The sequence below is a fragment of the Castanea sativa genome, chromosome 5 (genome assembly GCF_040712315.1).
Source record: "Castanea sativa cultivar Marrone di Chiusa Pesio chromosome 5, ASM4071231v1".
NCBI lineage: Eukaryota > Viridiplantae > Streptophyta > Magnoliopsida > Fagales > Fagaceae > Castanea > Castanea sativa.
The window spans coordinates 26,803,400-26,875,488 of record NC_134017.1 but is presented as its reverse complement, the minus strand read 5'-3'; the positions used below and the strand labels follow the sequence as shown (position 1 = coordinate 26,875,488).

Genomic DNA, 72,089 nt, shown 5'->3' with positions numbered 1-72,089 from the left:
TCGTGTCAACCTGCTTCGTTAACATGTTGTGTTAGGATTAAAGAATCATGACACAATTATTAACTGGGTCAGGTTCGGGTTAAGTCATTTAGCCAAATACTCCTACCTCAACACAACGCGGACATGACATGCTAAACACCCCTAGATGCGATGTCCTTCTTTCCATACTTTTAATGATGACTTAAAAAAAAAAAAATTAAGAGCCAACTTATTTTAAATTTCGTGATTGCTGTAATTGCCACACTCCATTATTAATTTATAAAATGCTACCATGTCCTTTAATATGTCCTTCTCAAAAAAATAAATAAAAATATTGTCCTTTAATATGTCATATTCCACTTCCTAAGCGATTAGGATATTGTGGATGAATTCAAGGAGGCAATTAACTATTGCAGATTCATGAATCTTGGGTATTGTGGTCCGTAATTTACTTGGTGTAATATGCAAGAGGGGAGGAACAGAATGTATCTCCGGCTGGATCGTGCATTGGTCACGCAGGAGTGGGTTGATTATTATAAGGATATGAGAGTGCATCATCTAGTGGATTCTACTGGTGACCATTGTGCACTCCTGATCACTGACTCCATTGCAATGCAAAACCCCCAGAAAAGGAGGTTCCAGTTTGAGGCTATGTGGACGAGAAGAGATGAATGTAGAGATATTATAAGGGCAGCTTGGAATGAAAGTAGAGATCTATACAACCCAAATGGCATGGCTGTTGGTCTCAAGAATTGTGCAGCTAGTTTATCGAATTGGAACAAGTCAGTTTTTGGTCATGTTCCAAGGCAGATTTAGAATAAAAAGAAAGTCCTTAATGAGTTGGTCTTAAGAGATCAAAATGGAAGCAATGGTTGTGAAATTAACAAGGTTAGGCAAGAGATTAATGAATTGCTGGATTGCGAAGAAATCATGTGGCAACAAAGGTCTAAAGTTCAATGGATGGGCCTTGGGGATCGTAACACAAAATATTTTCACACAAAAGCATCTAGGAGAAAAAAGAAAAATACCATTACCAGACTAATGGATGAAATGGGAGTCTGGTTGTGAAATTAACAAGGTTAGGCAAGAGATTAATGAATTGCTGGATTGTGAAGAAATCATGTGGCAACAAAGGTCTAAAGTTCAATGGATGGGCCTTGGGGATCGTAACACAAAATATTTTCACACAAAAGCATCTAGGAGAAAAAAGAAAAATACCATTACCAGACTAATGGATGAAATGGGAGTCTGGAGGGAGTCCATTACGGAGGTTGTTGAAATTGCAGTGTCATACTTTGAGAAGTTGTACACGACTTCTCACCCTGACAGGATCCTTGAAGTAATTGAATCTATTGATCCCAAGGTGTCAGTTGATATGAATCAAATGTTGATCAGTCAGTTCACAAGGGATGAAGTTGAAGCAGCCCTTAAACAGATGCACCCGACTAAATCTCCAAGCCCAGATGGTATGCCAGCTCTCTTTTTTCAAAAGTATTGGGATATTGTGGGTAATGATGTTGTTTGTATGGTCTTAAATGTTCTCAATTCCAGTATATCTATGAATGATATAAATAAGACTTTTATTACTCTTATCCCAAAACTTCCAATCCAACTAAAATGATAGAGTTTAGACCTATTAGTCTAAGTAATGTAATTTATAAAATTATTTCTAAGGTCTTAGCTAATTGTCTAAAATTGGTCCTCCCTCAAATAATATTAGAAAATCAAAGTGTCTTTCTTTCCGAGAGGCTAATAACAGATAATGTTCTTATAGCCTTTGAACTCATGCACTATCTTGATCACAAAAAAGATGGTAAAGATGGTTATATGGCAATTAAATTGGACATGAGTAAGGCTTATGATAGGGTGGAATGAGGCTTATGATAGGGTGGAATGGGGCTTCATTGAACAAGTTATGAGAAAATTGGGCTTTCATGAAAAATGGATTTGTTTGATAATGTGTTGCATAACTACTATTTCCTATTCTGTGCTTATCAATGGTGTTGCTTATGGTAATATTACTCCTTCAAGGGGGCTCTGTCAAGGAGATCCTCTATCTTCTTATCTGTTCTTACTTTGCGCAGATGGTTTTTCTTCACTCATTAGTAAGGCTGTAAGAGATCAAAAGATGAGCGGCCTATCCATTTGCAAAGGCTGTCCCAAGATAACGCATCTCTTTTTTGCAGACGATAGTCTGTTATTTTGTAAAGCTAATAGCCAAGAATGTCATCAGTTAATTGAAATTCTTCATTTGTATGAGGCTACCTCGGGTCAAAAAATCAATACAGATAAATCATCGGTTTTCTTCAGTGCCAATATAGAGGTGGAAACGAAGCAGGAGATTTTGGGGCCTATGCAAGACTCCCGACACAGTAAAGATCTTGGTCTTCCATCAATCATTGGTAAATCAAGAAATGAAGTCTTTGCTAAGATCAAAGAAATGGTGGGAAGGAAATTATCAGGGTGGAAAGAAAAAATTCTTTCTATTGGAGGTAGGGAGATTCTTATAAAAGCAATGGCCCAAGCTATTCCCACGTATACTATGAGTTGCTTTCAATTACCAAAGGGCTTGTGTGATGATATTGAGGGCATGATGAGAAGGTTTTGGTGGGGGCAACGTGGTTAGGAATCTAGAATTGCTTGGGTAAGCTGGAGGCGTTTATGCAAATCCAAGCTTAAAGGAGGAATGGGCTTCAGAAACCTTTAGGCGTTCAATCTTGCCATGTTAGCGAAGCAAGGTTGGAGGCTTCTCATGAATCCAAGCTCTTTATTAGCCCAAGTCTATAGGGCTAAGTACTACTCCCATGGAGATGTCCTCAATGCTAGTTTGGGATCGAGGCCTTCTTATGCTTGGCGAAGCATTATGCAATGGCTTGATGTAATTAGAAGAGGTACTCAATGGAGAGTCGATAATGGAAAGTGGATCCATATTTGGAATGATAGGTGGCTACCAACTCCAACTACGTATAAAGTAGTTTCCCCTCCTCTGAATTTTGGCAACTATCCTATGGTCTCAGCTTTAATTGACTATGATACCAGAAGTTGGAAAGTTGATCTTGTTAAGTCTATTTTTCTGCCATTTGAAGCAAGAACAATTCTCAACATCCCAATTAGCTATAGTCTCCCGGAGGACAAGATTATTTGGGTTGGCAACAGCAAAGGTGTATTTACTGTCAAGAGTGCCTACTATGTAGCTCTTAACATGGTAGATTCGTCAGACGAAGGAGAGAGCTCTTTCGGGGATCCAAGAGATCGGCTATGGAAGAAAATTTGGCACTTAAATATTCCATCAAAGATTAAGATCTTTGCATGGAGAGCATGTGTTGATGCCCTCCCAACAATGGTGAATCTTAAGAAAAGAGGTGTGGGGGAAAGTGATATTTGTCCTTGCCGTGGAAGAGATGTGGAGGTAATTTTTCATTCCATAATTAACTATGAAGTAGCAAAAAGGGTTTGGAGTAATTGGGATGGCCAGGTTGTTGAGAATTGGCAGGAACTTTATGATATATCTGATGTTGCTTTAAAAATCTTTGAAAAAGGTCAGTCCCGAGACCTTGAAGTGTTCTTTGGAGTAGCTTGGTCAATATGGTATAACAGGAATCAAATTGTTTTTGAATCAATATGCAGATTACCTCACCAAAATTGGAGTTTTGCTATTAATTTTCTTCATGAGCCTTCATGAGCACAGAGGGGCAACACTGAGTTTGTTCAATGGTCAAGGTGCAGAAAAATGTAGGTGGACCCCTCCACCTCCTGGTGTTTACAAAGTCAATGTTGATGGAGCAACCAATATCGATGGGAGAAACTCAAGTGTAGGAGTTATCATTAAAGATGCTTGTGGTGCAGTTATTGCAGCGTGTTGTAAATACCTCCGAGGTCAGTTTTCGGTAGCTAAAGTGGAAACTATTGCAGTGGAAACAGGAATTTTGCTTGCTTGTGACTTAAAGATCCCTCAAGTTATTATTGAGTCGGATGTTGTTTCTACTGTTAACAATATTAATGAGAAGTTTATGGATGGATGCGTTGGTCAATTGAACCAGAGTATTCTTGCTTTGCTAGAATCTTTTAGAAGCTAAAAAATCAAACATTTGAAAAGAGAATACAACAGGGCTGCCCATGAGTTAGCTCAGCTTGCAAGGAGAGGTGAATTTTCTCAGGTGTGGGTGGGAGTTACTCCTCCATCTGTGCAGGAGATAGCTCAAGCTAACTGTAATTAGTTGATATTTTCTTTGCTGCCTCTGCTGTTGTATTTCAATTTCCTTGTTTGATTGAATATAAGTCAAAGTTTTTCATAAAAAAAAAAGGATATATCTTATTCCTTTCTTTTTTTAAAAAAAAAATCACGATACATTAATATTAATGATTTTCTCAATCTCTATTTATTAAAAAAAAGCATATACTATTTTTCACTTATCTTATTTTATTTCAATTAGAAAGTAATTTTGGTCCTTCAAATAATATATTTTTTAAAAGTAATTTTGAAATTACCATATAAACCTAGACCGACCTGGCTAGTTGAATTGGAACTTTAAGTGACTCAATACTTAGACCTGTTCGAGTGTTTAATTGGACCATTTCTGTACAAAATCTAAAGGATTTGTGGCGATCCATGCAACCCAGATGACCTTTTATGAACTGATTGAGTTTGTGAATTTTGTAAAATGACATCTATAGGTCCAAATTATTAGCTTTTTTACTATTTGATGATATGATAATTTAAAGAGAAGAAAAACTAGAGAATTAAAAACAAAAACAAAAAAAATACACTGCTCTCCAAGGCTCTTATCCCATCAAACCTCTATGACTATGCATCTTTTTTTGGCTCCTAACTTGATCCCTTTTCACTTTTAGCGGGAGCCTGTAGGTATGAATAATTATAAAACTTTATATTTCACGACTCCATGTTTTTTAGATTTTAAGTTGAAGGGTAGCGTTTTCTTCTGTTTTGTTTAATGTTTTTGTTGGGTAGTGTCAATGAGTGACCTTTGTTTCTTCTTTTGAATGTTTTGTTTAGGGGTGTGCTTGGGTCGGGTTGAGGGTTTTTCTAACCCCACCTACCATGTTAGGTTAAAAAAATTCAACCTAACTCATCATAGGGCTCCAACCCAACTCACATGAATCAGGTTGGGTCAGGTTGGACAAATTTTTTTAATTATTATTAGTATTATTAAATTGAGCATTAGAACAACTCCGCCATAAATAAGAGTAAATTTATAACCAAATAATTTTGAGTATAACACCAAACTAACACAAATTATATAAGAAAAACTTATGGTTTTGATTTTATCTAAGAAGAAGGGCAAAAAAGTAAATAATAAAATTGTATAATATTTTTTTAAAGTTAAACATATATTAAATATAGGCAGGTTGGATCAGGTTAGACAGATTTGTGAATTTTATGACCCAAAACCAACCTAACCTACTATAAGTGCACAATTGTACCCGGACCCAAAAACAAGTGTTGGGCTCGGGCCCAATGAGCCTTATATGATAAAACTTGTAGAGAATGGATTTGAAATCTAGGTTCGGGACGTTGGAAGTTTAATTAACAAACTAGAGTGCCACACTCTAAACAAATGGTAGACGAATATGACAAAGAGACCTCCTCGGACGTAAGCCGAGGACGATATGTGTATCTATATTATCTTTCTATGCCAAAGTTTACAATTCTTAGTTCTCGTTTTCTTTCAGCAGAAAGTGCAGATCCCTCCTTCTTTCCTCTTTCGTTTCCTTATATATTTCTTCTTCACTGGTTCATCCACGTGTCATACAAATCTTCCCCTTGGATACTTGTCCCATCCAGCACCTTCTTGAAGTCTTCAAATAATAGCAGGGAGGGTGAATCCTACTGTTCAGAGGTCATTTCCCCATTAATGCGGCCAGGGAGGTAGATGCAGGGCTTTTAATGTGGTGGTAGCAACTTTTTCCTTAGATATTTCTCACATGTCTCTGCTTATAAAGGGTACTTGGATCACCCTCTTACCCACTAGTTCTTCCAGAGTTCTGCCTCTAACTCATTTAGCAAGTCTCGGGGTCATTGCTAGACCTATCCCAGGAGACACTCCTCCTCAGACAACTCCTCGGACTACTACAATGCAGATTAACTTGTGGGCCTAGATGCCCTGATCAAATCAAACTGGTACCAGCCAATCAGGCCCAAAGCCCAAATGTTTATTCAAGAGTTTTTACCCCACACAATAGCCCCTCAAAACTTTATTTTGCCCTTCCCATCCAAGGAGAGAAATAGAGTTTTGATCTGACCTGCATACCTCCCACACGCTTTGTAAATTGCCACGCGTGTATGGGTCCTTTCGTTCCCTGAAAATGCTTCTGACGCTTCGAAACCCGGAATGCGCACATATATGACCGCAAGTTACATCATGTTCCCCACGTTCAACGGTAAGATGGACATCCAACGGTCCAGGTTGGCCCTGAAAATTTGAGCGGGACAATTTTAATTTCAAGGCCGCCTCCCGCACGTCAAAATGCCTGGAAACCCCCGCCTTCATTCATTTCTTCAGAAATCAATCGTATCAAAGTGTCAATCATTACCTTTTCTCTCCAGAAGCTCGTGAAGAATTGCATAACCAAATCTCGTAAGTTCTCACTTTCTTTACTCATTCCTTCTCGGCTTCTTTCCTCGGCTCCCATCTAAACCTCTTTTCTTCTTTAAACTCTCATTTTCGCTTCTCCCAGATGGGTAGGTTTAAGTGTCTAGTTGATACCAACGCTGGTATGGAAGGTTTTAGGGCCAAGTACCAAATTCTCAATGACATAGGCTTAAGATACTGCCCAGTAGAAGCCGTAGGTAGCGCTAGGAGAGACGGAGAAGTCATCATTCCCATGATCGCCTTCATAGAAGGTGGGATGACTCTCCCCATGAGAAATGTGACTAGTGAATACCTTCGCAACCATAGGTTATGCCCAGACCAGTGCGCACCAAACATGTTTAGGGTCATAGGTAGTGTTGACGCTCTGAACGAGTAAATGGGCCTAAACCTCACATGGCACGACGTTGCCTTCATGTACGAGTGCCACAAACTCAAAAATGTAGGATATTACATTAAATCTCGATCTAGTATAGTTAGACTGATTTCTTGTCTTCCTAAATCCAACAAAGGCATGAAGGACGACTACCTCATCGCCTCAGGAAACTGGTATGACGGTCCACACTGCCCAGTCGAATGGGGAGAGCCAAGTGCGACTCCTTAGGAGTTAAATTTCTTAACCCGTGATTCAATCCCATCACTTTTACCGTTTTAATTCATATTGCACACTATTACTTCTTGTCTTAATGTTTATCACTAATCTGACCATGTTTGTCTTCTCGGATGCCTTTTTTCTCCTCACAGATAAAAAACACGTACTTCCACGCCTCAGCCTCTGCAACGTTGCCGACTTGAACTGTGTCCTTTGCTCCGAAGTATTCGTCAGTGAGGACCTACAATTGAGAGCTGCCCACTTGATACTAGGATACGACCCCATATCGGTGGACTTCCAAGAAATTGAAAACGCCATCATCGCGGGAGATAAGTGACACAGAAGGATAGACGTGGCAAGACCAGGCTTCCTTTCTGACCGCGAAATTCCCGATGATCCCACCACCATTCTGTACACGCGCCCCATCGCAGCAATTCCCCTCTCGGCACACTCCCGGACAGCCGCCGTCCGAGAAGAGCAAGCGTCCTCGCTACACTCGTTGGACGAGGAGATAGAAAATTTTCAACTCGAGGACATCGAAAGGCCTCGAGGAGATCCGCTTGTCATTCTCTCGAACGAGGAACACGAGCCCACTGAGACTTCGGGGATACAAGGTCTGGTGATTGCCCAACCTGACTCCAGCTCCGAAGAAGAAGAGATAGACGCTTTGAAGTAACTGATGCATAAGAGGGGCGCGAGAGTCTCTCAAAAGGGAGCAGGTGGGTCATAAGTCCCACCGTCCTTGCCCGCACCCCCTCCTCCCTTCGATCCTAAGCCTCCCGTTGCGGAGCCTAAGAAGAAAAGGAAGGGTGAGGCCGAGGAGGCAGATGGGAAAAGGCAGAAGAAGCTGAAACAACAACAACAACAATAATAACCCCAGCAACAAAAACCTAACAAGGGCAAGGGACGTGCCTCTTCAGTGGAAAGTGGGGAGAACAGGGACCTTGCCGAGGTGCGCCGTGCACCGGCTAACTGGTCTCCTGAGCTTAAACTGGACTGGGCACCAATCTCTTACCAATCTAAAATTAGGGCGTTCCAACAAGGCCATGCCCTCCACCTGGCTGATGCCTTGGAACGTCCCCTTCTTCTGCCCAAGGACATGGAAGCCCTGGACAAGATGAACCAGCCTCATCTGTTCCTTTCGCTAAAAAGGGACTTGGCCCTGGTAAGTATTTGAGTCTTATCCTCGTCTTATTTTTCATTACACCTTATTATAAGAAACATTCCTATGTACTGGAGAACTATGTTACTAATAGTGCGTTCATTTTGATATTTCACCACAGGCCATCCAGGAAGTCTTTGCTGCCGAGAAGTGGGTGGGGAATTCTCGGAAGAAGGTTGGGCTTGAACTGGAGCTTTGGCAGGAGACTGAGAAGTCCTTAGGCCAAGCCCTCGCGCAGAATGAGAAGCTAACCACGCAGCTGGCGGAGCTAAAAAGGGAAAAGGATGGTGCCGAGGCCAGCCTGAGGACAATGAAGACTCAAGTGGAGGGGCAGCGCAAGCTTCTTCGTCAAAAGGATGAAGAGTTATCCAAAGCTCAACAGGAATACTCCGACTTGAAGAAGGAGCTTGCTAGTATGAAGGACAAGGCTTGTACCTTCAAGGACTCCATGGAGGCCGCGAAGAAGGCTGCTTACAAGGAAGGGGTAGTGGAGCTTAGGCAGGAGACTGAGAAGTCCTTAGGCCAGGCCCTCGCACAGAATGAGAAGCTAACCACGCAGTTGGCGAAGCTAAAAAGGGAAAAGGATGGTGCCGAGGCCAGCCTGAGGACAATGAGGACCCAGGTGGAGGGGCAGCGCAAGCTTCTTCGTCAAAAGGATGAAGAGTTATCCAAAGCTCAACAGGAATACTCTAACTTGAAGAAGGAGCTTGCTAGTATGAAGGACGAGGCTCGTACCTTCAAGGACTCCATGGAGGCCGCGAAGAAGGCTGCTTACAAGGAAGGGGTAGTGGCGACAGAAAACTAACTAACTGAGGAGTTCGTCGGGCTGTGCAGAGAATATTGCCAGCAAGTTTGGGAGGAAGCCTTAAATGTGGCTGGAATTCCCTCAACTTCTGAGTTGAGGAAGCCTGAAAATGTTTGGCTTTCCCTAAACATCCAAGAGATAGAAGAACTTCCTCCTGTCGCTCCTGCCCTTGAAACAGCATCTTCCATACTTCCTTCCATGATCCCAGAGCCTATTCCTACTCCTACAAAGCCTACGAGTTCCAATAAAGAGAAGGAACATGGTGAAGGTTCCGAGAAAACTACGAGCCAAAACGCCGAGCCTAATGTCCCTTCACCAGTGGTAACTAACAAGGGAAAACAAGTCCAGTCCTCTTTTGAAATGGAGCTAAAAAGCACAAAAGCTGCCAGCACTTCCGAGCAGAACTCCCCTTCTAAGGCTTAGGGTTTAGGCTATTTAGGACTTCTCTTTTTGTCATGTAACAAATTTTTTGAATTTTTGCTTTAAATGTACATTGACAGAAATTAATGACAATCTGTTTGGTTTGATTTTCATTTGCCTTCCAATTTTTTTTTTTTTAGTATAGCAATTCTCATCATCACAAAAATGAATGAATGGAACAATTAAAACCACTTGCAATATTTCAATTTGTCATGACTTTAAATAGAAGCACACATACTTAGCTTATACTTTGCAAATCATGACCTGTGAACAAAACAAATGTGAAACAGTAATATACAATCAAAAACTTAACTTAGAATTTAACTTGGGACATAAAACAATCCAAGTGTTTCATCAACTCCTTAGCACTAATGTGAAATAGTTTTTTGCTAATGTTCTCAAAGTGAAGGGTTCAAAGACCTGACATAACCAAACTTCCTTTCTAGAACAAGTAAGATGCCAATTTTTACAAGGCATGTGGTCTGAGAACCATGCATGTCCAAGTTTTTATCTAATACTTAAAAATTGCAACTTGAAATGTTAATTTCCCAAAGTAGAAGGTCTATGGACCCGACATAACTAAGGTTCTGCTTAACACATGATAAAATATCAATTTCCACAAGGTATGTGGTCCGAAGACCACCCATGACCAAGTTTCTGTTTGATACTTAGAAATTGTAACTTAAAATATTAATTTCCCCAAAGTAGAAGGTCTGTGGACCCGACATAACTAAGGTTCTGTTTAACACATGATAAGATATCAATTTCCACAAGGTATGTGGTCCGAGGACCATCCATGACCAAGTTTCTGTTTGATACTTAGAGATTGTAACTTGAAATGTTAATTTCTCCAAAGTAGAAGGTCTGTGGACCCGACATAACTAAGGTTCTATTTAACATATGATGAGATATCAATTTCCACAAGGCATGTGGTCCGAGGACCATGCATGTCCAAGTTTTTATCTAATACTTAAAAATTGCAACTTGAAATGTTAATTTCCCAAAGTAGAAGGTCTATGGACTCGACATAACTAAGGTTCTGCTTAACACATGATAAAATATCAATTTTCACAAGGTATGTGGTCTGAGGATCACCTATGACCAAGTTTCTGTTTGATACTTAGAAATTGTAACTTAAAATATTAATTTCCTCAAAGTAGAAGGTTTGTGGACCCGACATAACTAAGGTTCTGTTTAACACATGATAAGATATCAATTTCCACAAGATATGTGGTCCGAGGACCATTCATGACCAAGTTTCTGTTTGATACTTAGAGATTGTAACTTGAAATGTTAATTTCCCTAAAGTAGAAGGTCTGTGGACCCGACATAACTAAGGTTCTGTTTAACACATGATAAGATATCAATTTCCACAAGATATATGGTCCGAGGACCATTCATGACTAAGTTTCTGTTTGATACTTAGAGATTGTAACTTGAAATGTTAATTTCCCTAAAGTAGAAGGTCTGTGGACCCGACATAACTAAGGTTCTGTTTAACACATGATAAGATATCAATTTTCACAAGGTATGTGGTCCGAGGACCATCCATGACCAAGTTTCTGTTTAATACTTAGAGATTGTAAGAGATAAACCTAAGTATATATTGATAATTTGAACGACGAACGATAAAAGTGCTTTTTATTAATAATAATAATTTCGCAGGTTGTTTACATTCTAGAGGCGTTGTACAATTTTTTCGTCTAGATCAGCTAGTTCATATGATCCTATGCCTGCTACAGAGATGATCCGATAGGGTCCTTTCCAATTTGGTCATAGCTTTCCCCATGCTGAATTTTTGGCAGTACTCACAACTTTTCTCAACACCAGATCCCCAAGCGCTAGTGGCCTTAGTTTCATATGGGCATCATACCCTCGTTTAAGCTTCTGCTGATAATAAGCCATTTGGACCATAGCGGCCTCTCGCCCTTCCTCAACCAAATCCAGGCTTTTCTCCAGGAGACCATCATTACTTTCTGGGCTAAAAGAACTCGTCCTTAGCGTGGGGAAACTAGATTCTAAAGGTATCACCGCCTCGGCCCCATAAGTCATACAAAATGGTGTTTCTCTAGTGGATCTGCGCGGCGTAGTCCGATACGTCCATAAAACATATGGTAGCTCCTCTACCCATCTACCCTTCACGTCATCCAGTCTCTTCTTGAGTCCATTGACTATGACTTTGTTAACGGCCTCGGCCTGTCCATTTCCCTAAGGATAAGCTGGGGTGGAGTATCTCTTTGTGATGCCCATGTCACTACAATTCTTCCTGAAAGCTCTGCTATCAAATTGAACGTCATTATCTGAAATAAGTGTGTGGGGTACCCCAAATCTAGTGATAATATTCTTCCAGATAAACTTCTTCGAGTCGATATCCCTAATATTTGCTAAGGGCTCAGCTTCGACCCACTTGGTGAAGTAGTCGGTTCCCACGAGTAGCCACCTTTTGTTTCCCACAACCCTCGAAAAAGGCCCTACTATATCCAATCCCCATTGAGTGAAAGGCCAAGGACTAGACAAAGGATTAAGGACTCCCTCAGGCTGATAAATGTTGGGAGCGAACCTTTGGCATTAGTCACACTTTCTCGCGTAGTCTTGAGCTTCCCTCTGCATATTGGGCCACCAATATCCCTGAGTCAGAGCCCTATGGGCTAAGGACCTTCCCCTAATATGGCTTCCGCAAATTCCCTCATGCAATTCTTCCAAAAGTGCCTCCGTTCCCTCAGGGTGTACACATAGCAAGTATGGTCCGGAGAAGGAGCGTTTATACAATTTCTGATCCTCGGACAGCTAGAAACGAGGCGCCTTTCGACGAATCTTATCTGCTTCAGAATTTTCCTTGGGAAGAATATCATTTTTTAGAAAAGATACCACAGGATCGATCCAACTAGGTCCGGGCCTTATCAGATGGATACGGACAGCACTTGCAGTGGTCAGAGTTGGTTCTAGCAAGTCTTCAACGAGGATAATCATAGGGAAACACTGAGCCGAGGATGTCACCAAAGTGGCCAACGAGTCTGCATGTGTGTTTCCACTTCTAGAAACGTGAGAAAGGATAAAAGAATCAAACTCGGATTGTAGACACTTGACCTAGGTCAAGTACTTTTGCATTCTTGGATTCCTAGCTTCCATGGTCCCCGTCACTTGGCCTATAACTAACTGAGAATCCAAAAACATATGAACTTCCTTTCCCCCCATTCTACGTACCATATTCATACCAACCAAGACCGCTTTGTACTCGGCCTCATTATTAGTGGCCAAGAACGCCAACCTCAATGATTTCTCAAAGACAATTCCCTCAAGGGACACCAAAACAAGTCCAACCCCAGACCCCCTTTGGTTGGCTGCCTCATTAACATACACGTTCCAAATCGGTGGTCATTTGCTTGTGATCATGCCAACTGATTTTTCATCCATGTGTGATTCCTTCACAGTTTCTTCTAATGATGGTTCAGCGAACTCTGCCACCAGATCCGCGAGAACTTGGCCCTTCAGCGAGGTGCGTGCCATGTATTTGATATCAAAAGCTCTCAGAATAGTTCCCCACTTGGCTACCCTCCCCGAATAGTCAGCATTTTCCAATACAGACTTGAGAGGCAATTGGGTCAAAACCACCACAGTGTGGGACTGGAAATAGTAAGGAAGCTTCCGCGTGGCATGGACTACAGCCAGAATTGCCTTTAATAAAGGCAAATAACGCACTTCAGCTTCATTCAAGGATTTGCTGACATAATAGACCGGTCTCTGTACCCCGTCGTCGTCCTTTATAAGGACCAAGTTGACTGCATAGACAGCCACAGCCAGGTATGCAAACAGGATTTCATCATCCTCCGACCGAGACATAATAGGTGGCCGGGAAAAATATTCCTTAAGTTGTTCGAAAGCTAAAGCACACTCCTCGGTCCACTAGAATCCTTTCCATTTATTCAATAGTTGGAAAAAAGGTCTGCACCTGTCAGCTGAGCGAGAGATAAACCTGCTGAGAGCGGCGGTCATCTCGGTCAACTTCTGAACTTCTTTTGGATTTCGAGATGGTTGTAAGCCTTGGATGACTCTAACCTGCGTCGGGTTCACCTCTATCCCTCTATGAGTCACCATGTAGCCCAGAAACTTTTCGGAACCCACCCCAAAAGAACACTTTGAGGCGTTAAGGCGCAGCTTGTACTTTCTAAGTATTTGAAAGGTGTCGTCGAGATCTTTTACATGCATAGGCACTGCCTTACTCTTTACTACCATATCATCCACTATACCTCCACGGTCTTTCCAAGTTGCGATTCAAACATTCTGGTCATCATCCTTTGGTAAGTAGCCCCGACATTTTTCAACCCGAACGACATTACTTTATAGTGATAGTTCCCTGTTAGAGTAATGAAAGCAGTCTTCTCCTGATCACCCGCCGCCAATGGAATTTGGTGATAACCCTGAAAGGCATCTAAAAAGCTCATTCGAGGATGCCCGACCGTAGCATCCACAAGCTGGTCAATGAATGGCATCGGGAACGAGTCTTTTAGGCAGGCTTTGTTTAGGTTTGTAAAGTCCACACATACTCTCCACTTCCCATTCTTCTTTTTCACCACGACTATGTGCGCCAACCATTCTGGGTAGAAAACTTCTTTAATAGCACCAGCCCTTTTGAGCTTAAGCACCTCTTCTTTGACAGCCTCGGAATGCTCTTTGGAGGATCGCCGAGGTGGTTGCCTCCTAGGAACAACAGCAGGGTTGACGTTCAAATGATGACAAATGAAGCTTGGGTCAACCCCTGGGGCCTCATAGGGATCCCAGGCGAAGACATCTACATTGTCTTTCAAAAACTTGACTAATTCCATTTTCTCCTGGTGTGGTAACCGTATCCCCACTTGAAAGAGCCTCTCGGGATCATCGGCTATTAGAAGCCTTTCCAAATCTTCACACATGGCTTCCTCTACTGTCACCGCATCGGGCGCATCCAAAGTTGTTAATTGCTATAAGTCCTTCATAACCGAGGCTGAGGACTCTGATTTGGCTTGGTGCAGTACTGCAGCCGATATGCATTGCCTTGCCACTGCTTGGCTGCCAAGAATTTCTTCGATGAGTCCCCCTAAAGGAAATTTTACTTTAACATGCAAAGTTGAGTAGATAGCACCCAAAGCGTGCAACCAAGGCCTGGCAAGGATGGTCGTGTATGGGGAATATGCGTCAACCACAATAAAATCCACATCGACCATTTCTGAGCCAGACTGTACAGGCAATCGAATTTGTCCCTTTGGTATGACAGTCTTCCCTTCGAAGCTTATCAGTGGGGAGTCATAAGGAGTGAGATCCTCCAGTTTTAACCTTAGCCTCTTGAATAAGTCAAGATACATAGAGTCCGTTTGGATAGAACTTATTGCTGAAAACTGAAAACTGAAAACACTGTACAAAAATAATTTTTTAATGTGTAAAAATTACTGTTCATCCCAAAAAGTACTGTTCATTGGCCTAAAATCACTGTTCATGGCCAATGAACAGTGACACATGCGCGTGGAAAAAAAAAAAAAAAAACGGCCAGACGTGGACGCAACTGTGCTATCCAAACGCCCTCATAATATCCGCACCACTGCCTTGATCGATCATCACCCTTTTGACGTCGTAATTCCCTATCCTCAAAGTGACCACCAGGGCGTCATCATGGGGTTGGACGGTCCCAACCTTATCTTCCTCCGAGAATCCCAAGATAGACACATTCCCTCTAATTCTCTTCGGCTTCGAGCCCGATTCCTCGGCCTGGGAGTGTGATACCGCCATAACCCTAGTAGGACAGGAATCGGTCCTGCCAGGTGCAGCGAAGATGACATTAATCGTTCCCAAAGGCGGCCGAGATGAGTTGTTCTTCTGATTATTTGAACCTGACTAACTGCCTTGCCCGTTAGGTTGGTACAGGTGCTGCTTCAACTTCCCCTCGCTAACAAGCTGTTCCAGATGGTTCCAAAACGTCCGACAATTCTCGGTGGTATGACCCACATCCTGATGGTACTGGCAAAAAAGATTCTGATTCTGCTTCGTATGGTCCCCCGCCATCTTACTGGGCCATTTGAAGTAGGATTCCTTACAGACTTTCTCCAGTAGTTGGTGCATTGGTTCTCGAAATACAGTATTAACTGCTTGAGGAGTGGCTGAGCTGGACTGCCTAGAGTAATCTCTTCTCGGCTTATTGTTGTGGTACCTGTCCGACCTGAAATCCCTTCTCTCCTACGGGATAACATTCACCTTACCCTCATCCTGCGGTTGATCTTCCTCAACCCTTTTGTACTCGTCAATACGGTCCATGAGGCGACGCACACTCTGTACGGGCTTTTTGGTCAAGGATTTCCTCAAATCATGATCAGTGGGAAGGCCCACTTTAAAAGTATTAATCGCCACCTCGTCAAAATCTCCATCTATCTTGTTGAACATCTCCCAATACCTGTCAGAGTACACTTTCAACGTCTCACCCTCCCTCATGGCCATAGATAATAGCAAGTCCAACGGTCGAGGAACTCTGCTGCATGTAATGAACCGAGACGCGAATGCCCTAGTAAGTTCCCTGAACGAACCGATAGACCCCAACTTTAGTCCATTGAACCATCTCATAGCAACAGGTCCCAAGCTAGAAGGAAAGATTTTGCACATCAAGGTTTCATTGTGAGAATGCACCGCCATCCTCTGATTAAAGTGGCTCACATGTTCCACCAGGTCTGTCCAGCCATTGTAAATGGTGAAGGTGGGCTGGGTGAACCGCCTAGGGAGCTTTCCATTCTCAATCTTGCGTGTAACGCTCGACTCATAGCGTCGTTCCCCAAGCCCCTAGAGGGAAGCTTCCTATGCTTACGACCCGGTAGGTCATCCTCTTCGCAAGAGAAGGTTTCGCTGGGGGGAGTCCTGGACCTTGAACCGTAACTGCTTCCCCGGGATTCCCTTGAAGAAGGATTGGATGGGGGTGAAGCCCGCCTTCGTCTGACACGGCGCAGCTTCTTCTTGAGGTGGTCAATCTCCCTCTGCATGGCCTTGGCATCATCCTCATGGGTGGCACTGCCTCCGCCGCGCGTATGACTCGCGCCAGGATATACGGTATGAACACTTCCCTCGCGATCCCTCCGACGCTCAAGACGCTCAAAAAGATCTTCGAACTGTGATCCCTGAGATTCTGCATGATGCGAACCCAAGCCTGCCATGATGTTCCAATTCCTTCAATGCTAGATTTCCCACAGACGGCACCAATTGTAAGTGCACAATTGTACCCGGACCCAAAAACAAGTGTTGGGCTTGGGCCCAATGAGCCTTATACAATAAAACTTGTAGAGAATGGATTTGAAATCTAGGTTCGAGATGTTGGAAGTTTGATTAACAGACTAGAATGCCACACTCTAAACAAATGGTAGACGAAGACCTCCTCGAACGTAAGCCGAGGACGATATGTGTATATATATTCTCTTTCTATGCCAAAGTTTACAATTCTTAGTTCATGTTTTCTCTCAAAAGAAAGTGCAAATCCCTCCTTCTTTCCTCTTTCGTTTCCTTATATATTTCTTTTTCACTGGTTCATCCACGTGTCAGACAAATCTTCCCCTTGGATACTTGTCCCATCCATCACTTTCTTGAAGTCTTCAAATAATAGCAGGGAGGGTGAATCCTACTGTTCAAAGGTCATTTCCCTATTAATGCGGTCAGGGAGGTAGATGTAGGGCCTTTAATGTGGTGGTAGCAGCTTTTTCCTTAGATATTTCTCACATGTCTCTGCTTCTAAAGGGTACTTGGATCACCCTCTTGCCCACCAGTTCTTCCAGAGTTCTGCCTCTAACTCATTTAGCAAGTCCTAGGGTCATTGCTGGACCTGTCCGAGGAGACACTCCCCCTCGGAAAACTCCTTGGACTACTACAATGTGGATTGACTTGTGGGTCTAGAGGCCCTGATCAAATCAAACCGGTACCAGCCAATCAGGCCCAAAACCCAAATGTTTATTCAAGAGTTTTTACCCCACACGCCTACTATAAAAATTAAAAAAAAAATCTCACAACCCAACCCAACCCAACCCACTAATCCCTAAAAACCGACCCAATTCGGCAAATTGGGTTAAATCAAGTTGTCTTGGCGGGTTTGCTACATACCCTTAATTTTGTTCATTCCTTAAGCTAATTTCATTTTAAGTTTTTAACTTTACTGCTTTCTATCTATAAAATAAAATTAAAAGCATTCTTCTGTTATTTTAGCTTTTCTATGTATAAAATTTATGTTAGGACTTCTCAAACTTATTTTTATATACATTTATTTTCTTTTAAAATATTTTTATATGACCTTACAATTGGACCGATAATGCAGTGACTGGTCTCATAGACCGGTCAATGTCAGACTAGGTTTAATAAAAATAATTTTTTATTTATTTTAAAAATGGAATATTCAGAGGAAAGAACGTAGAAGAAGAAGTCTAGAAGATATGAAAAGCCGACAAGAAAAAAAAAACGTAATTCATGCAACTGATAGAGCTCACTAGTCACTTGCAGGTCTCAACTCTCAAGTCTCTTGCGCTGATTCATTTAATTTATGACAACCTCTCTTCTCCACAAGGCTCACACTCACTTTCAGTCTCACTACTTTCATTTGACTTTCTCAGCTTCACATTCCTCCACCCTCAAGAGAATGGCCTCTCTCTTTGAAACCTGCAAATCCATGGACCAACTCAAGCAAATCCATTCCCACACAATCAAAACAGGGCTGACATCTAACCCTGTCCTACAAAATAGACTCATATCGTCTTGCTGTACCTGTGAATGGGGTGATATGAAATATGCGCGTCAAATGTTTGACACAATGTCTGAACCAAGTGTGTTCATTTGGAACACCATGATCAAAGGTTATTCTAGAATTGATTTTCCTGAAAATGGTGTTTCTATGTATTTAGAGATGTTGAGTAGGAATTTCAGGCCTGATCGTTACACATTCCCGTTCTTGCTGAAGGGATTTACGCGTGATATTGCATTGGAACGTGGTAAAGAGTTGCATTGTCATGTGGTTAAATATGGGTTTGATTCTAATGTGTTTGTTCAAAATTCTTTGGTGCATATGTACTCTTCATGCGGCTGGATTGATATGGCTCGTGGTGTTTTTGATTTGAGTCAGACAAGCGATGTTGTTACTTGGAATGTAATGATGTCTGGGTACAACAGAATTAAGAAATTTATTGAATCAATAAAGCTTTTTGATGAGATGGAGAGAGAGGGACTGTTGCCCACTTCAGTTACCCTTGTTCTAGTTCTATCAGCGTGCTCCAAATTGAAGGACTTAGATTATGGCAAGCGGGTTCATAAGTATGTAAAAGAACGCAGGGTTGAACCTTCTTTGATGTTAGAAAATGCTTTGATTGATATGTATGCAAGTTGTGAGAAAATGAATCTTGCGCTTGAGATTTTTCGGAACATGAAGACCAGAGATGTGATTTCTTGGACCCCCATTGTTGCAGGGTTTACCAATGTTGGAGAAGTTGAGATAGCTAGGAAGTATTTTGATCAGATGCCTGAAAGAGACTATGTCTCTTGGACTGCCATGATTGATGGATACCTTCGGGTGAACCGATTCAAAGAGGCTTTGGCACTATTCCGTGAGATGCAAACTTCAAATATAAAACCAGATGAGTTCACTATGGTTAGTGTTTTAACTGCTTGTGCACATCTAGGGGCACTTGAATTAGGAGAATGGATAAAGACATATATTGACAAAAACAAAATTAAGAATGATGTCTATGTGGGAAATGCTTTAATAGACATGTACTTTAAATGTGGGAGCGTTGAAAAAGCACAAAGGATTTTTAAGGAAATGCCTCGGATTGATAAATTTACATGGACAGCGATGATTTTGGGTCTTGCCATAAATGGTCAAGGTGAAGAAGCTCTTGATATGTTCTCTAAAATGCTTAAAGCTTCAATAGCACCAGATGACATAACTTACATTGGTGTTCTTTGTGCATGTACTCACACTGGCATGGTAGATATGGGAAGAAAGTTTTTCATTGACATGACCTCCAAACATGGGATTAAGCCCAATGTGGCACATTATGGGTGCATGGTTGATCTTCTTGGCCGAGCTGGACATCTAAAAAAAGCTCATGAGTTTATAAAGAATATGCCCATGAAACCAAATTCAATTGTCTGGAGTGCACTTCTTGGTGCTTGTAGAGTACATAAAGATGTAGAAATGGCTGAAATGGCGGCTAAACAGATTCTTGAGTTGGAGCCTGAAAATGGGGCTGTTTATGTTCTACTTTGTAATATATATGCAGCCTGCAAAAGATGGGAAAACTTGCGCAAATTAAGACAACTTATGGTAGATAGGGGAATCAAGAAAACCCCAGGTTGCAGTTTGATAGAGATGAGTGGTATTGTTCATGAATTTGTAGCTGGGGATCAGTCACATCCTCAATCTAAAGAAATCTACTCAAAGTTAGATGAGATGACAAGAGACTTGAAATTTTCAGGGTATTCACCTGATACATCAGAGATTTCCCTTGATGTGGGGGAAGAAGATAAAGAGACTGCACTTAACCGGCATAGTGAAAAGTTAGCTATTGCCTTTGCGCTGTTTAGTTCAGAACCTGGGGTCACAATTAGAATCGTGAAGAACCTTAGAATGTGTGTGGACTGTCACCGAGTGGCAAAATTGGTGTCCAAGGTTTACAATAGGGAAGTAATTGTTAGAGATAAAACTCGATTCCATCATTTCAGGCATGGTTCATGTTCATGTAAAGATTATTGGTGAGAATTTAATAAAGGAGACTATAAATTGTTGATCTAATCTTATTTCTCTGTATAGCATCTGATTTTGAAGAGCATTAGAGCATTAACACTTCCAGTGCATTCTGTAACCATAAGGACATTGAGGAGACAATCACATCTCATAGCTAGGACTTGTGAGGGACTATAATTAAATAACAACCAGAGAAAATTATTTCAACCACTAAAGAATGGAATTGTAAGAGTAGACCTGCCTCTTTGGTAAGACAGCTTTGGCTCTTCCTTGCACTGACTTTCAATTGCTTTCAAGAATTGCTTTGAAGCACATATTCTTTCTTTAACAGATCTGACCTCTGAAGAGTACTGGAGAAACTCTTAGCTAGTATGCACTCTCAACATTTTTGGATTGAGTCAATTGAATGAGTAATTATAGGGACTCCTAGAGTACAATGACGTAGTACTACCTCCTCTCACATGGTGGATCCCTCCTCTCACATTGTACTCTGAGAGAACCTTATAATTTTCATAGTTCAAGAGCCTTTTGATTCCCTTATCAAGGGTTGTTTTATACCTTTTATCTTCATATTCGGTGCATATACATTTTGATGAACTTTGGAGAGAAAAGCTTGGCATGTTTACCATATCCAATCTGGACCTTGATTAGATCTCAAAATGCTCCATTTAATACCTATACTTTCATCCAGTTGAAACTAATTGTCCCTATTTACTACATTCATTATCCAGGAAACTCTAAACCTTGAGTCTATGGTGCAGTCAAGCTTTTACTTTATGGCCGGAACATGGAATGCATTTAAGCATTAAAAGGTTGGTTAGAGCCCAGCTCTTTCTAAATGAAAGAACAATGACTGGCAATATTCATATGTCCAATGTTGGCTTTTTAGTTTTGCTGATGGGAAAGATTACATCAATACAAGCACAAGCAAAAAAAAAAAAAAAACTCATGTAGGGGACTGATAATAGCTCCATGAGACACCAGATGAGTCATATATATTCAACCCCCCATCACCAGAACCTTGGAGCTAAGATGAAGCTCAATGCTCTCAAAACTTCTGACATATGGCCAGCTGATCTAGTGCACTCACAATTCAAGCCCCGTAGGATCTGTAGTTAAACATTACTGAATCTGCAAGCGTATCCACTTTGCAGATTAATTATCCAGTCTTCACAATGTCGGCTTTATCTTTTGGAAATATAGACTTCCATTTTCCATTGCTGTTTCAAAAATCAAACAATTGTTCACTTCAAAAGTCTATTCATGCCAATTTTTATTTAAAGCCTTCGATTCAAAGGACCTTAGAACACCTCATATATGAATGGATGTACTATTACCTTATAAGAACATATTTCTGAGCAATTAAGTCCCTGCAAGACAGAATTTCCAGTGGGACAACATAGTTACTATCACAAAAGAATGTCAAACAAAAGCTAACTTCTGCAATACTTAAAAAGCAGGAAGTTTACTTTTAATTAATTATCCTGTATATGAATTGCTTGTCCACTAGTTTGGAATTGAGACCGTTTTATATTAGACATGCAATCAAGTTCCAGACTACCTGAAGGGAGAATGTAAAAGGTATGCTAAGAGTCAAACTCCGCAACTGTTAAGGTATACTTCTTCATTTACATTAACTCATGTTGACATTTTCTTGTGATTTTACTCTCTCATGATCCAACACACATACTAACCAGCACCTAAAGGAAGAGATATTAAGAAAAAGCAACTGCAAAGACAAAATGTTGACACTAGAGTACAACAAATGCATACAGAGCCCTGTAACTGCTAATCAGAGTCAGTCAATACATTTCATACAGGTCATTATACTCCAAAGCCAACCACTGATGGCAAACTCTTTGGCCTTCAACTTGACCCTGGGTCAAGAACAGGAAGCCTGCAATGCAGACTGATTGATTTATCAGTCTGACGAGAACCAGGAATGAAGAACTGAAATATCACTGTCAAGCAAGCACCCTGTGGAGCAATCCCATAGAAAGCACAGTCTGGCTTGGCCAAGTGACACTGGAGGCTCTTCGCAAAGTGCTTGACACTCACTTGCACAGATTGAGCATCTCCCCTCAAAATTGCTCTTGCTGAACGGGTCTGAGCACTCAGATTTCTATCTTCAGCTGGTGCATCTGCTTGCTCTCCTATGACCAACAATTTCTGAAACTCAGCACCAACTGTGATTAATGTTGTCGAAATCTGTACAAGTAGATCCCCATATTTGCTAATAGAGACATTGAGCAAATCACCAACATGCTTCAGCCTATCCACAAAGTTCTGCAACTGATTCAAATCTGGAACCTGAACCAGAGTCTGAGGCAGATCTTGAGCCATATCAAGAGCAGTTTGAAGCTCAATAACTTGAGCTCTAGAAAAAGGTTTAGAGATTGGTACATCTTGAATGACTGCAGATTTATAACCCTTGGTTTCAAATGTAAGGAAAGGCATTGGTTGAGTACAATTTGGAGGTAGTTTCTTCACCAATTTAATCTGGAGACGATTCTGAGTGGGCCCACTTCCAAATTCTGTACAAATGCTGACACTGCTACGAACAGCCCGTTGGAGAAGTGAAATGTCAATGGCAAAGGCAATGCGGTCCTCATTCTGGCTAGAGATGCGATAGTCATCAAAAAGAGCTTCTTTACGAAACTGGGCAACAGATTGAATTCCGTCACCATTGAGGAGGTTGTGGAGAAACATTGTGTGGTCTCTGGTGAGGTACAGGTGACAGATCTTCCCCATCTTGTCTAGGGCTGGTAGGAACCTCTTTTCTAAAAGATTCACACCATTTTCTGTGAGGAAAGCCTTGAACTTCATACCTCTGTCTTTTTGCTTCTGCTCTCACTCCTTTGCTAAAGATTGGAGACAATCCACCAGAGGACACACACAGAGCATGTTAGTGTATATATCAATATTTATCATATGCAATCATTGCAATGTGAATACTTGATTATGCATTAACAACTTGATTTTTTGGGTGCTGACTATTTCAAAAACAAACATCCTAATTCGAGGTTACTACCATCAAAAGCAGAGAGCTACGGGATTGCCAAAAAAATTTAAACATATGCTGCGTAATTCCACCACTCTAGACATCTAATGAAATCTGAAATCTCTTTGCTACCTGGATGAGCTAAAATATTAAGGGACCTTGAAGTGAATAGTCTTTTCACATAGCTTCATATTTCTTACAATTTCTAGCTTAGTGTTAAGATTGTGATTAAAAACAATAGACATATTTTACATAGAATCAGTAATCCAACAATATAAGTGGAATGAATTTCATCTTTAATTGCATGCTAATACATTAATATTAGTCAATTGGACTCAAGCACATCTTCCCCTATATGTACACGAGGGAGGTTGAGATCATGGCTTCAAGACCCACAATTTATCTTGCTTACCCTTTCCAAATCCATGCGTCACTAGCAACATAACAAAGAGAAAGAAAAAGTAAACTGGTGCATACCATATGCTTCACAAATGACAAACCCAACACTATAATTTGAATTTCAACCATAAATTAACTTCTTCTTTTTTATATATATAAAGCACCATGGTATAAAAGCCACTCATCTAGTATCATTCATTAATCTCAAGAAATTCTGCTTCTATAATATTAAAGATTTTTTTTTTCTTTCCAATTTATGTCATATATTTGTAAATCACCTCAACTAAACACAACCAAGCGACATTCCGAGGATTATTTAACTGAACGTCATTGTAATGAATGATCCTCAAATAAACAAAATATAGATGATTATAGTTAAGACACGGTTAGGGCTGAAAATCCCACTATTGACAACTGGGTGATTGCTTTTGATCTTTTTATTCATAAAAATTCTCAGTAAACAAACGGAGTTTCCCTTAGCCCTCTGTTTGGTTGGCAAGAAAATAGAAGAAAAGGTAGAAAAGAAAGCAAAACAGACAAACAACAGTGGAAGTGAAAAGGCAAAGGTGTTGAGTAGCATAAAAAGAAGTTAAGTTATATCCCAAAAATAAATCAATAAAAAATAATTTTCTACGTTTTCTCGAGAACCAAACAGAAAAAAGGGATGGAGAGAGTTAGAGGAAGCTGACCTGAGACTTTGGGAGCGGAAATGGAAATTTTGGGAGAAATGGAATCCGCGCCAAATTGAATTCCAATGTATAGTGGTACAACTAGGAATTTGGAGAATGTTTTGAGGGCAAAGTAGGCAATGAAAATTTTCGGGTTACGATCCGGACTTGACCCGTTCAATTGTCCGATCATTAGATGGCTAGGTGGGCTCAATTGTTGTGCTAATAATGAGCTTCAAGCTAGCCACCAGATTGAAAGATTTTCCTTTTACTTATTAGAACTTTATTTATTTATTTATTTATTTTTCTAATAATTCAATAGACGGGGAAGAAGAATTTCGAATCATGGTCATCTCTATTGAAAAAACTAAGAAGTGTCAGTTGAATTACAATAATACTTTAAAGAAATGCGTTAAGTGACATTAAGTAATAACTATATTGTGTTCATGGTAAGATCAAGCTTGAGTTTTGGGTTTTAATTTGAAATAGGATGTTCTAATAACAAGTCCATGATAAATGTTTCATAACCAAACATTGTTGAAAGCCACAAATAGAAAAAAAGATTTTATGTCACTGTTACACATGTAACGACACTCACATGTGTGGGATCCACTCTCATATGAATATAGTTATGTGTGTAATAGTGGCACCAACTACCAACTTCTCAAATGGAGCTTAAGTTGGTCATGCAATATATGCATTTGTTTCATGTTGTTGTAGGATATAGTGGAGTTGTGATTTCCCCAGAAAGAGGTTGTGGTGTCCCTTAAAGAGTAAATTAAAGGACACAACTCTTCACAGCTTGTTAAAGTGGTAACTTGTGATTAGAGTAAAGTCATTTTTCAATTAGACTTATCGACTACGCTACTTTTAAAATGCACCAATCATAACAAAACATCAACCATTTTTATAAAAATAGTTACAAAAATTTGTGCCATTAGACTTGCCATTGGTATGGATGTCACATGTTATGCGAGTTTATGAATGGCTTAGGAGAGTATGTCTGGAACAGAGGGACAGAATAGGAGAGCAGAGGCCCTTCTTTTAATCTGTAGCATCCTCTGCCCTCGCCTCTTTTCATCCAAACAGTGTTAATGTTGGCTCCTTGACTCTGGCGAGAGGCGGTTTCTATGTTCTTCTACCTGCTGATTGTCACGCATTCAGTTCAGCTAATCGATGAAAATAAACAAAAATTATAGAGCAAATTTTGTGAGTTGACTACTGAGTCCCCAAATTTGACACGGAAATGGGAAGTTTGTCTCATTGTCTGATGTATTTTTGGACATTTTGTACATGTTTCCTCCTGTGATTAACGAATTTAAAAGCGAAAGTGATCAAGTTACATAAAAAATATGTACAAACTTCAAGTTACATAAATCAGGAACTTTGATCTTATAAACTACATTGACTGATTGTCCACAAGACGAAGCTTGTTTAATATCTGATCCAATGCTTGTAATGCGAACTTGTAACGGTCTTCTGACTTCCTCCCTTCCTCCACAACCTGCACTACACATTTGTACAGATGATCAAACCTATGAACTGGATTATTAGCATCAACACCATTGGAGCTATAATCAAGAACATAATTGCGCGGTATATCCTTTCTCCACCGTGATAGAATGTATTGAGGTGGGATCTCCTCCATGCCATTTTGGTTAAGGACACAAAGTGCATGCCTGCATAAATAACCTTTAAAGTTGAATAAACCACAAATACAAAGGACTTCCATTTCAGTTGCATTATAGAAGATCTCATAATCCCTTGCCTCCCTCCTGTTTCTCTCTACTTCAACTTGATCCTTGACAATGTATGTAGAGATTGGCCCATCAGCATTTAATTGTCTAGTGCTAAAACAAGAGTACATCCCCTCCACCTCCCTTTTGAACATCTCTAATATATCATTTGTGTACAATTTTGAGAGCTGCAACTCAAAATAACTACCTGATTTTAGCATATAAGTTGAATTTCTTGAATTCATATCCGCTAAGTCTTCAAGGTGATGCTTTGTCTGCAGAGCCTGATCATACTTATCTAAAAACTCTTTCAAAGGAGTGTGTTTGTCAAGATATCCTTCAAAGAATGAAGATACAACATCACTTGGTTGGATTGGAAACATTCCAGCCAAAAACGTGTCCTTCAAATAAACTGGAACCCACCGTTTCCGATCTTCATATAATACTTGAAGCCATTTCTGATCCCTCAGTCCATGACGCTGCATCATATCTTCCCAGGCTGCTTCAAATTCCTCAGGCCTCAGTGAATGATATACTGCTTTATTCAATGCTGCTATAATTGCTTCATATTCATACAATCCTTCCAGTTTTTCTGGAATTTTCTGCATGATATGTGATAAGCACAGGCAATGAGAAGCTCTTGGGAAAACATCAGCAACAGCCGTTTGTAAGGTTGAACATTGGTCAGTAATAATAGCTTGTGGGGGGCGTCCTAACATACATGTAAGCCATGCCCTGAACAACCACGTATATGATTCAGTTGTCTCACCCACCAGTAAACCACAACCCAACAGCACAGATTGTCCATGGTGATTCACTCCAACAAAAGAAACCAGGGGAACCTCATATTTATTTGTCAAGCAGGCAGTGTCAATTGCAACTGCATCACCAAAATAGCCATATGCAACCCTGGCTCTTGCATCTGTCCAGAACAAATTCCGCAAACATCCTTTCTCATTGAGATCCACCACATAAAAGAAGTTTGGATTAATTAATTGCAAGTGGGTGAAGTAATTAAGTACTGCTTGAGCATCTCCTACTTTGAGCTTCAATTGATTGCAGTAGTCAACATTATTCCCAAATACTCCTTCATCAACATCCAGACTTTCATTATCCTCAGTATCAATAACTACCGTCCGAAAAAGCCTAATCTTTTGTGCTTCTTCAGCACTTTCTAACTGCAATGCTCTTTTGGTTCCAACACCCAGGTGCTTATGAGATTTATAAAATTTTCCACTTTTTGGGCTGATCAAGTGGTTGTGCTCAACCTCCACTTCAATAATTCTCCACCTTTTGGAGTCCATCAATCTGAACTTTATCATCGCTGGACAACCAGTTCTTGTTTCTGGCCTCGGGCGGTTTGCTTCACTTTTCTTTTTAAAACCTGCACTACTGCAGCTAAGTTTTCCTCTGTATCTTTCCTTACTCTTTCTATACCATGTATTGCTTACTCTAACCCCAAATCCTTGATCCTTGGCATAACAATTGTAAAAGTAATATACATCCTCATAAGACTCGAACTCCATCCCAACAGCAGGAGGAAGGGGATTCTCTCCTTGAATTATTCCAGCTTGACCAACATATTCCGTCATTGCACAATCTCCTTCTATCTCAAATCCATCAGCGTCATCATCACCAACTGGCTCACTGTTAAGAGAAACTTCATCCATCTAGAAGAGAAAAAGAAACGAGGAACCATAAACAGAATTAATAATAGAAACAACAATGGTAACAAGAGAATATATAAACATTGACAGAAAATAAGAAAAAGAAGGGAGAATCATAAGGAACTTGTTACCCAATCAACATCTTTTAAAGGACTCTACATTTATTTCAAGTTCTCAATGGAATCTAGTAGATTAAAGGACACTTTAGAAGAAAAATTATGGTCCTACTATAGTTTTTTATATTAACTAGCTGCTCTAAGGTCATGCAGCTGTCACTTAGTGCATGGCAGTATCTAAAAAAATCACCTATATATGCACTGACAGATAATATCAAATTTCACTATTTCACCACATGACTGTCGTCAAGAAATTATGCTCACCACACAAATCAAATAAACTATCTTATCAATCACAAATTGTCTCATGTTTATAAAATAAAAAATCAATAGCTCCTCCATTTTAATTGTCAATTTTCTCTCCAGATCACTCAATGCCAGATTACAATATGTAAAAATGTATAGTCCAAACTAGTATCTAATCCTTCAAAGAAATCCATCAAAAGCTTCTTAACAGAATCAGAAGCTTTTTACTTATCAAAAAAAAAAAAAAAGCAGAATCAGAAGCTTTGACCAGAACCTTGAACATGGGCAGATTATGAATATGGATGCTGCACTGGATTGATCTCATGAAATTAATACTTCCACCAATGACAATGTAAATCCCCTTCTAAGCTTTAAACCATTTACTATTATTCTCTAGAATGCATCCAGAAAAGCTTCATGATTCTTGGATTGCACCTAAAGACATACCAAATGCCAGAGGCCAAGCAATTTCGCTCACTAAAAGATTCAAAAGATAGCTACTATATATCATCTAGATTAATATTCTTAATAACACTTCTTAGGTTGGATTTTCAGCTTGGCACATCCAAATCTTGGATGGTCCATCACAAATTAAACCTCATAGGCTATGTATGCAAGATCAGAGGTGACAAACATGCATGTGCACTCACACGCACAAACTGAAATAATCCCTGATAAGACCCATATTTTTTTAGCATATACAAATACAGTTCAGTATCTTCTCCCGAATTAGTATATTAGGAAGGATTATGATTATTTTTTTTTTTTTTACATAAATGATCTCAATATTGGAGTTTTTTTTTATGGATTGCTGTTTCAAGTATTGCTCCCATTGGACTTCTTATGTCAGTATATGGTTCAAATAATAAAATATTCCCTTTTAGGTGGTCTACGAGTTTGCTGCAAGTAGCATACACAATTATACCAGTCATGGAAAAGAAAAGACAAGAAAGAATGAGAGATAAATTTCCTTGGGAAAATTCCTGTGAACTCGTGTCCTAAACAAACTTCAGCTTCATCTTTAATCTTACAACCTACACTATTGCTAACAAAAAAAAAGTAGCTTTCTATTCCAACTCCTCCATTTAGAACCAGACCCCATTTTATTTTCAAGCGGAAACCTCCTCTCATATCTTATCCAAAAGAAAGATCCAGCTGCACCCATCATTTTCTCTATGGTTTACTCTCTGCAATCACCATTTTGTTAAAGACAACGATCACATTAACACTCAGCTACCTAAAGGTTTTTTTTTTTTTTGAGAAGGCAGCTACCTAAAGGTCTGTTTGTTGCATATAACAACTCTTTCCAATTGTGCCAAAAACTTGTGCTTTATGGTACCAATTCGCCCGAATTTCATTTTACTGCTCATTTTGAAGACCCAAAATTAGAACTAAACTCATTTCATTCTCTAGCATTAGGTTGTACATAGCAAATCCTTCCAAATTACACACACACACATGAATCAGTGATATCAGTTTTTTTTTTTTTTTTTTCTTATTCTAAATTTGCATTATTAATGAAATGTATTACACTGCTTATAATACCAAAACAACAAAGACCCTTTTACACTTTCTCCGCAGCCAAACAAAATTGATTTCTAATAATAAACAAAAAATAATAACAACAATTCGGATAAGTAGAGCTGAGCTGTCAAAACTTAGACAGCCAAACAACTATTTTTAGACAAAGTATAAAAAGATTGGACAGTTTTTCTCCGGAAACAAACGGAGAGTAAGAAAACTTGAAAATAAGAATTTGAGTTGGGAATTGTTTGGTTTCCGGGAGTTACCTTATCGGAGATATCGCCGGAGAGTAGAGTTGGTGGAAGCGCAAGAGGGGCGCGTGGGTTACACAGTGCTCTGCTCTCACAGTTCGCTCTTTACTCTCTGGTCTTAACCAACTGAAAAAAATGAACTGTGATTTTTGGGGTAATATATATCAGAAATGCCCCGGACTTAGTGGCTTTTAGAAGTGTATGCGTCTTCAAACTCGCACTTACTTCAGCCTCTATAGTCACTTGTGTAGAAAACTTTGAATAATAATAGATTTATATGTTTTCTAGTATTTATTAGTATTATAAAAAATGAGTTAAAGAAAAATTATTTTTGTTCAATAGAACAAAAATTTGGCTTATTTTTAAAGATTATTTTCTACTAAAAATTTTTGGAAAATAATTTTATCTTGTAACAAGCTAAATAAGGGAAATTAAGAGTTTTTTTTTTTTTTTAACTTAAAGTTACTACCAAATATAAGAAAATAAAATAATTTTATCGAAAATAATTTTTAAAAAATTACTCATTTTCTAAAAAACATAATCACCAAAACAAACAGAAAAATATTCCACTTTCACACATCTCGGACAGTCCCAATGAATCTACCATTAGAGTACTTGTGGGTACTAAAATTTTTATTCACAATTTTTAAGAAGAATATATTCATATTTATCAATGATTTATTGGTTGGTAGTTGGCATTCAAGATGTTATTAACCACATCAATTGATTCAAAAATTTATATTTATTTTTGCATAAAAACATTTTTTTTCTACGAATACTTTTAAAAAATACTTGCATTAGAATATTTATTTTAAAAGCTATTTCAATAAAAAAAAATTACTTTTCATTTACATAACTACCTTTTTAAAACACATGCGTAATCTGAAAAAAGTAATTTGAGAAATGAATAAAATATGTTTTTACACATGAATAGTAACCATGTAAACACGAGTACCGTAGTTGTGGACAAAATATGCATAATTTTAGACAAACCGATATTGGTGATTTTTTGGGTTAGTTGGCAAAATTTTGTATTTATATCATTTTATATTGACCGATGCAAGTGCTCTAAAACTTGGAACATGTTTGGTAAACTATAATAAACACTTTAATTATAATTATTCCAATACTTTAACTATTTTGTAGTTTGATTATATTTTTATATATTGCATGGAATAAAAAAAAATCCTTAAAAATAACTATTATTTAAAAAGAGGAATAAATATTCATCTCTAAAAGGTTTGTAATTGTTATTCCTTAATAGGTGTAATAGTTACTAAAAATAATATATTTCCAAATAAACAAACTTTTCATATGCACATAATAATTATGAAAATAAAAAATCATAAAAAAATAACTCATCTCTCTCTCAACTTTTAAAAAAATAAATTTTTTAAGGAAATATAACTGTGTATTTTTTTTTTTTGGAGAGATTTCCAACTTATAGTATTTGCTTCTAATGATAGCTCTTTATCATCAGACCAAGACACTAATCTGGAAAATTTAATTATATATGAGTAAGATATTTCCTAAAATAAATCTTAAATATTATTCTAATGTTACAATTCACAATCAAACTTATGAATATGTTTAATTATTCCATTACAATACATTTTATTCATAGTAACAAAATTTAGGCTAAAATGCAAAGTGTACCTTCTAAATTTCAATCCTTTAACTTTAATTTCGTTCAATTGAGACCTTTAAATTTCAAATTTATTCAATTCAAGCATTTTGTCCAATTCTGTTAAAAAAAATTCATTAAATATGCAATTAACTAATGAAAAATATTTTATTAAAAAAATCTCACATAAAAAATCTATAAAATATTTTTTTAATTTTATATTTTTTTTCATATGAAAATAATAATTTTTTATTGGAAATTTTTTAACAAAATTGGACAGAATGCCTAAATTAAATACATTTGAAACTCAAATGACTTAATTGAACAAAAATAAAACTAGATGAATGAAATGAATTTTAGCCAAACTTAAAGGGTGCCATTTGCATTTTAGCCTAAAGATTATCATTGTTGTCGTAATTTTCAGTCAATGTTAAGTTAAAAACATCTTAACTTATGTTCTTAAAGTCTTCATTAATTGAATTTTTTATAAATTATCAATTGATATCCTGTCCGAGTTTTAGATAATTTAGTTGGTAAATTTTTATATAAACGATTTGGAGTTAGTCTTACAAGATATAAAAAATAAAGATTGCAAGATACAATCTTTTGTTATGTACTTTAGAAACCTAATGAGATTTTCTGGCCCAAATATTAGCCTTGTTCTACTCAAAATATCAATCACGTTAACATCAGTTTGGTCAAAGGTTGTAAGATTTGAATCCCAGCAGTGAGACCTACATATTTTATATTTTCATGAAATTTTGGCAATAGGAATTTTTGTTTTTGGCGGAGTCCTTTTTTTTAATGATCATAATTCATATGTTCAACTTTTATGTTCATCAAGGAGAGATTTGAACCTTTGAGCTAGTTAGTACATACTCTCTCTCTCTCTCTCTCATAATGATAATGTTAAGATTAGGAAAAAATAACGTATGGAATATAGTTTATGATGAACCAAATTCACATCGTCCAAAGAAGATATTAAACGTCCAATGAGCTATAAAGGCGCATTTAATACGCCTTCTATTACTAAATGGATGAATAAAGCAAACATGACCGTTGGACGGATGTTAAAAGCACCACGTTAAATCACTAGAGGCGTTACCAAAGCTGTTAAGGCTCCCATTGAAGGCCTCCTGCAGCTAGAAAAGCAAGGAACTATATAAGCTACATCCGACCTCAAACAAAGGTACTTACATAATACATAACACTCTCAATCCTTATCATTTTCTCTCTCTAAAACATCTAACTTTGTCATCAAAGGCTTATTGGCTGGCACTGCATCGGTGACCTTTATGAGAGAACACCATTTCTAGTCTTGTACGGGAATACAGATTCATTGCTTCATACTCTGCCTAGACAAACCTATCAACTGACAAATTTGACTTTATCAGGTTTTAACATTTACATAAAATATATTTTGATGCACAATTAATCACATTCCTCCATCATAAACACCAACACCCAAGCTCATACACTGGAATGGACAAGAAAAGGAAAGCATACCCATCGGAATACATTTGATATGCCAATTATTTCATGACCATTCCCAACGGTCAAGTATCCTAACGACCATGCAGTTAGGCCCATTACAACCAGTGTACTAACTACATTTCAATTATGGAAGGGCAACATGACCCCATTTGCAATAGCTATATCAGAAAAGGAAAGCATAATTGTCATGATAAATTCAATATGCCAATTATTTCATGATCATTCCCAATGGCCATGTATCCTAACGACCATGTGGCCATTACAACCCATGCACTAACTACATTTCAATTATGTAAATGGGATATTTATGGAGGCAACAGTTACTCAGGTTGCCTAATAAGGGTAGTGTGATCCCATTTGCAAATAGCTGAATAAAATAGAAAAGCGTGACTGTCAGAATACATTTTAATATGACAATCATTTCATGACCATTCCCAATGGTCATGTATCCTAACAACCACAAAGCTATTACAACCAATGTGCTAACTACGTTTCAATTATGAAATGAGACATTTATAGAGACAATGGTTACTCAGGTTGCCTATAAAAGGGCACCGTGATCCCATTTGTAAATAGATGGATTAGAAAAGGAAACCGTAACCTTTGGGGATACATTTAGGTGGCTTTGGATTTAGCGTTTCTCGCGTTTTTATTTTATTTTATTTTTTTCAGTTGAGTGCCCTTGGCACTGTTCATTGTCCATGAACAATGATTTTAGGTTTATGAACAGTGTCAAACGCGTGAACAATAACTTTTTTTTTTTTTTTTTTTTTCAGTTTTTAGCAAAATAAGCGGAATCCAAACGGATCCTTAATATGCCAATTTTTTCATTACCTGTTGTAGATGCTCATTTTTTTTTTTTGAGCTCAGTAGGAGGAAAAAGCCCAACAACGTGCGCAGAAGAAAGTGGGATAGAAAAGTCATTAAGCCCAAGCGACAAGAATAATGGATCATGGGTTCATAAAGCAAACAAATGGACCATGAAGAAGTAAATGGGCCTAAAATGGTCCGAAAAAAGAGAAGTAGCAAACTCATGGGCTGTATGGATGTAGAAGGTGAGAATGGGCCACAGCTGCCACAGCAGACCCAAAGCAATGTAAGTAAAGAAAGTAAAGGGCAATGGAGAATCCAAAAGCCCCAAGGATGAAGTATAAAGTACTTGGGCCAAGGAAGCCCGAGTTAGTAAAAAACTCATGGGAATCACAGAATTAGAAAGGGCCAAGGATGTCCAAAAGGAAGTAAGCGGGACGTGGGAGCCCACAAGTAACGCAGTAAAAGTCTCAATGAGTTTATTGGGCCACCAGAAAAGGGATGAACAGTAAGCCCAAAGAGACCCAGCAACCCTAGGTCAAGTAAACATCATGGCAAGCATGACAGAATGATGTGGCAGGATGTAATGGCAAGACTAAGAATAGAACATGGAGAATAGCACCAAGGAAGAAAAGCCCACAATCGGGCAAAGCCCAGCAAGCCATAAAGAATGAGAAATCAATAAAGTAGCCCATGCTGCAAGAAGCCAAGAACAAACGGAAGAACAAGCAGGTGGACCTTCAGACCACAGCAACCACATAAGCAGCAAGCAGATTTTGGACAAGTATGGAAGTAAGGCACGCGCAAAGCCCAGACACCACTAGCCTGTACACAGCCAATACAAGAAGTGGTGGGTCATAGGTTAGAGGTAAAAGGGCATGGTCTGACAGTGGAGAGGGGGGAAAACCTATTTTTTTTGTTTCCTGCTCAGACTCTTTTAGAGGCAGTGTCCTGTTGGGATGACATACCACCCAAAAGAAGCAAAGCTGAGTTGGAACCACTAGGTGCATACCATAAGAGACGAAGAGGAAGAGAGTACTTAGACCGTAGCAGGTAAGAATGTCACGACAAGCAAACAAACAAAATAGTCTTCTCTGTTTGGTGAAGTGGAGTGGCGCAGCCAGCGCAGGTAAGTGGCGCTGGCTGGGCGACTGATCAATCAGTAATGGTCGGCAAGGACGCCCACACCAGACAAAGATGGTTAAGGATTAAAATGGTAAAAGTCAGCCGCGGCTGGCATTATATAAGGAGCCCTTACTGTGCACGGACGGGAGAGCAATCTCTGGGGAGAGAATCACCATAACTAAGAGAAACACCGAAAGATAAAACGAAGAGAAATGAAGGAAAGAATTAGAGAGAATAGAAAGAAAAGTAAAAACGGAGAGAATAGAGTGGCAGACATGCACCAAATCCCCCCTTTCCCTCTCCGACCCATGTTCTCTATTAATGTAAATGACCTCTCTAAGTACAAGTCATTTAGGCCCGCCCCCTTAAAGCAGTTAATTTCTTCCTTAGAGAGATTATTCGCATTGAGGAGATGGTTCCCTTCTTAACTTAGACCTAGCAACATAACTTGACATGGCAGACTAACATTTTTTTCTTTTAATAAGCTTGTTGCTATTCGTTCTATACTTATCATTTGTTGCTGTTTCATAAAATGAGCATTCATTACCAAAGCCCATTATTTACTTTTGTCTGAATAATAAAAGAATTTCTATTATTGTCTTTATTATATATGTCTGCCATGATTATTATAACAGCTCTGCCTGCCATGGGCATGTGATAAAAATCTTGACAAACGGGAGCATCATTTGCACACAAGCCGAACCAAGGAGGGTTGCTATTGGACCGGTCCCAACTCCTCGATCCAGAAAACTTTGGGACTAGTGCAGCAAGAGATGGCCCAGCCCAAAATTTGCAAAAAAGGCCCCACATTTAAATTGGCGACTCCACTGGGGATTTGGGAAGTAGACAAGAACAGAGATCCTCGCAAACAAATGCCGCCAAAATCCAGGACAACACGAAACATGAGCGCTGTGCCCTCTCAGGTAGAGTCGAGGCCAACCACGCCTCATCAACCTAACTAGGCGAAAGGTGTTAACGGGCTGGGAGCTAGACCCCAACCGCAGGCAAAGAATCCCGCTGACAATGCCAATGCCAATGCTTTTGTCGAGGTGCTGCAAGCACTGCAACATTCACAACGACAGATGATGGAGGAAATCCGTCAGCTAAAGACAGAAAAGACAAAAGAAAAAGGGAGCCAGCATGTCCCAGAGCATGTGGCAGACAAAGAGGAGAAGCCAGTTGAGGGCGCTCCGCAGACTGAAGGGCAATGCTACATCACTATGGCCGAGGTAGCAGCTCTCTCAAAGCAGAAGAGAGCCAAAGCACCCAAGGAGAGATTCTATGCACGAAGACCTCCTTATCCATTAAGAGTACTTAGTAAGCCATACCCTGAAAGGTATGAACCATGTGCTTTCACGCAGTATGACGGCAAGAAAGGAAGTGTTGTTGAGCACGTGAGCAAGTTCATTGATACTCTTGGCCCTTATGCGGCAGACGAGGACTTATGTCTTTGGGAATTCTCTAAATCACTATGCGATCGTGCTTACACCTAGTACATCGGTCTAAAACCAGGATCAATCCCAACTTGGGATGACATGGTGGATGTATTTTGCACTAAGTACTTCCACGGAAAAGAAACGGTGACGCTTGCGACTTTGCAAGCTACCAAGCAAAGAAACGGTGAAGATTTAATGGAGTATATCAAGAGGTTCAAAGACATAGCACTTGATTGCTATGATCATTGTGAGGAAAAGAGATTGGTGGAGATGTGTATGACAAATATGATCAGGGAATACAGAGCTATTCTGAAAAACTTGGAGATCTCCCAGTTTGCACAGCTGTTACAGAAGGCCAGAAAAACCACTCAATCAGTAAGGCCAAGTTCTGACAAAAGAAACGCTCTGCAGGCCATGGCAGCATCCACCGGCGAGAGGAAGGGGAAAGCTGATGGGAGGGAGTACGATACCCCTCCCCCGATACAGTGCGCCCCAAAAGAGCTAGATGTGCTCCTGGACAGGTGGATAGTAGACGGAGTCTTTAAGCCTAATCAAGTCTCTAGGAGCCCACGGAAGAAGAGCGGAGGCACCCACGCTTATGCTGCTTGCACAACTATGTGCAACATCCTACCGCAGAATGTTGGGCACTCCGCAGATTGGTGCACCGCAAGATCAAAGAAGGAACCCTGGAGCTATCGCAGCAGGAAGTTCAAAGAAATCCCCTCCCAAACCACAAAAGGAAGGGTGTAGCAGGGGTAGTAATTTGTGTGTATCCAGGGGGAAACGAGGAGAAGAATCCAACCTTGCCTGCCACAACAATCACCACCCTACAGAAGAGCTCTAAGTTCAAAAATCTGTTTAACCAACTAGGCCTTACAGCAAAAGAGCGGAAGATAGTTACAGAGGCCCTGGTAAGCATTGCTTCCGAGGCAGGAGTAGAATGTTTGTCGGAAGAAGTTACAGATGATAGAGCTCTCTTACAGGAATCAACTGAAATCACTTTCAGTAATGAAGATATGGAAGTGGGGTGCCCTAACCACATGAGGCCCTTTTACTTAGTCGCATCCATAAATCAAATCCCCATCAAGAGAGCCTTAGTGGATACAGGTGTCTCGGTAAACCTTGTTCCATTAAGCACCCTGCAAGCAGCAGGAATTTCAAAAAGAAAGATCCAAGGGTGCCCAATGGAAGTAACTGGGTTTGGAGGAAGTGGTGAATATACCGCAGACCACATTCAACTATGGTTAAAAGTAGGCCCTATAGCCTCTTTAGCTTGGTTCCATGTGGTAAAGACGGAAGTCTCATACCATGTGCTCTTAGGGAGGCCGTGGCTGCATAAACACCGATTGGTGTCGTCTACCTACCACCAGTGCGTGAAAGGGAGGTTGAATGGCAAGATGATACGTATAGCGACAAACCCATCGTTGTTTGAGCAAGCAGAGGCTCATCTAGTAGAAACTATATTTTATGACTAGTGGGCACCATTTGGGGAAAGCTCAGTATCAAAACCAAGAGGCACCTTCGTCCCTAGGTAGGAGGACATCCGAGGTGACCTAGAGCCTGATCTAAGAGAATCACTCTCTCAGAAGAAGAAGAGAAAAGAAGCACCTGCTGCAGAGCCAGATGATACGCCACAATGCGTCAGAGTCCAAGGATCTGACGGTAGGATTGTGTATAAACTATGAAGGTGTATGGGGCCCATGAGTGAAACACAAGCAGGCCCCAGACAAGAGTGGCAGCACAAAAGCCTGGTGTGTTGCTTAGCTTAAGAAGACTCAGAAAAAGAAAATCATGAAGGAAAAGATGAGGAGGTTACGGCAGATAAAGATGTACAGGTTGTGGCAGAACAGAAGTTAGAGGAAGTCAACTTAGGATCCGACTCACAAGAACCAAGGCCCATCTCAATTAGTTCAAAGTTGTCAAAAAAAGGAAAAGTCAGAATTAATACAACTATTGAAGGAATACAAAGATGTCTTTGCATGAAATTATAGTGAAATGCCAGGATTGGATCTTGGGCTAGTAGTGCATACGCTGGATGTGGATCCAGAGGCCAAGCTAGTTGCCCAGCCTGCTAGAATATTCCACACCAAGATAGAAGGGCAGATAGTTAAGGAGGTATAGAAGCTGCTAGCCGCAAGATTTATCAAACCCATTCAACATCCATGCTGGTTATCTAACATAGTGCCAGTAAAGAAGAAGAATTGGCAGATAAGGTGCTGCGTAAATTTCAGAAATCTCAATAGGGTTTGCCTGAAAGACGAATTCCTACTGCCAAACATGGACTTACTAATAGATTCTGCGGCAAGAAGCGCCATGTTTTCTTTCATGGACGGGTTTAGTGGGTACAATCAGATCAGAATAGCGCTGAAGGACGCAGGAAAGACTATTTTCAGAACACCTATAGGCAACTTTTACTATATAGTAGGGTTAAAGAATGCAGGTGCAACGTATCAACGGACAATGACGACTATATTCCATGACGGCTATATTCCATGACCTGATGCATCGAGAATTAGAAGACTATGTGGATGACATAGTGGAAAAATCAAAGAAGCGGGAAGAACATGTCCAAGTGTTGAGAAGGGTATTTGAAAGATGTAGAACTTTCAAGCTCAGAATGAACCCTCTCAAATGCGCATTCAGAGTGTCTTCAGGGAAATTCTTGTGTTTTCTGGTTCACAGCAAAGGAATAGATGTAGACCAAGCTAAAGCTACAGCCATAGCAACTATGAAGCCTCCAGCCACAGTAAAGGAGTTGAAAAGCTTTTTAGGGAAGGTCTCATATATCCGAAGATTCATCCCTGGACTGGCATCTATTACCTCTGCTTTCAGAAAACTGCTTAAAAAGGGGCAAAACTTTGAATGAAGGGAGGCACAGCAGGCGGCCTTCAAAAGGCTACAGCAGATTATGATGAATCTCCCTACTGTGCAAGCTCTAATCCGCAAGAAACCATTATTGTTATACTTAGCCGCCAACCAGTCTGTCGTAGGCGCGTTGATCGCCCAAGAGTATGGAGATGGTATGAAACAGCCAGTTTATTACATCAGCCGAGCTCTAAAAGACGTAGAAACTCGTTACCCAAGGGCAAAGAGGGCATGTTTGGCTATCATGTATGCCTTACAGAGGTTACGTCATTATTTCTTGGCCTACGAGGTATGGCTAATGACTAAGTCCACGCCATCAAAGCCTTATTACAACAGCCAATTCTCTCTGGCAGAATATTCTAGTGGTTGCTACAATTGTCACAGTATGATCTGAAGGCTGGAACGCCCAAGGCGGTAAAGAGCCAGGCTATAGCGAATCTGTTGGCTCAGTTCCCAGGAGAAGAAGAATTCTTGTTGGGTGATGAAGTCCTAGGAGAAGTAGCCGTGGCAGAAGAAGTCGGAGAACGGTGGGTAATGAAATTTGATGGGTCTTCTACCACCCAATCGGGAGGAGTGGGAGTAGTTTTGTATCATGAAGAAGACGAGGCTGTAGCACTATCATTCAAATTAGAATTCCCCTTGTTCAAACAACACGACAGAATATGAAGCCTATCTAATCGGGTTAGCCACGGCCCTTGAAATGGGGGTCAAACACTTAAGAGTAATAGGAGATTCGAACCCAGTGGTCTACTAGACCAAATGAAGCTTCTCTTTAAAGGAACCTAGTCTAGCCACTTACAGGGCAATGACCTAGAAAATGGAGGAAAAGTTTATGACCTTTGAAATATAGCATACTCCAAGGAGCCAAAACCGATTCGCAGATGCGCTGGCCACATTAGGCTCACAAATAATCTTTGAAGGGGATATCACCAGGATAGAAGTCAACAAGAGGAAGGAGTCTATTATTGAAGTATTAAAAGAAAGATTTCAGGAGCAACAGTGTGAAGAGGATTGGCAGAATCCCATAAGGGAGATCTTGATGAAGCAAGGAGAGCCTGCGGAATTAAAGGTACTAAAAAATTATGCCCTAGTAAGAGGGGAGCTATACCGTAGGATGCCAGGAGGGGTCTAGTCTAGATGTGTAAGGCAAAAGAAGACTCAGAGAAAGTTGAAGGAAGTGCACGACAAGTCTTACAGATCCTGCGAAGAGATCAACCTTTACCGCAGACTCCAAAGGGCGGGCTTTTATTGGCCAAGTATGGGAAGAGACGCGGACCAAGTCCAAGTCCAAGTCCAATGCGAGACCTGCCAGCTTGCGGCAGATAAAGAAGAAAACTACGCTGTGTTCGCCAGCAAAGACCGGAGAAAACCATTTACCCAGTACTTAGTAGAAGGTATCTTGCCACAAAAGCACAGTGAGCGATACAAGTTTAAAAGTCTGGCAACACGTTACTTTCTGCACAACGGGTTCCTCTTCAAAAAAGGGTATGATGGAAACCCACTACGCTGTTTGGGCCTCGAGGAAGCAAAAGGTATGATAAAGGAAGTGCACACTAGAGAATGCGGGAAGCACCGAGGGAAGAAGAAGTTATACAGGTGCCTACTGCAAATGGGTTACTACTGGCTTGCCATGAAAATGGATACGGTAGAATTTGTAAAAAGATGTCACAACTACCAAGTACAAGTTAACTTGATTCACACCCACCCGCAACACTTACACAATATGGTTACCATGGCCATTCCATACTTGGAGGCTTGATTTGGTGGGGCCAATTAACCCACCATCGAGTGGATACATATGGATCCTGGTGGCTACCGAATATTTCACTAAGTAGGCAAAGGCAGTGCCACTTCGCAAAGCCACGGGAGGAGCAATGGCAAACTTCATCAAGGAAAATATAATTGTGAGGTTCAGGGTACCTCATAGGATTATCAGCGACAATGGCACGCCATTTGTCAACAGTGACGTGAGGAAGATGCTAGAGTTCTACCAGGTCAAACACCATCGTTCATCACCATATTACCCGCAAGGCAATGGGCAAGCGGACATGACAAACAAAACCCTCATAAAGATCATCAGCAAAATGAGTCAAGAGTATACAGGAGGATGAGCAACGCATCTGACAGACGCTCTTTAGGCCTACAAAAATTTGCCAAAGTCAACCACAGGATTCTCGCCTTTCTCTCTAGTCTACGGAATAGAAGTGATGAGCCCAACGGAAATAATGACCCCTTCCTTATGGGTTATGCAAATGAAGGAAAAGGAAAAGGAGAATGAGGTCTTTGCAGCAGAAAGGTATGAGGACTTAGAAGGGCTTGACGAGAAGAGAGAAGAAGCTCAGGAGCATAGCCGTAAATATAGACGAATGATGACAGAAGCCTACAGTAGGATGACTAAAGAAAGGGTATTCGCAGAAGGACAACTCGTGTTAAAGGTGGCAGACTACGTCAAGCGAGGCATGGAAGGACCGTCTAAGTTTACTCCAAAATGGGAAGGGCCCTTTGTGATAAGAGAGGCACATCTCACTGGGTATTACCGTGTGACCCAGATGGATGGCAAAGACCTAGTAGATCCCATCAATGGGAAGTGGCTGAAGTGTTATTATGCGTAGAATGAGGAAGAACGAGAGGTCACAAAATCACCCCTTTCTTTTTCTTTAATGAGTCTTATGTTTCTCTTTGTTTTCTTTTCAAGTGACTATGTCACAAAACAAAGAATAGTAACGTGCTTTCATGAAATATACAATGAAAAGTTACGAAGCATTTTAAAACATTCTATGTCATAGCAGTAGCAAAAAGAAACGAAACAGTAACCAAGTGTAGCATCTTATAGTTACAAAACCCAAGTTGTGGTAAACTTGCCAAATGAGTGCTAAAAAGAAAAAAGAAAAAAAAAAGAGGGGAAATATAAAAGGTACTAGATAGAAAAGGAAGGGAATCACATCATCATCAATGAAGTCTAGAGATAAGGGTCTGGTCTCCAAAACAGCCGGAACCACCGATGCTAGAAAGAAGGCGCTTACGACGACCCTTCAAGTCTGCCCCCTCTTTCTTCAAAACCCCAAGGCGTGCGTCAATAGCATCAATGGCAGGCTGAACCTTCCTCATAAAAAAGGCATGGGCAATCTCACAAAGATGGTCCAGCATGTACTATATAGTAAACCCCACACTAACAAGCTCCTGAATCGCAGCCCACTACTGCAGGATCCTCTCGGTAGAAACAGTGTCAAAAAAATTATGCTCAATATCATTCATCATGCTCCCTAGCAGCTTCAGAAATTGCTCCCTGGTAGAGCGGCCATATCAGAATCCTTGCATAAAGTTGCCGCAGCTACTGTAAATCATCATGAGGTGAGAAACACAATCCTTAGGTATCCTAAAGCCATGAAAGTTGACATAGGGAGGTCCGGAACCCCAGAAGTCTGCAGGATCAAGGTCATTGACCTCGTGTTGGTCAAAGCGGGTAAAGAAAGTTGCAGCCTCACTCGCCAGATCTGGCACTGTGGCAGAATTTCTACCCACCCCAAACTGAGAAGGAACGGTGGGAAGCGGACTTGGCAGAAGGTGTAAAGAGTGGAATAAGAAAACAATAGGCAAGCAAATTGAAATTCATAGAGAATAGGTGAGGAAGAAAAGAGGAAAAGAGGAACTCACCAGGGCCTGTAAGAATGAGGGCTGTGAGAATGGTAGAAACGGGTGCTACAGGTGCGGCAGGGAAAGTGACTGTAGGCATATCTTTGTCTGCTGCAACCTTTGGCTCTTTAAAGGTCTCTGCAATTAAAAAAAAAAAAGGGGACGTGAAAAATAAAGGGAGACCGCAACAGGGGGAGTAACACAAATATATATATAAAGAGGAGATAGCAAAAAAAAGGGGGAAAGAGAAGTTCAGCAATACGAAGAGAAACATACCCATGAATTCGACCTCATGCTCATAGCCCTCCTCTTCTTTTCCTTCAAATTCGAAAATCCTCTTCTTCTTGGCAGGTTCATCATCAGGGTCCTCAAGAACATCCTCATACTCCTCAGAAGACAAGTCCACATTAGGACCATGTGTGGTAGAACTAGGAATGGAGGAAGGGGTAATTACTAAGGAGGAGCCATCCTTCACGGCCTGGGATAGAGATGCGAAAGGGTCACTAGTGGAGATAATAAAGGGTGGACCGGAGAGACAGTCTCGACCTGGACAGCAGCAGCAGGGATGGCTCCATCCTGGGAAGTGCGTGTCGATGCAGAAATGGGAATGGTCTCACTAACCCCCTCAGCAGGAACTCCCTGTGGGGCAGCAGGAGTGGCAGAAGTCATAGCAGGGAACACTACATCTGCCCCATCAAAGAAACCCTCCATAGGTGTACCCATGGAGGTAGAAATTTCTTTAGCCGTGGGGCGATACACAGAGATGGGTTCAAGCTCAGCCTTAGAAATAAGGATGAAGGTTAATGACATGTGTAAAATAAATAAATTTAAAAAAAAAAGGGAAAAGAAAAAGAGAAGAAAGAGACATACTTCAAACTCAAGCTCGTCGAGTGAAATAGGATGGGTAGCAAATGAGTCCTCATTGTACTTAGACTGTGAAAAAAAAAGAGACGAATAGAAGGAAACGAGCCAACAGGAGCCCAGGGTTAGCCGCAAGAAGAATCCTATATAAAAATAATAAAGAATAGGAAAAGTTAGAGATGACATACTCTCCACTCAGTAGTGGTGGGTGCTTGAGGAGGAGAAGTCTTCCTTTTACTGCCTCGGGTCCTGCTGGAAGGAGGAGCATCAGTAGACGACCGAGAAATAGTGGGCATGGTCTTGCTTATGGCAAAACGCCTGCTAGAACAAGTGCGAACAGAGAAATGAGTAGTGCTCTCTAATACAATGTTACTCATAGGAGGAAGGTCACTTTCAAAAGGTACAATATCCAAGCAAGTCTTAGAGGAATCATCACCTGCCTTCTTCTTCGCAGACTTGGACTTGGTGGATTTCTTCTTCACGGGCATGGGGACATTGGTCACCTTCACCCTCTTCTCCCAGCCCGCGGGATAATTACCGGCGTGCCAATACCACCCTTTCTCCACCTCAACCCACTCGAATATGGCAGAACAACTTTGTTTCCTAGCATATGCCACCACGGACGCAGAAGGCAGAAGTAGTCGAGGGTTGGCAGAGACAACTGTGCCAAGCCCATCAGGAGTAATGAAGGAAAATCTGCAACTGCCTAACAGCTCCTTCTCGAATGAAATCATCACTGCATGCCAATACTCGTGCATGGAAACAGTACAAATACCTTCCCTCTGCGAGCCTGGGATGGTAACTGTGGTAAAGCGCTAGCTCAGGAACTTAAAAGCAATATGTCACAGGAACGGCATGACGGAAGTAGGATACTCCATGAGAAAAGAGATGTCATCAGGAATGTCCTGATCCAGCCCAAATTGCCTTCTCACCCAGTTAGCAGGATAATGTACAAATCTGACACCTTCATCAGCCAAGTAAGGCAACCACCCAGCATTGGTGGCTGCCAAGTATGTGATACCCTTCTCCCCAAAGCTGGTCAATGGGGTAGTAGTGCCAACAACATCAACAAATCTACCCATAACAGAATCCACACACGTTTAGCCCGTACCTAAATTTCTATATGCCCTCCATGAAAACCCAAACCCCTTGTCAAAGAATTCAACAGCAGGATGATTAATCAGTTTTAAACCAGCCCAACGAAAAGCCAAAGGAAAATCGAAATCAAACCTGCCACAGAAGTCTGTGATGATCTTTGGATAAGAGTTGTGCTTCTCCTTAGCAAATCAGACGGGCCTACACTTTGCCAGATGTCTAGCAGAATGCTCATACAACAAATGCTGCAGGATAGTACTATGAACAAAAGTAGTGATTATGTGACAGGAACCTGCTTGACTCTCATCACTCTGCACGATATCTAACTAGACATACAAATGCCCCAAGAACATGGGTGCTAGCGGCAGACTCACCCCAGCAGAAATCTTAATAGCCAAACGAAAGTACAGAGGCTTTACAACATAGTGGGGATGAGAGCTAAAGACAAACTTATAGAGCCAGAATGTGATGAAGGCCGCACAGCTAGCAGCGACGGAGAGCTTCAAAGGAGAACCAATCCAAAATGATAACTTCGCGTTACCACTCATTCTTTTCTTCAACTCGGCCTCCACGGCCTCTTCCTCCGGAGAAAGTTCTAAAGTGGCAAGATCAACGTTGCCAAGGATGGGCGAAAGCAACTGATTCGCCACATCCTCCAAAGTTACGGTGATCTCACAGCAGGAAAGAAAGAAGGTGTGGGTAGTGGTGCACCATCGACGGACTAAATGGCGGAGGTTGAATAAGTCCCTGAAGTTAGATAAACGGTGGGATAGAACAATGGCCTTCAATGCGCCAGCCCGCTGTAGCAATCCCATAGAGCCTGTATCGGACAACTCTCTATCTACCCATTCCTCCCAACCTAAAGCCGTGTCGGACCCAAATTCGAAGTGAATGGGTACGAGGAGTGAAGTGCCTTGACGGATGGCAAGATCGGAAATCGAAGAGGCCAATGGAGCCCAAGAAATGTCTGGGTTACGCCGGCAAAGGGCAAGCCACACATGGCCTGGTGGTGGCGGCTCATAATCACCAGGACCCTTGGGGAAGTAGCCGTGGACATCATACCAAGGATCTATAAGGGGGGCACATTCACTGTTGGGACCACGCCGCTCTCCTTCCTTATCGGAATGTTCCGATTCAGAATAGACGACCTCTTCGCCCACCTCACGCGTAGCAGGATCATCGACAACCTCTTTCCCCTTACGGCAGGAAAAGGTTTGACCTTTCGTCGGTGTCATGGAGTATCGGTTGATCGGGGAAGACGGTTTGTGGTGTTTGGGAAGAAGGACACTGAGAAGAAAAAGGAAGAGAAAGAGTGCTTGTGTCCGACATATGAAGGGACTCGATCTTAAATACCAGCGCCATGAAGAGTGGTACGAAGGGATACGATGGGTCAATCGGCGGATAAGGGAAGGAGTTAATGAAGCGGAGGTTGTGTTTCAGAATAATTGCTAAACTGGGAAATTCGAAAAGACAACACTGTTCACGGCAGGAAAGAAAAAAAAATGTATGAGTTGGGGTCCACTATTCGAAAAAGCCCGCGAAGGAAAAGAAAAAGAAGAAGACAGAATGGATAGGAAAGTCTTTATTCACATATGAACTGCGGGAGCATTTCATATGCTCAAGGGGCTAAATGTAGATGCTATTTTTTTTTTTTTGGAGCCCAGCAGGAGGAAGAAGCCCAACAACGTGGGCAGAAAAAAGTGGGATAGAAAAGTCATTAAGCCCAAGAAGCATGAATAATGGATCATGGGTCCATAAAGCAAACAAATGGACCTTGAAGAAGTAAATGGGCCTAAAAGGACCCAGAAAGAGAGAAGTAGCAAACACATGGGTTGTATAGATGTAGAAGGTGAGAATGGGTCACAGCTGCCACAGCAAGCCCAAAGCAATATAAGTAAAGAAAGTAATGGGTAATAGAGAACTCAAAAGCCCCAAAGATGAAGTATAAAGTACTTGGGCTAAGGAAGCCCAAGGAGTTAGTAAAAAGCTCATGGGAAGCACAGAATTAGAAAGGGCCAAAAATGCCCAAAAGGAAGTAAGCGGGACACAAGTAATGCAGTAAAAGGCCCAATGAGTTTATTGGGCTACTAGAAAAATTATGAACAGCAAACCCAAAGAGGCCCAGCAGCCCTGGGTCAAGTAAATATCACAGCAGGCATGGCAGAATGATGTGGCAGGAAGTAATTGCAAGGCTAAGAATAGAACACGGAGAATGACACCAAGGAGGAGAAGCCCACAATCGAGCAAAGCCCAGCAAACCATAAAGAATGAGAAATCAATAAAGCAACCCACATTGCAAGAAGCCAAGAACAAACAGAAGAACAGGCAAACAGACCTTCAAACCACAGCAAGCGCATGAGCAGCAGGCAAATTTTGGACGAGCATGGAAGTAAGGCACACGTAAGGCCCAGACACCACCAGCCTGTACTCAGCCAATACAGGAAGTGGTGGGTCATGGGTCAGAGGTAAAAAGGCATAATCTGACGGTGGGGAGGGGGGAAAACCTATTTTTGTGTTTTCTGCTCAAACTCTTTTGAAGGCAGTGTCCTGTTGGGATGACATACCATCCAAAAGAAGCAAAGTTGAGTTGGAACCACTAGGTGCATGCCATAAGGAACGGAGAGGAAGAGAGTACTTACACCGTGGCAAGTAAGAATGTCACGGCAAGCAAACAAACAAAATAGTCTTCTCTGTCGGGTGAGGTGGAGTGGCGCGGCCAGCTCAGATAAATGGTGCTGGTTGGGCAATTGACCAATTAGTAATGGTCGGCAAGGACGCCCACACCAGACAAAGACGGTTAAGGGCTAAAATGGTAAAAGCCAGCCGCGGCTAGCATTATATAAGGAGCCCTTACTATGCACGGATGGGAGAGCGATCTCTGGGGAGAGAATCACTATAACTAAGAAAAACACTGAAAGATAAAACAAAGAGAAAGGAATGAAAGAATTAGAAAAGAAAAAAAAAAAAAAAAAAGAGTAAAAACGGAAAGAACAGAGTGGCAGACATGCACAAAATAGGTTGATCCCCCCTCTCCCTCTCCGACCCATGTTCTCTATTAACGGCAAATGACCTCTCTAAGTACAAGTCATTTAGGCCCGCCCCCTCAAAGCAGTTAATTTCTTCCCTAGAGAGATTATTTGCGTTGAGGAGATGGTTTCCTTCTTGACTTAGACCTAGCAACATAACTTGACACGGCAGACTGACATTTTTCTTTTAATAAGCTTATTGCTACTCATTCTATACTTATCCTTTGTTGCTGTTTCATAAAACGAGCATTCATTACCAAAGCCCATTATTTACTTTTGTCTGAATAGTAAAAGAATTTCAATTATTATTTTTATTGTATCTATCTACCGTGGTTATTATAACAGCTCTGTCTACCATGGGCATGTGATAAAAATCTTGGTAAACAAGGGGCATCATTTGCGCACAAGTCAGACCAAGGAGGGTTGCTATTGGACCAGTCCCAACTCTCTGATCCAAAAAACTTTGGGCCTAGTGCAGCAGGATGCGGCTCAGCCCAACATTTGCAAAAAAGACTCCACACCTGTTCCCAATGGTCATGTATCCTACTATCTTGACTACTACATGGACATTACAACCTGTGTGCTAACTACATTTCCATTATGGAATAAGACATTTATGGAGGCAACGGTGGAAAGATTAGAAAAGGAAAGCATAAACTTTGGGATACATTTAATATGCCAATTATTTCATGATCCATTCCCAATGGTCATGTATCCTACTATCCTGACGACCATATATACATTACAACCAGAGTGCTAACTACATTCCAATTATGAAATAAGACATTTATGGAGGCAACGGTCACTCAGGTTGCCTATATACGGGCATGGCCCCACTTTGCAAAGGTTCGAGTAAAAAAAAAAAAAAACCTACTTCCATAATACTTTCTCATAAGCTGAGTGAAAGTTTGACTTAAGCATCAAAGAAACTTGGGTCGGTGCCACACTGAAGCCCTCCAATAAGGAATTTCTTTCTTGCAAGTCTTCAGCAACTTCCTGTTTGGCCGACTAGCCCACTGAATATTTTTGCATCATCATATTTAATTGGTGTAATGTCATGAGTTTGGACTATGAATTTCCTAAAAAGCTAACCAGCTACGCACAAGACAGTTCCAATCACAAAAGAGATTCTTTTACGGAACTTACTAGCCATAAACTAGGCAGTTTAAGAATCCAACTAGGTTGAAGCTAAGCAGAAAATTACTTTACAAATGATGGTTTTTTTTTATAATCTATTTTTTTTTTTTTAAATGATGTTAAAATAAAGAAAATTTTGATTTGCACAAAGTGTATGCAAATAGATCTGTTTCAGCAAGAGGCGAGATTCAGTAATTGGAGATGTCATTTAAAATCAACAGCCTAAGTCATATACAAGCTAGAAGTGCACAACCCAAGGCAAGAAAGACCTTGATTAAGCAACGGAAAAGAGTCAAAGAGTCAAAGACCAACCCATGAACTGTGATACTGCAGTAGAAAGCTATGCTGCAGGGATTGTAGAGGGATAGTAGTTGTTGGGAAAAAAAACATTCTTGCTGCTGTCCAGGGGAGCTGAGGCACTGGCAATGCTATGGAGCTTGCAACTAGTATCAAAGTTAGAGCTGAAAAAAGTAGTTGTCATAACTTTGATCAAGGATTTTGCTAGGCCTTCATGAATATGCAGTTTGTCCTTGAGGATATCAGATCCTTGTGTAATCAGGTTGAGAACGTGTCCTTTGGTTGGGTCAATAGATCCCCCAATGAGGCTACTCGTGTTATGTAAATGAGCTTTGAAAAAGAAATTTTAAGGGTGTTTCGTACTTGAGTGCCTTTCCCCACAAGACCATGTCAGGTCTTGAGGGTTGAAGGGTGCTCTCTGTAGCTTGTGTTCCAATCAAGCGTTACTTTCTATTAAAGAAAAAAAGTATCCCTAACATGATTCAGCAAAAAACAAGTATCCTAAATCCTAAAATAGTCATATTCAAGAATGCTTAGCAGTGATTTCAAACAATCATAGCTCTTACTTGGCTGAAACCACAACACATTCAGAAATTAGCCAGAAAGTCCAGGGCCTCAAAGTTCTCTGTGGAGAATTAAGGGATGGAACGTACATAAAAATGCTTTAACAAAGCAGACGTGCACTATGGAACAATCTGCTTGACTAAAAATGTCTATGACATGAACAATGCATTTTAGCCTACATATTTGAAGAGGATTGATAATGATGCATTTACAATCAAACATGGACCTGTGCAGTCAAATTGTTTAAACATTTTAATGGACTAAAGTATATGCTTATTTTTCTCATGTAAATCACAAGCTTCATCCAATGTATTTGTCAAAAATTAGAATTATATTAACAGAAACAAAAATTTGTCAGTATATACATCAAACCCCAGAAGCAAGTCTGGGAAAGGATAAGCCTACATTAACCCAGAAACGTGCTATATACTTAATGTTATCTGCCTAGAAGAGTAACACAGCTGACATAATTTGAAATGTCAAAAAAGAAAGGGGGAGAAAACTATGTAAATTATGAGGTAAGAATAGGCAACATACAAGCTGACCCATTGCGCCTATCTATATTATATATGTTATGGACATTCTGCATGAAGAACAGATGGAAGCAGCCCTCGAGAAAAAGGGAGGGAATAAAAATAATACCATGGTAGTTGAAGAAGGGATCTTCGACCATCATCACAAAAAAAAAAGTTATTCCTGTCTGCTTTCTACATCATGAACCCTATTCAATGACTCCTCAAAAGCTAGCAATGCCTGCCTGCCATCTACATCATGAACCCTATTCAATGATTCCTCAAAAGCTTGCAATGCCACATTGTAATGGTCCAGAGAAATCACCCCCTCCTCAACAACTTGCAAGGCACTTCGGTATAATTGATTAAACCACTGCACACGGTCAGTAGCATCTACACTACCAGAGCCAACATCAGGAATGTACAAGCGCTTGTAATCCTTTTTCCAGCGTGACAGAATGTATTTAGGAGGGACCTCCTCCACCCCATTAAAATTAAGCACACACAATGCGTGCCGGCATAGGTACCCATAGAAGTTAAAGCAACTGCAAATACAACGAACCTCGCCTGCTGTTCTGTTGTATAGAACTTCATAATCCCTAATCTCCCTCCTATTTCCCTCACCCAAAACACGCTCCTTGACCAAGAATATTACGATTGGCCCATCAATGTGCAACTGTGTTGTGCTAAAACAAGAATACATCTCTTCCACTTCGTATTGGAACTTCTTAAATATTTCTCTTGTGTACACTTTGGAGAGCTGCAACTCAAAAGAACATCTTGTTTTCAGTAAGGGGCTTGAGCTTCTTGACTCAATATCTGCATGAACTTCTTCCTTGTGCTTCTTATGTAGAGCCAATTCATACTTATCAAGAAACTCTTTCAAAGGAGTTTGTTTATGCACATATCTATCAAAAAAAGGATTCAGTATGTCACCTGAACGTGCAGCAGACATTCCAGCAAAAAAAGTGTCTTTCAGATAAACTGGTGCCCACCTAACTCGATCTTCATACAAAGATCGAAGCCACTCATGATCACCAACTCCAAATCGCTGGACCATAAATACCCATGCAGTTTCAAATTCGATCACCTTCAAAGCTTCATAAACTGCTTTAATCATTGCTTTCCTGATTGCATCATAGTTGCGTAACCCTCCCAATTTTTCTGGAACTCTTTTCATAATGTGTGACAAACCAAAACGATGGAGAGATCTTGGAAACATCTCTGCAATTGCACTCTGCAAAGCCTTACACCTATCAGTAATAATAGTTTGTGGAGGACGTCCTGACATGCATGTAAGCCAAGCTTTGAACAGCCAAATATAAGATTCTGTTGTCTCACCTGCAAGCAGGCCACACCCAAGCAATACTGATTGGCCATGGTGATTTATTCCAACAAGTGCTACAAGAGGGATCTCATATTTGTTTGACAAATATGTGTTGTCAAAATAAATAACATCACTAAAGTAACAACATGCAGCCCTAGATCTAGCATCAACCCAAAACACATTCCTCAAACGCCCTTCGTTGTTGAGATCCATCAAGTAAAAGAAGTTCGGATTAGCCAATTGCATACGGCAGAGATAATTATAAATGGCTTGTGTGTCACCCTTTTTTAGGCTCAGCTGATTGGGATGATCAGTGAAATTCCCGACTTCTCTTGCATTTGAATTTGAGCCCCCATTGCCTCCTGCATCTATCACAAGTGCTCTGTACAACTTGACTGTTTGTACTTCTGCATCGGAATTTGAATCTGACTTCCTTTTAGTTCCACTGCCCATCTTCTTAATTGATTTGTAGACCTTGGTACCTAATAAATGGTTGTGTTCAAGTGTAACTTCAAGTATCCTCCACCTTTTGGAGTCAACTAACCTCATTCTTATCATTGCAGGGCAACCGGTTCTTGTTTCCTTTCTTAAACGATTTACATCTTTAATTCTTTTAAAACCCTGGCTGCTGCAACAAAGTACTGCACCATACTTCTCTCTGCTATTACGCTTGAACCATGAATTCTTCACTCTAACGCGAAACCCAGCTTCCTTAGCATAGCAATTATAGTAATTGTAAGCATCATCATACGACTCAAACTCCATTCCAACAGCAGGTGCAACAAACTCCTTCCTTCCTTCAGAGAGACCATTTTGATAATCTAATTCTGTCATTACACCATCTTCTTCTTTTTGAATCTCATTGCACTCACTATCAGGCACCTGCTCACTGCTAAGGGAGGCTTCTTCCATCTGGAATACAAAATCAAACCCCCGAAGGTCAATTAGATTATCAGAAAAGCAAACTAAGTATAGAACAGAGATCATGACAAACGTATCCTGTAAGGTGTAAAGAACCTTACCAGTTTTATATATAAGGCTCTTAACCCCAGAAAATCAATGTCAAGACTATAATCCTCAGCCTAATGCCTTCATTTTTTAAGGTTAATCATGCCATGCATACGTTGGTAGTTGGGCCCCAATCAACTTGGTATTGGGCAATGTGCTCTTATGTGCAATAATAAATTATTCAAAAAAACGTAGAAGACACAAAAATAATTGAAAATACTAGCAAATAAAACAGCTCAATATTACCCTTGCCCCCACTTGCCATCAAAGTTACCTGTCTAAATCACACAAACTATGCAAGGGTAACATTGCACTGTTTTCAAAATTTTAAGAACTAAAGTGATACAATTAATAGTTTAAAGACAAAATTAACCTTTGACATATAGTGCAGGACCAAATTCATAGTTTGTTGTATTACACACATGAGCGCGCGCACACACACACACACACACATACACATATATACATAAAACACAGGGGTTGTATGTGTGCACACTTGGACTTTCTACAACAAAACAAAACAAAGCCTTAATCTGAAAATTTTGGGATATGTTATGTATACAACAGACTAATCAAGGTCAACTACATGTATTCTTTTCCATCATTCTATTGAAACTAAAATCATACTCTCTGTGATCTTCTTAATTGTCATATCCTTTTTTAATACTTCTACTAACATCATTTGATGTCTTCCTCTACCCTTTTTCATTCTCTTGAGACTTTTATCAACTCAATGCATTAATAGTTCTACTCTGCACATGACCAAACCATTTCAAATGTCTCTCATCTTTTCATCAACAGGGACCACCTATTAAAGGAACAAGACTAATTACTGTAGCAAAATCAAGTTAGACCTAGTGGCCACAATGGTCTAGGAAGTAGAGTTCAAAAGCTCTGAAAATGGCTGTTCGGGATATGTTAAATTGGGAAGATGATTAAAATTTCAACGCAAATAAAAGAGACATACTTGAAATATGTGTGTGTGTATATATATATATATATATATATATAATTTCCTTGTGTTAGAATAATAGTTAAATGATTAAATTAACAATTTCCAAACAACTTAAGTTTTTGGATAATCGGTAATTTATTATTGTATCAGAGTAGGTGGTCTTGAGTTTGAACCCTGTCTTCACTCTACATCCCATTTAAAAAAGTTCAAAATCTCACATGTTATGTCCCACTTATTAAGGGGGAGTCTGGGCTCACATGTGAGGGTGTGTGTTAGGATCATGATTAAATAATTAATTCACAATTTCCTAACAAATTAAGCTTTCAGGAAAATCAGTAATTTATCACCTTGCAATGAGTATGTAAGGTGAATCTGAAATAGGACAAGTACAGCGTCAATCATCCTTAGGGCGGCCACCATCTTCAAAGTGGTGTAAACTCAAAAAATATTATTTTGATCATTCAATAGTTGGGGGAGGGGGGGTTTGAACCCAAGATGTCTCCTTTGAAAACATCAGGAGGTGCCGACCACTTGAACTACAAGGCTCTTGGCTGGTCTAAACTCAAAACTAATGGTTTTGTTATGGGGAACCGTAAGCCAGCAGGAGTTGGAGGTTTGACTAGGTATGAAATGGGCATAGAAGTAAAAGGCGCAATGTGTAATGCATATCTTGGGTCTACAGTCTACTATAGAGGCTTATATATTGGCCCTGCGTGATGGGATTCAATTAGCTACTAATGTGAGCAAAGTTAACTTAGAAGCTATGAAAGCACTGATCCTTCTCTACAAGTGGCATGTGCCACTGTGTCAGTAGCTTGGGAGACACTGGTATCCACTCAACAAATATTGGACATGTAATACGTGCCAAAAATTTGAAACATAAATAAAATTTTCTTGATTAGGGGACAGTACTAGAAAAAGCGTAGTGTATGGGTTGGTCACGGAGGTGAACACAGCTAGTACAGGTATGAATAAAAGAAGAAATTTCTTGACATCTTTTCCGCATTTTGAATATGGCGTTGACATGCAAGGAAGATGTACTTAGAATGCAAATATGTGAAAGGGGGAAATGTAATTCAAGTATATGAAAATGTGAATGCTAAAACTTTGTAACTTATTTGACAAGAAATAACGCCTAACCTTTCAAGGTACTTAGTTACAAATTTGAAATACATTCAAAAAGTTTATAAAATTGTACATAGGCATTTTATTTTATTTTATTAATGTACCCCCATGTGCCTTACTGTAGCTTTTTTGAAAAAAAAATATGTATTGGTGTACATGTATCACTATCATGTGATATTGTGCTTCATAGCTAAGTTACTTTCTACTAATTCTCGAAATATGCAGACACCTTTTTGCACCCATATGGGTCCTAAATTGATGATTGCAGGCTCCTGCTGCATTCAACCCATAATTGAGGTTAATGCATACATACAGAGAGACTAACCGGGCACAGATCTCATAGCAATGTAGGGATACATTTTCTTTCCTTACAGATATATACTTCCCATTTTCAATATGACTTATATGGGTCATGCAGTATATTAACTCTGTTCTTAATATTAGTATCCATTGAACAAATAAGAGAAACACAGGCACACGCTAACACACATAGGCTAAACATTAAAGTCAACTGTAAAGATAACAATATGTTAAGCTTGTTTTGCTCTCAATATGCCTCATTTCATACAGAATTCTACACAATTCCCTCATTTCATTCATCTTAGCGTTCATTTTTTCTATTTATAATAAATCTTGGAAAAATTTAAACTCAGACAGACATTAATTGAGAAAAATACACTTATGCATAGTTCATATCAAATCAAAACTACTCATAAACCCCCAAAAAAAAAGATACATTAATTTATATACATACACACACATGCACAAACAAAATGAAAGCTAGAGTAATTTTGAATAAGAAATCGATTCTAAATTGAAATAAGCATTGGTGATATTAAACGATCACATACAAGTGTTAGGTTCAAACTATCCCAAGCTCATTCCTATTACACTAAATCCCTCCGTTTGGAAGCCAAGAAATCGCAAGAAAACGAAAGAAACCAAACGAAAATCATATTATCAAACGTTTAAAAGCCGAAAGACTCGAATTTTTCACCATTGGTTTTCTTTTTTTCATTTCCTCCGTTTTCTCGGGAACCAAACAACAACCCCAAAAAAACAACAAATTCATACACAAGAACCGATCAAAATACACGAAGAGAAAGTAAGTTTTTGGTTCCAAAATCAAATCCTAAAACAAAAGTGAGAGAGAAAATAAAAACACAAAATTAGGGCAAAAAGTATGTGTGATTGTTAGGAGTGCTTACATTTAGGAGAGCGTGGTGTTGTGAGATTTTGGATCCGAATAGGAAGCTCCGCCGACCCGAGAATTTGCGGAGTCACCGGTCGGACTCTCTGATAAAGAGGCTAACAGAAGAGACTCTCTCTCTTTCTTTCTCTCTGATTCTGTTTTTTATGTTTTTGGATTTTACGGCGTGAAAGCCTGAGTGTTTTCCTTTTTCCGTTTTTACCCCAAAGAAAGAAAAAAATATGACTACAAATTAGTATTTATTTTGATAATTTCTTTTTTTAGAATGATTTATATATTTATTTTGATAATTTTGTTACATTAGGGAATAAGAATTTGAAATTTGATGTGCTCTTTTAAAAAAAAAAAAAAATTAAGGTATATGATATAACTTAAATTTAGGTTTGGATCTGTTTAATTTTGTCAACATTTAGAAATTTGGAGTTTAGGCTAGAATATCAAGCTATTTATCCAATATGTGAGGGAGTCCATTGGGAGTGTCCACGTGTTAGGAGAAAAAATTGTCCCAGTGACACCATGTTAGGTGCTAATGTATCCATTAAATGTCACATTAGGCTATAACCTTACTCAGTCTATTTTTATTGGAGATAAATTTTGACAAATCCACCATTGGATAACATCTTATTCTTAAATTTTCCATACTTGCAAGATTTCTAGAAAATTAAATATTGATAGCTATGTCATTAATAAATTGTTTAATTTCAAGTTTTTATAATTTAAAATTATGCATAAAATATAAGCTTATAGATCATATAGTGTATATAATATCTTATTAACACAAAATTTGACATGTGTATTAAGACTGTAAAGAATATTCAATTCAATGGTTAGATTTTTAAAATATGTAGTAATGTTTATTTTATTGAGTAAGGTTGTAACTTTAGATTACAACTAATTTTGTAATTAAACTTTGTCCATTTTTCTATTCAAAATTAGGTCGTTTTGACAACATTGACTATTTTAGTCAAAAGTATATACAAATCTGTGTAAAATGTATTAGTTTCTTTGTCACTAAGAAAGTCTAGTTTTCCTTAATTCTCTTAGGCTGTAAAACTGTCGTCCCTTTGTCAGAAGGTGTTTACTATCCTCTAGTGGTAACAAGTTTATTACTAGGGTTTGTGGTTTTTCCTTTTTCGGGGTTCTAGGGAAACACCGTGAGTTGAGTTTTTATCAAAATATCCTAATTTCATCTACTTCCCCGATATGGATGATTTAACAAAAAGTTGGAACCACCTTTCTCTACATGAGGGGGAAAGTAAATGTCTTCAACTACAACCAAACACCATTAAAGCATGGTATGGTGGACTAAGATCCCTCCACGGTGGTGGTAGTGTTTACTACTACCTCATCGGAGGTTGCTCATTCTGGAAATGAGAGTATTGATTGCTGTGAGATTTCAGGAAAAAAAAAATAATGAGAGTAACATATTGGATTCAAACGGTCAAGCCCTGCCAACCCATCGAGTAAATCCTCTGTTCTCAGGTACAATTAATCATGAGGAGTTATTCTCGAAGAAGTTAATTGAAATTGATCAAGATATTAGCCGTTTTAATAAAAACATTGTTGAAATTGAGGAGATAAATATCTCACATGGGGGTTGAAAAACATGTTGTTATTCACTCCATAATTACCAAAGATGACCCATTTATCCCAGAGTTTACTACACCATGTGACTTCCAACCTCCCCACTCACAAATTTTGTTCTCCTCACAAACTCAAGAGAAAGTCCCAAAGCCTAACCATACACCTTTTGCGCCTCCAAACATTGGTATGTGGAAGAGTTTGGCTTGAGGGGCTTCACCTGTGGACTCAAATATGGGTGAAAGCATTCTCTCAAAGCGTCCCATTCTGACATTTGATGATCACTCAGAGTAACCTGGCAAGCGTCGTATGGTTTCTTCAAATGGTGCTGAAAATATCTTGATATTGGCAGAGGCTAATAGTTGGCCCTGCTAGAAGTCATGAGTATTTTAATTTGGAATTGTCGTAGGCTTGGGAACCTACAGATGGTTCAAAAGCTCGATGATTTGATATGGGCACAAGATTTTGCAGCTGTGTTTATAGCCGAGACATGGTTGGGTAAAACAAGACTAAGTGAAATCTTGAAACAAAAAGACTTTGGACAATTTCATATTGTGTCTAAGGTTACTCTTGGAGGTGGCTTGGCTCTTATTTGGAAGCATGATTTTGATTTGCCAATGGACACCTCCTCTCTCAATCATATCGATGCGATTATAAATAAGGGCAAGGAAGAGGAGTGGCGTTTTACAAGTTTTTATGGTGCACCGGAAACTCATAAACACTATGAATCTTGGAGCATTCTAAAAAATTTATGCCAAAATTTCTCCTTTCCTTGGTTGTGTGGGGGGGGGGGGGGATTTCAATGAGATTCTTAAGTCTCATGAGAAGTGTGGTGGGAGACCTCAGCCAACAAATCAGATGCAATAATTCAAAGATACTTTGGATGAGTGTAGTTTTGCTGACTTGAGTTATGAAGGAAATAAGTTTACCTAGTACAAAATAATTTGGGGTAGAGGCACTGTGAGGGAAAGACTAGACAAAGTGTAGACACCGCATTTTGTACCCCTTACGACTCGAGTTCTTGTTCTCCAATGATGTTGAATTTTAAGACCCAAGGTTGGTTTAGGGCTCAATCAGATGTTAAATTGATTTGAGAAATGTTAAAATGAAAAATATACCTTTTAATGAGCAAATAAATATATTTTTGGAAAATAAAGCCAAGGAAACCCTTGCTATGCCCAAGCAAGAATCAGCCTGCGCATGCAGCTTTCTGCATGCGTACGCAGACCCAATCTTGCACACGCATAGCAAATTCTAGAAACTAAACAAGACAAATTTTCAACATTAATGTTAAGGTTTGAAACGAATCCCACAACGTTTGGGAGTCGTTCCAAACCCCTATTTTCACACTATAAGTAGCCTTACATGATATATTTTCAAAGACACACATAATTCTCACGGAAAAAAATTAAGATTCACTATAAATAGTGAATTAAAGAGGGAGTTTTTCACAAAACATCTTCAAGTCAATTTTCTTTTGATTAGGGCAATTTCTGGCCTTGATCTTTGAGTTTAAGATTACTAATCACTCTTTTTGTTAATTGTGAATAGATTTGACTGAGGGAAACAGTAAAAATCAAGCTTGAAGGGCTTTTGTTTAAGGTATTAGTTTCAAACTTTTCTTTTTCCTTTTCTTTTATTTTCTATGTTTTAATCTTTTTGTTTGCTTTAATTTCTGTTGCTATATGTTATAACATGTTAGGATGTTTGATTTAGTGTTTTAAGTCTTTGCTATGTTTTTAAGGTTTTTAGGCAGAAACCTACGTGCGCATAATCTTGCCTGCACACGCAGGCTTGATTATGCCCATGTAGGGTTGTTCATGCATGCGCATGAACTTGCCCAGAAACCCTAATTTTATTTTATCTATTTTTACATTTGTTTTCAAATGTAATGTTTCTGTTTAGCTTCTCTTATATGTTTCTATAGTTTTAATCTTTTGTTTCACATGATTAATTGCTTGGTTTGTCTTAGATGCTAGAATTAGGGTTTTATTATTTTAATGTTATGAACATGCATTTACATGCTAATGCATAATGCCATAGGTGTTGAGTTGCTACAAGATAAGTAAAGGTAAGTCATGCATTCAAATGAACATGCATGACTGGGTTTGATATTTGTGATCTTGATGCCTTGGATGATGACATGTTTCGTTGGCTTTGTCTCTACCCTTGATTTTTAATGATTCATATGTTTTTTCCTTGGATAAGATATGATGAAATGATAATAGTAACATGCTTAGGTTTATGTTATGCTATGCTATGCTCAATGAATTCTAGGTTGGTTGGCATGTATGTTAGATGAATGTTAGGAGATGCCATGGTAGATGAATAGGGTCTATGATGTGATGTATGATTAAATGTATGGTAGGCTTTGTTTAATAATCAAGATAGATGTATGGTTAGGGATGATTGATGTCATTTTGATTGTTAGATGTATGTTAGTGTGTGTGTGTGTGTGCGTGTGTGTGTGTGTGTGTGTGAGTTAGATACAAGTATTGAGTATGCCTTTAATAGGGTTAAGACATAAGAGATAATGAAGGGAAGCCAACCTTAGAATTGGGCGATTTTGGATGCCTAACACCTTCCCAAGACCGTACTTTAATTTCGAACTCATATCTCTGGTAGTAAGATCAAAAGGTCTTTCCTTTTGAGGGTGATATATATATATATATATATATATATATATATATATGGTTCCTAGACCATTGCAAAAACTAGGCGGCGACTCCCCCCCCCCCTTGTGTCCACACAAAGTAGTGGCAAATTTTAAATGGTTATCCCTTTTCCTAGCCATGAAAGCTCTTCATCTAGAATGCGGTTTGTTTAACCTTAAACTTGTGACTATTCACCCAGTTGGCATCCCTATTCGTAAACAAAAGCCTTGGAGATTTGAGTAAGTTTGGTTGAAGGATGAAGGTTGCCACTCTACAATCAAGAATGCTTGGCAAAGTAATCTTCACTCTCTCTCACCTATGACTATGGTTAAGAAAAACTTGGAAGATTTTCAATCCAAACTTTGGGTGTGGAGTAAATTTTCTTTTGGAAATATCACTCAAAATCTGGTTGGAAAAAAAAATTCTGAAGGAAGCCGAGGATGCAGCAATTAGGGGGGTGTGGATTGGGTTCATCATTTAAAATTGGAGTTGAGAGATTTAAGTCAAGAAAAACAATTATGGAGCAAAGATCAAAAACTTCTTGGTTGAGTAAATTTTCTTTTGGAAATATTACTCAAAATCTGGTTGAAAAAAAAAATTTGAAGGAAGCTGAGGATGTAGCAATTAGGGGTGGGTGTGGATTGGGTTCATCATTTAAAATTGGAGTTGAGAGATCTTTTAAGTCAAGAAAAACAATTATGGTAGCAAAGATCAAAAACTTCTTGGTTGAAAGATGGAGATCAGAACACTCGGTATTTTCATAGTAGGGCCTTGCAGAGGTACAAAAGAAATTTGGTGAAAGGATTAAGAAACTACTCGGGTCTGTGGTGTGAAGGGGATGATCAAGTGACTAAGATGTTTATTGATTACTATGAGGAATTGTTCACTTCCTCCAACCCAAATCATGAACTTGAGGTGTTGGAGACTATTCCTCGGGTAGTCATTGAAGAAATGAACTAGCAGCTTCTTGTGGAATTTACAAAAGGTGAAGTTGATCTTGATCTCAAACAAATGTCTCCCTTGAAGGCTCCAAGGCCAGATGGTATGCCGTCTTTGTTCTATCAACATTATTGGAACAACATTGGTATGGATATGTTAGAAGCTGTCCTTTCTTTTTTAAATATAGATACTATTCTAGCTAGCATTAACCATACTTTTGTTACTCTTATTCCAAAAGTAAAAAAGTCCAGAAAGAGTCATTGAAATTCGCCCCATTGCCTTATGTAATATTCTTTATAAATTGATTTCAAAAGTGCTAGCTAATAGGTTGAAAAGTCTTTTACCAAGTGTGATTTTAGAGTCCCAAAGTGCTTTTCAATCCGATAAAGCTATTTCAGATAACATCTTGATAGCTTTCGAGACCTTGCACCACATGAAGAAAAAAAAGACTAGGAGGGAAGGGTTCATGATTATAAAGCTGGACATAAGTAAGACATGACAGTATGGAATGATTTTTTCTTGAGCAACTGATGGTAAAGATGAGTTTCCATGAGTGCTAGATTGGTCCAATTATGGTATGTATCAAGACAGTCACTTATTCATCTATCTATATATTACTAGGAGCTGAAGCGTAGTATCTAGTGTTGCTATGCTCACGTTGAGCCACGTCAATAGCCATGTCATTCCATTATCTTTTTTTGTATTTGTCCAACAATTTCAAATTAGTTTTTATCAATTTTAAAATACTAATAAATATAAAATTTATCTCAACCCTATCTCCACCATAAAGCCCACTTCTTATTAATTTAATTCCACCATAAAGCCCAAACCCAAAGCCTTTTCAACCTAAACCCTTTGTAAAACCCTTTGTTTTCACAATTACAAACTTTTTGTTTTTCCTTTCCTTTTGTTGCATGCACAATTTTAGATTCCTTCCCCTTCCCCACGTTTTGTCATGCAAAACCCTTTGTGAAATCCTTTTTCACGGTTTTAAACTTTCTGTTTTTTATTCATTTTCAAAATTACATAATTCAAATGACTTTTACACTAATGAACATCCCTCACACGCTACTTCAAGGTCTGTCTTCAAGTAGCCATGTGTTTATTGTATTACACTGTATCACGGGGCAAGCTATAACCATCCACATTCCCCATTATATCTGCTGCACCCTGCACCCTAAACCCTAAACCCTAAAACCCTAAACCCCAAACCCCAAACCCTATATCTTTTGCTCTGTTATGCAAAAGATATAGAACTATTCAGTTGCTTCATAATAGTTATTTTACCATTAATGAAAGTAACGGACACATGTTACTTTATTTGCTACCCTCATTATTTGATAATCATTTAGATACATGGAATATGTGATCGCTAATAAAAAACCCTATAATATTGATTAAGACGTGGCTAGGTTGGCGGATCAAATCTATGCAGCACAAATCAATTCAAATCAAGGCATCTTAATAATGATACACTTTATGGAGGAGAACATCAAACGTAAGTTACAATTGAAAATTTTATTCAATACAATAAGATTTAAGCTTTATAGTGGAGGGTATATGAAAGGCTTTTATTAACAACGAAAAATAATTGCTATTAACTTAAACAATCACTCATCCATAAAACAAGTAAAACACTATAAATTACAATCCTAAACAATTTCAAAAATTACAAACCAAAAATATCATAAAAATACTCTCTACACAATCACGAAAATGAGCGTACAACATGAATTACCTATAGAGTTATTGCTCAAAATATTTTCCAATGTTGGAAGACAATCGCCAAAATTTTTAGGCAATATCAAAACAATGTACACAAATTTAAATTCTCAACTAACGTATGTTACTTTCACATGAACTCTCAACTTTTTCTCTACTAATCACAATCTACCACATCTAAAATTATCTCAAAAAATATTGTAGTCCTATATTTTTCTCTTTTTATTAACTTTATACAATGAAGTTGTGCATAGTTCTAGAATCATTTTTATGTTTTTGAAATTAAAAAAAAAAAAATCGACTTCATGGATCCAATATTGCAATTGTGATGATAATAATATTCACATGTCATCCTTAGCATATGATTATTGTCATGTTTTATCACCAGTTGATTCTTTTTAGCACATTCATTTCTTAATATGTGTTTCTATTTTAAAAAAGACAACTACAAGCTATTCAATCGGCTAACCAAAAAAACAAAAGTTCTTCACCACATTTATCTGACTGAACTACTCCAAAATCCTTTATTCCTTCAAAAGGATAAAGAAAAACTCATTGATCAATGCTTTAGGGCTGGAAAAAAATAAGAACTATTTTGGGTCAGAGCTCACAAATATTTTGTCCAAGGTCAAACAAAAGCACGAAAAGAAATCATTCTTTAAGCCAACATAAAAGGAGACAAAAATGCAAAATATGGACTCGCAATTGTGTTGTTGTGCAAATCAAATGATGACAGAATACAACTACTATTATCAATTCTAAAACAACCAGATGGAAAACAATTGCTACAAAAATATCGACTAATCCTTCGACATACAACTTTTGGAACAAACACATTTCACATCCCAAAAAACCAAGCATGCAAGAAAAATGGAATGGGTCATTGGGATCGTGAATGCCTTTACCCTTATGGAAATGAAGAATTACATGTAACATGCAAAATGTGCTCAATTGACTTGGAAATGTACAAATTAGCCAACCGAGTATGGTAGAAATTATGTTTTTTTTTTTAAATCTAAAATAAAATTTCCTCTTTCTATGCCAAATACTAATCTCTAATAATACAAAATTAATTCCATGACCAAAACCTCTAGTCACCATAAATCCTACAATATATTGGTCATACATATATAATGCATCTTGAGTAGTAATACATAGAAAAATATTAATAATAATAACACTAACATAGAAAAATTTATCACGCTCAACTCGGAAGTCCGCAACTAGTTATTGATAAATGGTGAACCTAGGGGTCATATTTAGCCTATGGGGGGGATTTGTCAAGGTAGCCCTTTGCCACCTTATCTCTTCTTACTATGCTCTGATGGCCTTAAAGGTCTTATCCAATGTGAGGTAAATTTGGGAAATCTCAAGGGCTTCTCCTTATGTAAACATGGTCCATGAATTTCCCATTTATTTTTCGTAGATGATACCCTACTCTTTTGTCGAGCTAGATTGGGTGATGTCCAAGCAATTCAAAATATTTTGATCCTCTATGAAAAAGCATCTAGTCAGTAGATTAACAAAGCAAAACAAATCTATTTTTTGGTATATCCATAGATGCAGCTACTAAAGAGTATATCAAGGAGTTGTTGGGAGTTCCTGAAATCAAAGAATATGAGAAGTACCTTGATTTTCCTACTATGGTGGGAAAAAAATAAAAGGGAAAGTTTAAACTACATAAAGGAGTTCACTGGACTAAATGGGAAATGTTGTCTTCCAAAATCAAAAGGGAGCATGGGTTTTAGAGAATTGAAAAAATTCAATGAGACGATGTTAGCAAAACAAATTTGGAGACTAGTACATGATACTGATTCCCTTTTCTATAAGGTTTTTAAGCCAAAATATTTTCCTTCGAGTAATGTGTTTGAGGCCAAGGTAAATTCAAGTTCCTACACTTGGAGAAGTATCCTAAAAGCTTGCAAGGTTATAGCTATGGGGGCAAAGTGGAGGGTAGGGAATGGGAGCTCAATCTGAATTTACCATGACAAATGGTTACCTGGTGAAGAGCATGAGATGGTGGTTTCACTACCAAATCTGTTACCTATTGATGCTATTGTAGATGTATTGGTGGATGAAGAGACAAGGTGGTGGAAAATGTTAACATAATTGATCAATTATTTCTACCTTTTGAGACACTATGAATTAAAGCTATCCCTCTTTGTATGACTCCCTAGGAAGACATCCTAATGTGGCTGAAAGCTATGAGTGGATCATATTTAGTAAAATCGGACTATTGTCTGCTTTGTGACTCGGAGCATGGTAATTTACGTTCAACATCAAACTCAAGGCACCAAAGAAATTCTAAGCTGGTGTTTGGAGGCTGAATGTTCCTAGTAAGCTGAAATCTTTTGTGTGGAGAGCTTGTACCAACTCACTACCTACCTCGGCAAATTTGTTTAAGAGAAAAGTGGTTTCTTCTCCAAAAGTGGTTCCTAGCAAATTTGTAGCAATTGTCAACGTGAACTAAAAACAATTCTTCATGCAGTTTGGGATTGTGATTCTATAAAATCAATTTGGAACAGGGACTTCAATGGACTGAATTGAGGAACTCATCCATTGGAATCATTTGCTGAGCTCTTTGGGTTAGTCTTAGTTAATTCAAGAGGTGTTGAATTTTTTGCTATGACCTACTGGTCCTTATGGACAAGGCGGAATAAAAGTAGATTAGGAGATAGAATCGAACCTTTGAATAAGGTTTCTTATTTGGTTCGTGAGCAACTCAATTGTTTCCAAAAACTACGGCAAAATACTCGGACAAAACCTCACCCTAGCAAAATTGTTTGGAAGCCACCTAACCCGAGTAAGCTAAAAACTAACTTTGATGGGGCCATCCTTGAAGATTTGAATGTAGTGGGTATTGGAATAATGGTTGTGAGAGACTACGCCCCCGGCCCTTTTTTTTTTATGTTGGCCAAACCCACGTGAATAGGTGGAGTCGTGTTATTGCCTCTCAAAATGAAGGTTCAACTGATTATATTTTCCGCTTTAGATTAAAGGTTTTACAATAGAGTCGTTACTTATTTAATTATTGGAATAAATAAGAAAACCAAAATTGAAAAATTCCTCATTTTATTGATTTGCAAATGAATTTACATTGATCATAAAAAATTACATGGCTTTAGTCCTAGATACAATCTAAAATGGCTTTGTTTCCTAGTTACAATCTAGAAATTGAAAATTACATGGATAAGTATTGGTCTATCAACTCTAGATCTAAGTTCGAAGGCTATGTTATAAGGTGGGAAGGTGTTAGGCACCCACCTTGCCTAGTGAAACTGGTCTTCTAGATTATGATGGTCAACATTCATATCATATCATTCAATATGCTACTAATCAATTTGCATGTTCATTGCTTTGCTTTGCTTGAATTTAATGTGTGTGCATATGATAAACCCTAATTCAATTTATTAAGCATTGCATTTTGATTGAAAAACAAATTCTAGTGAATGTGCGTGGATGATGATATCCTAGATTCAAGGATTTGAGAGAATTATGAAGCAAACATGTTTATCATTTTTTTTTTTATGTGGATTTAAGATCAAAGCTAGTGTTATACATAAACATGTGATGAACAACCAAAAACATGTGAAGAATACATGTGAATAAGAACATTTATTCAAGGGATTTAAATAAACACTAGCATCTCTAATCCTAATCTCATCATAATAATATTATAAAATAAAATAAAATAAAATAAAAACTAGGCATACATGCATGCAAGATCCACACGGTGGATGAGGAGACTCTTGATGGAGGTAGGTCCTAAAGGTAGAGTAGAAAAGAAGAATTGGGAGAATGAGAGTGAGTCTCACTCAATACCTTGAGTCTCAGGAAGACCAAAATATGACAAGATTACTCTGTTTCACTAGAACTCAAGAAAGGAGAAGAGAGAGGGGGTTTTGGTGTGCTTTGGAATGGAGGAGAGGAGGGGTTTATATAGTTGCATTGGAAAAATATGAATGGAATGTCATTTAATGAGGGTTGACAAAGGATCAAAAAGAATTATAAACCTAGATCTTATTTCAAACTTTAGGGGAAGCTGATGCATTAAATGTAGAGATTGGTGGGAGTGATGAACAAACAAAATTCGGTTTTCCTATAACTATTGTAACAGTCTGCAGAGACAAATTCAAAAATTCATATCTTACTCAATTTTGATTGGAATTGTCTCGTTCTTATGCTCAAATTGAAGCCTCAGATATCTAGTTTCTGAAAAAATTAATTTCACTCACAGATTCAAAATATTCTGAGAGATATCAACAAAATGGTAAGCAAAGGTCATTTGTTGGAAAATAATTTTAGCACAATTAGCAATAATAGGCCCCAAATTGATTTCCAATTAACATTAATAGACTCCAATCACTTCCATTTCAGACTTAATTAGTTCCAAATTTACCCTAATTAAATAAATAACTATACAAGTTACTTATTGAATTATTAATGATTGATTATCTAATTAATCAAGTATGTGCAACCTTACCATAAGATGTAATCTTAGCCAATCAAATTATGACACATCAGTCAAAGGCCTTGTATTTGAATTGGCATCTCCCCATACACAAAGTGCTTAGGGAATTGAGGGGAAAAATATTTGAGCTGCAGGGTTAACAGCATATTGTAATTATCTCCAAAAACAAATTATGACACATCATTAATTTTAAATTGATTATAATTATAACCAATTGGAATCATTTGTTCATAATCACATATAGTCAGACTCAATTTGTGATAGTGCAGCTCGGCCATTAAAATTTAATTTGATGATAACTTTCAATCTGATGATCCGATTAAGACTTACAACCAGTCAATTTGATCGTTACAACATCAAGATTATTTTGATGAAATGAAATGAAGGATATAGCGGCCACAATTAAGATGCCTATTTCAAGGTAAAATTCCTCTTTTATCCTCTATGTGAGATTAGATGCAGGTTGCAAAATGAGATGTCAACAGTAGTTCGCAATTCTCAGGGAGAAGTTTTTGGCAATTTTATCCAAAATTATTCCCTTGCCATCTTCTTTGGTTTTGGTGGAGACTCTTGCTGCTAGAAGAGCAGTCCTCTTTATCAAGGAATTGGATCTGCACAGCTCTATCTTTGAGGGAGATTCCGCAATTTCCATCAATGTTCTTCAAAGTAATAATATGCCCTAATCGTATTTTGGTCACATTGTTAAAGACATTATGTCTTCAACGAATTCTTTACAGAGTGTCAAAGTTTTTCTCTCTTATACACTTAGACAAGATAATATTTTGGCTCGTGTTTTGACTAAAGAGAACAAGACTTTCTTTTCCATGTATGTTTGGATAGAGTCTGTTCCTCTTGATATTTATAAGGTTTTTGTAACTGATCTTTTAGCTATCCAATAAAATTGCCTCACAGGGCTGATTCTCAAAAAAATATATTAAGTCATACTATTAAGATATCTTTTACATACCCATCCATGTTCCAAATTTTAACTAGTATTTTCATTTTTCTTTTTTTCCCCTACTCTCTCCATCTCTCCACACTTCAGACAACAACCACACAGAGTGCACATCATACCCTTCTTTAGTCAATTTTTTTAAGATCCTAGACTCTCATATTAAAGTGGTGTTAAACTAATCACAACTTATCTCTTCGACAAGTTATAAAAAGAGTTTAGTAATGGACTTAATCAATTTCAATGGAAAGCTTTATATTTGAAGCCCATTTTCCTTGTGATTTGGGCTTGGATTTTTTGCTCAATCCTTTTCTTGGTTTCCTTGATTTTCCTCCGGTTGAAGTTTTATGTTATAAAAATTAAGCCATGTCATGTTCTCACACAATTGGGCAACCCCTCTTCAAAGTATGATCTGAAATGAAAAACAAAACATGTACAAACTAAGGTTTAAAGTTCAAATCAGACTCAAAGATCTTCATTAACCGAGCCATTATTATTGAAGGCTTACACAGTTGTAGAGCTTTTGTTAACATAGGCATCCGTGCGTAAAATATGGAATTAAAATGAAGGTTTGAAACTTGCTTATCATCCTTTCTCTTGGCCAAAATCTATTAAGCGGAATCCACAAGTATTAAACAATATAATTTTCAAAAAAGGTCCTCTCCCCATATATCCAATGTGGGGGGCAGAATGGTTTTGGTAATTTGCTATCCTTACCTGATTAGGTCTTTAATGTTATAAAAAAGGATGCTAGTAATTGTATATTTCTATTGTTATATAATATCTTTAGTAATCAAGCGTGACGTTGTGCATTTTCAATAATATATATATATATATAGATTCCAAGGCAGCTGCATGAACAAAATTGAAGACTTTGCCCCATGAAATAGAAAAAAATTGACACAAAAAGTTATCCACATTGTTATTACTATTATTAGTGTTACCTACTTTACATGTGCTTCTCTGCTACAAGACGGACCTTATTCAAAGACTCTTTAAACGCTTGCCAAGCTACCATATAATGATCTTGTGATATCATCCCTTCCTCAACAACTTGCATGGCTCGTCTGTACAAATGATCAAACCACTGTACCGGGTTTGTAATATCAACATTATTGGAGCCAAGGTCTGGTACATACAAACGCTTAAAATCCTTCCTCCATCTTGACAAAATATACTGAAACGGAATCTCCTCCAAACCATTATAGGTAAGGACACATAATGCATGTCGGCAAAGATAGCCTTTGAAGTTAAAGCAACTGCAAATGCAGCGAACTTCTGCTGTTGCTTTATCATGCATAACTTCAAAATTCCTGACATCCCTCAGAATCTCCTCTCCATCACGTTCTTTCACCATGTATGTTACAACAGGTCCATTTGTATGAGCTTGTGTTATGTTAAAACAAGAAGACATCATCACCACCTCATCTTGGAACTTCTGGAATATTTCTTTTGTATACAATTTAGAGAGCTGCAACTCGTAATAGCAACTTGTTTTCAAAATGTCACTTGAATCTCTTGACTCAAGATCGTCAAGAGCTTCTTTCTGATGCTTCTTTTGTAGAACTATCTCATACATGTGAAAGAATTCTTTCAAAGAAGTTTGTTGATGCATATAACCGTCAAAAAAAGCACTCATTGTACCAACCATTTCAGAGTTGGACATTCCAGCAAATGATGCATCTTTCGAGTATACTGGAACCCAACGTTCTCGATCTTCATACAGGATTCGAAGCCACTCATGTTCCCTTGCTCCAAAACGCTGGATCATATCTTCCCAAGCCATTTCAAATTCTTCTACTTTTATAGAGTCATATACCGTCCTCCTCAATACTGTCTGAAATGCATCATATTCTTGAAACTCACTCAAACTGTCAAGTATGCTTTGCATTACAAGTGGCAACCAAAATCGATGGTGAGCTCTGGGAAACACCTCTGCAATTGCACTTTGCATGGCCCTGCACTGGTTTGTTAAGATAGTTTGAGGAGGCCGACCAGACATACATGTAAGCCATGCCCTAAACAACCAAATGTATGTTTCTAGTGTTTCATCCGCAAGCAAACCACAACCCAACAGAACAGACTGCCCATGGTGATTCACACCAACAAATGCCAAGACTGGAATATCATAATTGTTTGACAAGCATGTTGTGTCCAACGCTACCACATCACCAAAATAGCCATATGCAGCCCTGGACCTAGAATCAATCCAAAACACATTCCTCAAATGCCCTTCATCATTGAGATCCATCACATAGAAAAAATTTGGATCTGTTAACTGAACCCGACAGAAGTAATCATAAATGACTTGTGCATCTCCATTTTTAAGCTTCAAGCGCCTAGAACGATCAAAATGGTTGTTAGCTTCCCCTTCATTAGAGTTTGAGCTTCCATATCCCATTGCATCTACTACAGGTGTTCGATACAACTTGATTGTTCGTACTTCCACATCAACAGTTGGTTCTAACTTTCTTTTATCCCCAATCACCATCTTCTTGTGTGACTTGGAGTTTTGTGCTCTTTCAGGATCAAATGAATGGTTGTGTTCAAGCTTTACTTCATCAACTCTCCACCTATTAGATTCCACTAACCTCAACCTAATCATTGCAAGACAACCTGTTCTAGTTTCTTTCCTGCGACTGTTTGCTTCTTTAATCATTTTAAAACCCTCACAATTGCAACACAGCACTGCACCACGCTTCTCTTTGCTGTTGCGTTTTGTCCAAGAAGACTTCACCCTGATGGCAAATCCAAGTTCCCTGGCATAGCAATTATAATAATTGTAAGCATCATCATATGATTCAAACTCCATCCCCACAACTGGTGGGGGATAGTCCTTTCTTTCAGAGATGCCATTTTGAAAATCAACTATGGTTGTATCATCCCTGTCAGTTTCAAGGTCATTGCCTTCAATCTCAAACAGTTGCTCACATTCATTCTCAAGATCATTGCCTTCATGGTCATCACCATCAATCTCAAATAACGGCTCAGTTTCATGGTCATTCTCAAGGTCACCATCATGCTCAAGCAGTTGGTCACTGTTTTGAGAACCTTCTTCTATCTGGTATAAGAAACAAACCATCAATACCAATGATATTTCATAAGCTAACAACTACTGCAAAAACAGAGGAAATTGAGAGGGGGAGAGAGAGAGAGAGGGGGGGGGGGGGGTTGTGAAGCTACCAAGCTTAGAGATGGTCTCCACAAAATTTCCATCTTTTATTTCCTCCACACTTACACATATGTTTTAAAGCTTTTGGTCTTCATATGTTGTATTTAAAAAAAATGCAAATCAACTCCATAAATAATTTTGTCTACCATTCTATCAATCATCAGTACATTCCCAGACCATCAGCCTTTCTTCAGTATTAATATAGCTTTATCTGGTTTTGTTTCTGCACACTGCTATTCCATCTATCATCTTTCTACTAATCTATTGATCAGTATATTCATTTTGAATAGCTTTAACTATCATTTCTTATGCCAATGTTCTCTACAATAATTCTATGATCTCATGCACTCAAGCTTGATAAATTCTTCTCATTCCCAATTTATTTATCAACATCCTTTAGTGGTTAAGGGCCTCCTTCAATATAGTTTTTGATAAATAATATTCTATTAAAGATGGAAAAAAAATACTCTGCGTTCACAATGATGAACATAAAGTACCATGAACAATTACAAGCAAATGAAGTCTCCTTCAAATATCGACTCTAAAAAAAAAAAGGTCTCTTTCAATATCATAATTCAATTCACTCAGAAT

The 72,089-nt window shown here is 39.0% G+C and overlaps 5 protein-coding genes across 7 annotated transcripts in view; 1 reads left to right on the top strand and 4 right to left on the bottom strand.

The window, feature by feature from the left end:
* Positions 1-17,975: 17,975 nt before the first annotated feature.
* Positions 17,976-20,373, top strand: LOC142637118 (putative pentatricopeptide repeat-containing protein At3g15930). Of its 2 annotated transcripts, XM_075811392.1 has the most exons (2): positions 17,976-18,059; positions 18,170-20,373. In XM_075811392.1, the coding sequence occupies exon 2, from the start codon at positions 18,196-18,198 to the stop codon at positions 20,305-20,307; it is 2,112 nt and encodes a 703-aa protein (XP_075667507.1). In that variant the 5' UTR covers positions 17,976-18,059; positions 18,170-18,195; the 3' UTR covers positions 20,308-20,373. The 2 variants fall into 2 exon arrangements, with proteins under 2 accessions (XP_075667507.1, XP_075667506.1); XM_075811391.1 differs by having other exon boundaries at positions 17,985-20,373.
* Positions 20,374-21,922: 1,549 nt separating this feature from the next.
* Positions 21,923-23,948, bottom strand: LOC142634380 (uncharacterized). The gene has a single exon (XM_075808675.1). The coding sequence runs from the start codon at positions 23,119-23,121 to the stop codon at positions 22,162-22,164; it is 960 nt and encodes a 319-aa protein (XP_075664790.1). The 5' UTR covers positions 23,122-23,948; the 3' UTR covers positions 21,923-22,161.
* Positions 23,949-25,597: 1,649 nt separating this feature from the next.
* LOC142633632 (protein FAR1-RELATED SEQUENCE 6-like) lies at positions 25,598-30,118 on the bottom strand. Of its 2 annotated transcripts, none has more exons than XM_075807872.1 (2): positions 29,919-30,118; positions 25,598-27,769 (listed from the first exon to the last, which is right to left on the bottom strand). In XM_075807872.1, the coding sequence occupies exon 2, from the start codon at positions 27,767-27,769 to the stop codon at positions 25,763-25,765; it is 2,007 nt and encodes a 668-aa protein (XP_075663987.1). In that variant the 5' UTR covers positions 29,919-30,118; the 3' UTR covers positions 25,598-25,762. The 2 variants fall into 2 exon arrangements, with proteins under 2 accessions (XP_075663987.1, XP_075663986.1); XM_075807871.1 differs by lacking the exon at positions 29,919-30,118 and adding an exon at positions 28,403-28,440.
* A 20,028-nt stretch (positions 30,119-50,146) lies between these two features.
* On the bottom strand, positions 50,147-56,194 carry LOC142633238 (protein FAR1-RELATED SEQUENCE 6-like). Its single transcript, XM_075807458.1, has 2 exons — positions 56,006-56,194; positions 50,147-52,621 (listed from the first exon to the last, which is right to left on the bottom strand). Exon 2 carries the CDS (start codon positions 52,619-52,621, stop codon positions 50,561-50,563), a length of 2,061 nt encoding a protein of 686 aa, XP_075663573.1. The 5' UTR covers positions 56,006-56,194; the 3' UTR covers positions 50,147-50,560.
* A 12,988-nt stretch (positions 56,195-69,182) lies between these two features.
* The window catches only part of LOC142633489 (protein FAR1-RELATED SEQUENCE 8-like), a 4,821-nt gene continuing 1,914 nt past the window's right edge, over positions 69,183-72,089 (bottom strand). The window contains exon 2 of the mRNA XM_075807725.1: positions 69,183-71,387. Within this exon, the coding sequence (XP_075663840.1) occupies positions 69,276-71,387 (2,112 nt within the window). The 3' untranslated portion in view covers positions 69,183-69,275. The remainder of the gene's footprint in view (positions 71,388-72,089) is intronic.

Coding starts and splice junctions, on each gene's coding strand:
- LOC142634380 (XM_075808675.1), bottom strand. CDS start 23,121: ATGAAGTTCAAGGCTTTCCTCACAGAAAATGGTGTGAATCTTTTAGAA.
- LOC142633238 (XM_075807458.1), bottom strand. CDS start 52,621: ATGGAAGAAGCCTCCCTTAGCAGTGAGCAGGTGCCTGATAGTGAGTGC.
- LOC142637118 (XM_075811391.1), top strand. CDS start 18,100: ATGACAACCTCTCTTCTCCACAAGGCTCACACTCACTTTCAGTCTCAC.